At 35.9% G+C, this 58,788-nt stretch overlaps 5 protein-coding genes, 1 long non-coding RNA gene and 1 pseudogene across 7 annotated transcripts; all 7 read right to left on the bottom strand.

The window, feature by feature from the left end:
- Positions 1 to 12,566: 12,566 nt before the first annotated feature.
- LOC148589837 (trans-resveratrol di-O-methyltransferase-like) lies at positions 12,567 to 14,626 on the bottom strand. The gene is made up of 2 exons (XM_088517692.1): positions 13,583 to 14,626; positions 12,567 to 12,869 (listed from the first exon to the last, which is right to left on the bottom strand). The coding sequence occupies exons 1-2, from the start codon at positions 14,453 to 14,455 to the stop codon at positions 12,567 to 12,569; spliced, it is 1,176 nt and encodes a 391-aa protein (XP_088373818.1). The 5' UTR covers positions 14,456 to 14,626.
- A 3,075-nt stretch (positions 14,627 to 17,701) lies between these two features.
- Positions 17,702 to 21,312, bottom strand: LOC132168695 (uncharacterized). 2 transcript variants are annotated; one of them, XR_009438914.2, is made up of 3 exons: positions 20,346 to 21,312; positions 19,964 to 20,012; positions 17,702 to 18,255 (listed from the first exon to the last, which is right to left on the bottom strand). It is a non-coding gene; the product is annotated as an uncharacterized LOC132168695 (long non-coding RNA). The 2 variants fall into 2 exon arrangements; XR_015912696.1 differs by lacking the exon at positions 17,702 to 18,255 and adding an exon at positions 18,887 to 18,972.
- Positions 21,313 to 22,766: 1,454 nt separating this feature from the next.
- LOC132171857 (trans-resveratrol di-O-methyltransferase-like) lies at positions 22,767 to 24,968 on the bottom strand. Its single transcript, XM_088511144.1, has 2 exons — positions 24,111 to 24,968; positions 22,767 to 23,364 (listed from the first exon to the last, which is right to left on the bottom strand). The coding sequence occupies exons 1-2, from the start codon at positions 24,945 to 24,947 to the stop codon at positions 23,062 to 23,064; spliced, it is 1,140 nt and encodes a 379-aa protein (XP_088367270.1). The 5' UTR covers positions 24,948 to 24,968; the 3' UTR covers positions 22,767 to 23,061.
- Positions 24,969 to 31,293: 6,325 nt separating this feature from the next.
- Positions 31,294 to 31,908, bottom strand: LOC132168694 (histone H3.2). The gene has a single exon (XM_059579712.2). It carries the CDS (start codon positions 31,848 to 31,850, stop codon positions 31,440 to 31,442), a length of 411 nt encoding a protein of 136 aa, XP_059435695.1. The 5' UTR covers positions 31,851 to 31,908; the 3' UTR covers positions 31,294 to 31,439.
- A 5,416-nt stretch (positions 31,909 to 37,324) lies between these two features.
- On the bottom strand, positions 37,325 to 37,981 carry LOC132169796 (histone H3.2). The gene has a single exon (XM_088516610.1). It carries the CDS (start codon positions 37,893 to 37,895, stop codon positions 37,485 to 37,487), a length of 411 nt encoding a protein of 136 aa, XP_088372736.1. The 5' UTR covers positions 37,896 to 37,981; the 3' UTR covers positions 37,325 to 37,484.
- A 1,538-nt stretch (positions 37,982 to 39,519) lies between these two features.
- Positions 39,520 to 40,219, bottom strand: LOC132169795 (histone H3.2). The gene has a single exon (XM_088516604.1). The coding sequence runs from the start codon at positions 40,155 to 40,157 to the stop codon at positions 39,747 to 39,749; it is 411 nt and encodes a 136-aa protein (XP_088372730.1). The 5' UTR covers positions 40,158 to 40,219; the 3' UTR covers positions 39,520 to 39,746.
- An 11,877-nt stretch (positions 40,220 to 52,096) lies between these two features.
- Positions 52,097 to 55,111, bottom strand: LOC132169797 (dolichyl pyrophosphate Glc1Man9GlcNAc2 alpha-1,3-glucosyltransferase-like; annotated as a pseudogene).
- Positions 55,112 to 58,788: the final 3,677 nt, after the last annotated feature.

The following is a 58,788-nucleotide window of genomic DNA, read 5'->3' as shown; positions in this document are numbered from 1 at the left end:
GATAAATAGGGGGCTTTCCGTTCCCCTGAGCCATAGACTACCGGAAGAAGTCTGGAGTGAAAAAGAGGTAAATTTTTCACATTTGAAAGTTTTTTGTTATACTTCGTATGTCCATGATGAGTCTCATACTCAGAGTAAACTAGACGGTAAGTCTAGCAAGTGTTTCTTCATTGGATATAAAGATGAGGCCTTCGATTATCGAATTTGACATTTTGCTTGTCTTTTTTACATTGTCGATTACCCATGCATGCTTGTCTATCCCCATCTCCATGCATTTCTCGTTCCTAATTGGAGTAAGTCACACATGCTTGGTCCTATCAAAAATGTCCTCTTTAATGCACTGAAATGAAAGACAAACGGTAATCTCACTTTCATACTTTCAGTGGTGCATAATATAATATGCAAGGTGAGGGAGAATATACTATTATTATTATTAAAATTGTAAATCAGTCAAATTGTATATCACCAAATTTATTTTTTTCTTTATCAATAATTTTTTTATGATTCTTAAAAGTGCACACTCATAAGGTGTTGATATACCTCATAGTATCAAAGAAGAAGAGGAGGATGAAAACAAATCAAATTTCTCAATCAAATTCATATAGGGGCGAATCGAATTTTGGATATATTTTTTTTTATATATTTTTATTAATGTTAGCCGCCCCAAAAAAAAACCATGAGGATAAGCATGAAGCTTGAGTGTTAAATCACTAATTATCTTAAAATTTTAAACTGATAAAAATTATGAATTTTATTATTTGATTAATGCTTTAATATTCTTTTTTTAGCAATGCTACAAGTCCCTCTTGTATTCCTCCAAGAATGATGTGTTTCTTAAAATCATAATTGGGCTTATGATCGATCACTCTTGGATTTTGATCAAATTGTGACTTTAAAAGTCACTTCATTTTTTGAGAGACACAAGAGTAACATGAGAGGGCCAGGATTTTTAGAATTATTCATCTTTTTGTAGGCTTAAAACTCTATTCCAATAAGTGAGGCATTTTAATATCTGGTTAAATCACTAATTACTCCAAAAAAAAATAGAAAATTTAATAGAAATTCCAAAATGTTATCTTTCTTTAATTTATAATATTATCTTGTATTAAGGTTAGGTAAGGGGTATTTTTTACCATGGGGTTGCCCCATTTCCCACGTTGAATCATAGGTTTGGATACCACTTTTGAGAAATTTAACATTGAAAATTTTATATATCATATCTTATAATAATATATTGAGACATCACCATAAATTTATGGTGATGGAGCCATTCCCCATTTCTCTCTTTTTTGAGCAAGATTTTCCTCAATAAATTTTCATATTACCCCCAAAACTTCTTGTTTACTTTGTAATAACCACAATTCTATATATATAGCCCTCCTCCTATATATATATATATATATATGAATAGTGATTTTTAGCACACCAGCGTGCTTGAACAGTAAGCACGTCGGTGTTAATTTTTTTTTTTTTTTACTGTTCAAATATTATTTTAATAATATTTTATAATATTTTATAATATTTTAACACCGGTGTGTTTACTGTTCAAATACGCCGGTGTGCTAAAAATCACTACTATATATATATATATATTCTCGATTTTAATCAATTTTAAAAATACATTCTGATGAGTCATGAAATCAATTATGATTATTATTGTTATTTAAAAAATTAAAAAAAAAATGTAATGAATGAGTAAGACATATCTCAACAAGATTTTTCACTGAGTAATGTTAGAAATTACATTTTTATCATACAACTATCTCACAATGTTAAGTAAGGCGGACAAAATAGCCCTTTGGCCCCGACACATAATTTTATGATTAGGGTTTAGGTTAAACAGGTTCAGGTCATAAATGTTTATGACCCGTTTAATAAACGTGTTGGGTTCGAGTTGACATAAACATGTTGACAGGTTAACCACGTTGATACAAACCCGATAGCCCTAAATTGTAGTCACTGTTAAAAAAAAAATTATCCAAGTGTACGTTTGTTAGAACCACATTTTTATCTTACAACTATCTCACAATATTGATGTGTTCGTCCCAACTAACTCTTTGATCAGTTATTTTTATATGAAAAAAAAATCAAAATGTTGTTTGAAACTGACATATTAATATTGTGGGATAAAATATAATTTATAATATTATTATTTTTAATTATTAATGCTTTCACAAACATTGTTTATGCGAAGACAAAGACTTGCAATAACATGAGGTAAATGAGACTTAAAACATAAGGTAGTAGCACCTTGAGTCATTAAATAATCGCAATCAAATCCAAAAAGTAGCGTTAAAAAACAATAGTGGAAGGAACAACCCAACCCCCCCCCCCCCCCCCCCCCCCCCCAAAAAGGAAAAAAAAAAAGTAAAAAAAAAATCCCAAGTAGGTGAATAATCTTCCAAAAAAACCAAGTGGTTTTAGCCTGGGGTGGTTTCGGTGGCCAAGCCACCCCAACAGCCTTGGGGTGGTTTCGACCAAAAGAGGTAGTTTCGACCACCCCCATTTTGTAAGTTGAGAGTGGCCGAACCACCCCCAAAACCAGCCAGAGGTGGCTGGAGCCACCCCTTTTCTTTTCTTTTTTTTTTAATTTAATTCTCAAGAAAGATAATAGTTTGTGGGTAGGATCAAATCTCAAATGGATAACCAACTTAATGGGTTAAGGCAAAAAATAAGGTTACAATAGTTTTTAATAGGTAAGGACAAAAAGATTTGAGAATGAGTAACCAATTTTTAGGTTTTAATGGGTATAGCTCAAAAGATTTTTTTGGGTAATAGGGCCAAAAAAATTAGTGGGTGGAGCCAAAATTTTTATTAGGTAAGGCCAAAAACATTTATAGGTAGGGCCAAAAAAATTATTGGTAGGGGCCAATTTTTATTTTTTTCTAGCTTGAATAAGGGCCAAAGACTTAAAAACTAAAATTTGACCTAAACCTTTTTTTTTCCTCAAGAATTGAGGGGGGCCATTACATTTTAGGATTAACATTGTAGGATAAAAACAAACCAGATTTCTCAATCAAATGCATCTAGGGGCGAATCTTGGGACATAGGGGGACCAAAATTTTGGAAAAAACAAAAAGAATTAGAGTTTTTTATTTTTTTTATTTTTATTAATGTTAGCCGGCCCCAAAAAAATCCTTCTAGGTTACATAAGTTGTAACCCATGAGAATAGGCAAGAAACATCACCTTAAGCTCAAAAGTTTGGATCCATCAATATTATATTAATAAATAAATAATATAAAAATATGTTACAAGATTGGAGTTTTATGTGTAATAATTATTAATAGTCTGATATATTAAAATATATGATACCGTAGAATATTTTATTGTATTTATTTTTATTTGATATTGTCTTTATTTATTTCTATGTAAGAGTTTTGATGACTCAGCTTTAGTTTATATTCTAATAAGAGCTGATGACTCAGCCCTAGAAAATATTGTAATAATTTACCTATTTAAAGGTCATTATATTATGAATAAAGGTAACTAAAAAATTAATCTAAACTTTATGTTTGAAAATGTTTTAGGTTCCCTTCAACGAATCTAAAGGGTCTAAGTTCTGTCAAAACCTAACAATCTATCATATTACGTATATATAAAAGCATTCACGTAAAAAAACAACATTTTGATTTTGCTATCATTATCTGAATTAGGATGTGTGAGTACTTAAGACTTCATCTTTGAGTCCCCAACATGTTTTAAGGATGGACCGGATAATAGCGGCGGAAAAAAGTATGAAAAGGGCATCCCATGCGTTCCTCATCACAATTTCTTCTTTCGTAGGACCATACACTCGAAATGCATTATTGAATTTAATAATGCAATTAAAAGGTCCAAAAATACAATAATGCATTTTGAGTCTCTTGTTGTCCTCTCTCTTTTTTTCTTTTTTTTTTTCTTGGGCAAAAATTTGTTACAAACTGGTTTGTCACAAATTCATATAAACTCATTTAATAAAGTGACATTCATTTTATTAGATGAGTTTGTGGCAAATTTTTATCCCTTTTCGATTACAAAAAAAAAAAAAAAAAAAAAAAGGGAGCCCAATTAGTATTTTTTGAAATATGTCACTACAATGCGACGTTTATGAAAGGCGATGTTGGAATAGTGTTACTATTCACGCATCAGTATTCACGCTTTGAAATGTGATGTTTCAAAAGTGTTACTAATTCACGCGCAAAATGCGACGTTTGAATAGTTTACTATTCACTCGTGAAATGCGGCGTTTGAATAGTATTACTATTCACACGTCACTACTTACGTTTGAAAGGTGCCATTTGAACAGTGTGTTATTGTTTAAATGACACTAATTAGTAACTTTTGAAAATTTTGGCACTCAAAATTTGTGTTTATAACAACCACAAACCCAAGAATTTCAAAATTTCTCCCTAAGGTGGAGGTGGCCTTTCGAGCCACCCTAGGTAGGGCTAGGCACGGGTCGGTTCGGGACGGGTTTGGCTTTTTTTGCCACCCGACCCGTGCCCATCGGGTTTGGTAAATCCCTACCCGTTACCCGGATTGAAGCACTAAAACCGCCGGGTTTCGGGTAGGACGGGGCGGGTTGCGCGGTACGGGTTGGTCGTGCGGGTCGGGTATTTTTAATGGGCATGAATTTCAAATTTAAATCCTAGTTTTTGGTAATTTTTTAAAAAAAACTGGTTTTTTGTAATTTTTTAAAAAAACTGGATTTGGACTAAAACCCATCAAGAATTCATTGTTTTGTATTGTTTACAATTTTCATAAAATATATGGTTGGATTTTTTTGTGTGAATCAAATTTGTGAGAGCCGAGAGGGATAGAGAGAGAGCACGTTAATTCACTTCCTAGAGAGAGAGAAAAAGAGAGAGAGAGATGAGAGAGAAACCTTGAGATCGGCACGACAGTGAGAGAGAGAGAGAGAGAGAGGAGCGGTATGGTTCAACCGTTCAAGAGATCCTCTGCCAGCGAGAGTGAGAGAGGAGCAACGCCGGGAGAGGAAACTGAGAGACAGTGAGGGTGAGAGAGGCGCTGGCCGCTTGGTCTGGAGAGTGGAAAGTCACGGTTGTGGCTGTGTGAAAAAATGAGAGGAAAGGTGAGGAAGAACATTAGGAAATCTAGGGTTTTAACTTTTAAGTATATGGGCGGGGCGGGGTGGGTACCCACTTCTTCTAAAAATTTGTACCCGTTGACCGACCCAACCCGTACGGGATGGACATTTTCCAACCCATATTCAATAAAAATTCACTAAAAACTGGCGGGTTTGGGCAGATAGGGGCGGGGCGAGCGGGTTTTTGCCCAGCCCTAACCCTAGGGCAGATCTGGGGTGGCCCGATAGGCCACCCTCCACCTCATGAGGGCTGGCCACCCCTAAGGTGGGGGTGGCCTTTCAAGTAGCCACCCCTCTAATTTATTATTATTATTTAAAAAATAAAATTTTTTTAAAATTAATTTGATTTTTTTAAAAATAAAATTTTAGTATTATAAATTGTTTTTGATATATACATATTTTTTTAATAAAAGAATAGTGACGCTTGAATAGTGCAAGTGTCAGTGTCACATTCCAAAAAAGGTGATGCTCGCTTGAACAAATGTCACATTGTAATGAATTTTTCACTGTACAAACGTTACTACTATTGTATCAAGTTACTATGTTTAAAATCTTTTGCCAAATGTTACTATGCAAACGTCACTACATCAATAATAACATTTTTTGGACTTAAAATGTCATCTTCCAAAGTCACTATTTGATAGGTTTTTTTTTTTTTTGTGGTGTATATATATATATATATATATATATATATATATATATATATATATATATATATATCACCGTTTTAGAAAGATCTCATGAGAAGAAAAAACATTAGTTTTTTTTTTTTTTCCTCTGAAATTAAGACTATAAATTACCTGCCATGTTTGCAATTACATACATTTAGTCCTCGAATAATTCATTAAATAAAAGAGGAAAAATTGGAATTGTATAAAACCATAGCACTTGATTTCAATGGGCCAAACATACCAAGTCCTGAGGGGTGGATTAAATGCATCAGTTTAATTAATTCCGATCAATATTGCTAGAAAATCTTTTTGTATCAACCAAGCAATGAAAAACATTTTCACTACAATTTCAAAGGTCCCAAACAAACGATAGAAAATTAGTGATTTTCCCCTTTTTCCTCTGGAACCATTTTACATCAAAAGAAATGCATTTTAAGTGCTTTTGATATGTCCGCACAAGGAGGGGAGGAGGATTCGAACTAATGACCTTCGCTTCATTAGGCGTGGTCTCAGCCGATTGATCTACCTCTTGGGGACCTAGCTAGTGATACCTTCTTAGATAACCCTAACCCATCCCCACCCCAAAATAAACTGGTACACTCAAATGATATATATGCCTACAATAACAATCTAGCAATGCCTCCTTAGTTGATTGATTGATTAATGAAGAAGTGAATTTTTTTTTTTTCTCAAAAAAAAAAAAAAAACACAATGCCTCCTTAGTTATATACATGAATTTGAGTTGATTATAATACAATAGAATACTGATACACTTACTCCTACTTGCTTACACCAATTTTTTCACACCCATATGTGGCTTTTAAACTACTATTGAATATAAGATGAATTTTTATTAGATTTTAGGATTAAATACCTTATTCACCCATGGGGTTTCACAACTTTATTTTTTGACCCTTAGTTTACTTTTGATAACAGGAGGTCCCTGTGGCTTGCCTAAAGACCGAGATGGTTCTTCTATCCATTTGCCATTAGTAGACTTAACGAAAATCCACGTCATTGACTTGGAAACCAATTACATTTCAATACGTGTCCTAATTGCTAAATCATCAAATATGACTAGATTCACACCCTTACCACGTAATAAATTTTCTTTTTTACAAGTAATAAATTAAAAGTAAATCTTAAGAATCAAAAAATAAAGTTGTAAAACCTCATAGAATGAATAAGTATTTAACTCTAGATTTTATTTCAGTGGTGGTTTTAAAAACCATCTATAGGTGTGAGGAAATAGGTGCAACGAAGTGAGTAAGTGTATATCAACCACTCCTCTCGAAACAATAATTGGATGACTAAAATTGACATGCATATCAACCACATCCACACACAAACCAAAAGATTGATACCAACATATATAAGGAACTCGAGTCTCGAAATACTAAGACTTGGAAGGTGTTTCGAAAAATAAGTGGTAAGGGTCAGTTTTGGGTGCTTTGCTAAGGGTAAGTGATAAAGGGGCTTCAAAAGATGAGTAGTAAAGGTCATTCTTACTAGCTTTTGTTTGTCCCGCGCCTGTAAGCGGTGAGCAAAGGACACAAGAAGCCTGAGTGGGGATGAAAGCGTTGTTATGAACTTATAACGGCACTCCATAATGTCTAGGGATGAATCGAGTCGACCCGGGCCAAATTGAACTTTAAGGTTTTAAGATTAACTTGTCTATGAGGATACATGTTTGAGTTGAGCTATGAGATGTGTATTCAAATTTAGCTTACTAGAAGATTTGCCAAGTTCAAGCCGAGCACTTGACAAGCTCAATTCAACTCAAACTCAGACAAAACTATTAAATTTTTGAATGTGTAATTTCAGCCGAGTTTATTAACTATTACTTTAACAATCTCAATTAACTATTGGATGAGTCATTGTTAAAATATTAATATCCAAGGGTTGGAACTACATTTTTATCTTACAACTATCTCACAATATTGATGTGTTGGTCCCAACTCCCAACCAATTCTTGGATCATCATTTAAAAAAAAAAAAAATTATAAAAGTTAATTGGAACTGACACATTAGCGTTATAGGATTAAAAATATAATTTCTAACACTATTCATTTTCAATTATTAATACTTTCACAAACGTTATTTATGCAAAGACAAAGACTTGCGATAACATGAGGTAAATGAGACTTAAAACATAAGGTAGCAGCACCTTGCATCATCAAATAATCGCAATCAAATCCAAAAAGTAGCATTAAAAAAATATTAGTGAAAAAAAAAAGTAGGTAAATAATATTCTTAAAAAACATATTGGTAAAGGAGTAATTAAAGTAGGAACACATGTAAAATTATGTGTTTTCCTATTGTCTCCACTAACTTTTTCTTCCTTTTTCCCATCAATAGTCCCAACCAGCTCTCTAGCTAGTTGCTATGCAATAAGGTTTTCTTTCTTTCTACATATTAAAATAATTTTTTCCACCACGTTCATTGATTTCCAAATTTAATATTTGTATACAATCAAATGTTTGCACTATTATTACCTAAACTTTCTTTGCAACTCTTTCAACATTTTATAAACATGCAAGGTGAGGGTGAATATAACAGAATTTTTTATTTTTTATTTTTATGTTTTTTTATTAATGTTAGCCGGCCCCAAAAAAATCCTTCTATGTTACTAAACCCATGAGGATAGGCATGAAGCTTAGAGTGTTAAATCACTAATTATCTTCAAAATTTAAACTGATAAAAATTATAAATTTTATTATTTAACTAATGCTTTAACAATTTTTTTGGAGTAATGCTACAAGTTCCTCTTGTGTGTCCCTTCAATATGGTTTTTAAAATCATCATTAGACTTATGATCGATCACTATTGAATTTTGATCAAATCGTGATTTTAAAAGCCACCTTATTTTTTGAGTGACATAAGAGGGACTTTTAGAATTACTTCTCTTTTTGTAAGTTTAAAACTCTATTCCAATTAGTGAGACATTTTAATATCAAGTTAAATCACTAATTACCCCAAAACTTTAAGCTGATAAAAAATAAAAAATTTAATTAATATTTAACAAAGAAATTCCAAAAGGTTATCTTTCTTTAATTTATAATATTATCTTGTATTAAGGTTAGGTAATTAAGGGATATTTTTTACCATGGGGTTGCCCCATTTCCCACGTTGAATCATAGGTTTGGATACAACTTTCGAGAAATTTAACATTGAAAATTTAATATATCATATCTTATCATAATATATTGAGACATCACCATAAATTCAAAAGTTTGGATCCATCAATATTATATAAATAAAAAAATAAAAAAATCATTTGATTTTGCAATTTATATATTGAGACATCACCAACGTGTTTCTTGATTAGATCTAGAAAAGTATGAAAAAGGCATCGATCCCATGTGTTCCTCATCGCAATTTTTTCTTTTGTAGGACCAAACAATACACCCGAAATGCATTCTTCCAAATTACTTGCCTTGTTTGCAATTACATACATTTACTCTTCGAATAATTCATTAAATAAAAGAGGACAAATAGGAATGGGTAAAGATCAACAGCACGGGCGTGCAATGCACGCCCGTGCTGTTGATCTTAAAAAAAAAAAAAAAAAAAAAAATTTTTTGCACTGGGCGTGCCACGCCCGCGCGTGCTGCCAATCAGTGCTCAATAGGAATTGATAGAACTTGATTTCAATGGGCCAACCAGCCCAATTCCTAATTAAGGGGTGGAATACGAGGCATCGGTACGTTTCCAATCATTGAGAATGAAAAACAGTTTCAACAAAATTTCAAAGGTCTCAAACAAACAATAGAAAATTTAGCGATTTTCCTCAAAAATATTTTTGACCGCAAACATATTTCCTCGGAAACCATTTTTACATCGAAAGAAATGCATTTTAACAGATGCCTAGTGATACCTTATTAGAAAACAATAACAATCTGCCTCTTTATTTATATACATGAAATTTGAGTGGATTATAATACAATAGAATAATGCTACATTTACTTCTAGTTCTTTAGACCTATTTTTTTTACACCTATATAAAATAACCATTAAATATGAGATGAATATTTATTAAATTTTATTCTAATATTGGTTTTAAAAGCCACCTATAAGTAAAGAAATTGGTTTATGTAATGAAGTGAGAGTAAGTGTATATCAACCCATCCTCTCGAAATAATAATTGGATGACAAAAATTGACGTGCATATATATCAACCACATCCACACACAACCCAAAGGATTGATAGAATCAGAAGGAACTCGAGTCTCGAGGCCTAATCCAAAATACCAAGATTTAGAAGGTATTTCGAAAGATGAGTGATAAGGGTCCAAATACCAACAGGCCTACAAGACAAAGTCTCATGAATAAATCAGCCAAAGTCATTCAAAGGAATTGAGGAAAGCCTAATTACAAGCAGGCTCCTAGAAAGTCGCCCAATTATTTGGACGAGTTGAAAGCAGTATCTTTAAGGTGAATTAAGGATCAAATGATCCTCCTATAAATAAGTGAGTTAGAGCTACGGGAAAGTCATTGAAGAATTTGATCCAACATTTTGTATGCTTTGACTCCTACCCTAAGAGAAGTTTTATTCAATTCAATCCATCCCCTTTTACAATCAATCACAAACACAACAATTTTTATAAAAAATAAAAAATCAATCAATCTGTTCTATGCTGCAGAAGTGAACAGGGATGAATTTGTTCTTCCAAAGCCAGAAGAGTTTGACAAAGCTGCTAGCTCTTACTTTAAAGAAGTGAATGCTGCAACTCCTTCCTGGCAATGGAATGCACCCATCTAATTGTTACGATTGCAGAGAGTAAAGCTGATTGCGAAGAGTAAAATATAGTCTTTGAAGTTGCAGGTATTTGAGGAAATGTCCACAAGTCTTTTCCTTTTCAAGTAATATATACCCATGAATGATTGATTCATCTATCCATGTATAATCAAGTAAGAAAAAGATTTGGGAAAAAAAAATGTCTTCGATCAGCTGATTTGATGTTTAAGCAAGCACAATTAATTGTGCCATTGTCATCATTAGTTTTCCAGGCAGCTCTATACTGTTAATCAGGAAAGCACACGATAAATTATACAGGGAGAAAGCTAACCGCAATTATCTAGCCCCTGGCCCTCAGGTTCGTCCCCTAGCCTGTAGCCTTCGGGGCATATAAAATGCTCTCTATATTGGACAAACATCCAACCTTTGGCTTGGCTGAGACCTCACTTCACAAAACAAGCTCATCTTGTTCAAATCCAAGACAGGCAACCTCTAGCACAATAATAGAAACTCAACTAATAATCTCAAAAAAAAAAGACCTCACCCTCGACTCCTTGTTTTATGGTGGAAGGAGATGTCACTTCAAAAGACCAATAATGCTTTAAATATCCTAAAACAACTCAAACGTGTCTCTTATTTAAAGAAAACAGTTAAATTTACTTTACCTCTGAAATTTCATGTGTTTTTTAATTTGAATTTCAATGTTTAAAAATTTGCAATGTACTCTCTAATGTTTCAAAAATTTGCAATTGAGACCCACCATTACTAAGTATCGTCTAAGTGGACGGAAATCATCCCACGTACGTCTCACATGAAACTTTTATGCCTTCTCTTCTTTTACTCTCAACACCAGTGCTTATGATCGCATTCCCATCGGTCAAAAGTCTCAATTTTCGAAGTGGAGGGGAAGAAATTTTGAGTTCGCTATTCATCAAAAAAAAAAAAAAATTTGAGTTCGCAGTTTGATCGGAGGAAATTGTGAACTTATATTGCTCAAATGTACTCTACTGAAATATGGATACCGTGAGGCTCTGTTCCGTTGGAGAGAAAATTGAGGGATAATTTTTGAACTTTTGTGCTTTCAGTAGAAAATATTAATACAGGAAAATTTTTGCTAGAGAAATTCTTTTTTTTTTTCTTTTTTTTTTTTTTTGTATGGAGAAAGAGAGTCTCAGAGATTTATTTGTTTGTTTTATTTACGAGAAAATTTTAGTAGGAGATATATTCCGTCGAAACAAACAGAGCTGAGGAAGAAAAAATCTTAGCTTTCTTTTTTTTTTTTTTTTTGATGAATAGCGAACTCAAAATTTTCCCATCTGAATCACATATTGGGGAGGAATAGCATCTTCCCATAGACGTGCCTCCCGGATAGGCAAAGACGGAGGTCATGGCCTGGCACTCCAGTGCCTCCACGAGGATGTCAGATCCCTTTCGCGGCTGGTCGGCAACAAATCAGGAAATGAAATCAAAACAACATCATTTTATATACATATAGGCGGTTAGTGATTTTTTCTAACCGCCTCCAAAAACGGTTAAGTGGTTAGGCGGTTAGTAACCGTCCGCTATATTCAGCCCTAATCTGAGCCAAGTTCGTGAAAAATTTTCAGCTTGGGCTGACAAGAACAACACGTCAAATTTGTGATAATAATTTCACTCAATTTTCTTTTTAGCTAAAGCCACCAATATTAAATAGCATTTCTGAACATGAAAATTTTAAAACCATAGAATTTGGGCCATGTCTTTATCAGGGGCACCACCAATCGTGTCTCATTATTTGGGGGTTACAACTTACACAGCTACACAGCACACTCAAGACAAGGTACGAAGAAAACAATTCAAAAGACAACCCCACCCAACTTTCAGCCACCTGTGCATATAAATACACTGAAACAACCTTAAGAAAACAACTTTAATTAAGAAGCATGATCCATTAAGTTTCCTATGCTCGCACGGAAGCATTATTCTATAAGGCATCAGGCTTGACACACATTAATCTTAAAATTCACACACACACACACACACACACACACATATATATATATATATATATGGTAGTTAATTAATTTAATCTTAAGGATAAAGCTCAATAACGGATTTCATCCCATAGGAAGCAACTATATTGTAGCGGGTGAAGCCAGCACTGACGAAAAGCTTCTCCCATTCTTTCTTGCCCCTCTCTTTTCCAGGGAGCAGAACCATCATGAGTGTGTCAAAGAAGAGCTTTGTTTTAGTAATATCATCTTCATCCTTCTCCTCATTTATCACCACGTCTATGATTATTACCTTTCCCTCCTTACCTTTGCTTGTAATCGCCTCTTTGCATCTCTTCAGAATTTTCACACATTCCTCATCGCTCCAATCATGCAAAATCCACTGCCAAATATTACATATATATCACAATGTATCAGACAGGTGTGTACGTATATATATATATATATTATGTTACTATGGAAGTTTGCAAAATTCTTACGATAGATAGACACATAACTGTGGTTAAAGACATAAATACCAAAATCCAGCGGACAAGGTAGAAAAATTCATGTTTTGACCAGTATTCGTGGACATGAACAGTAGTACTCTTTCCAAATAAAATTAGGAGGAAATTTGGCTTATCCCATGATGTTTTAATTTGGTACTTTTGTAATCTTATAAAGTTTAAAAAATAGCAATGTCAGGTTAACACATTTTAAAACTTTCCAATGTCACATCTATTATTAGAGTTTAGGTTTAAATCTTAACAGAAGACGCCAAAATACTCAAAATAAATATCGGCCGACTCACAGCTAGTCATTGGTTGATCACGCTGTTCTATTTTTTTATATATATAAAAAAATTTAAAATTAAAATTAATTATTTAATTAGAACAACTTTATATATATTTTTCTAAGTTTTACAAAGGTATAAAAGACATTTTGCCTATTAACAGTTTGATTTAACTATAAATCTTAATGACAAGAGTGACATATATTGCAAACTAATAAAACATCGATATCCTTAAAAATACAATTGCAAAAGTCCCGAAACAAACATGAAGAGTAGGGTAAACGAAACGAAGCTTTTCGAGAGGCAGAAATATATTTGCAAACCTTAAAGAGAAGGGCATCTGCAGAAGGAATAGACTGAAACATATCACCACCAACGTATTTCAAGTTTGTAGTCTCCGGCAGGTTGGCAACGACGTGTGGAAGGTCAAACACCGTGCATTTCACGTGAGGGAATGCCTGAGAAATGATCCTCGCCGCCGTCCCGGTACCCCCTCCAACATCAACCAACGAACCCAAGCCCTCAAAGATGGGCTTGTAGTCGTCAACGACGAAGCTCATGAGCTGGGAATCACTGGCCATGGCTTCATTGAAAACGCCACCGTACTCTGTGTTTTGGTTGCAGTAGTTCCATAAGCTCATCCCATGCCTTTTCTCAAAGGGCGTCAGCTCCTGAGTACTCCCCCCCTGAAGCCAATCTCCCAAGACGTGCCAGGGGCTCACCAGGACCGGATCCAGCATTGCTTTAACAAATGGTGACAGGCTGGTGACATTATCTTTGACGACGAGCCTAGAGGAAGGTGTGAGAGCATAGCCTTCTTCTTCTTCTTCTTCTTCTTCATCATCTTCTGGTTGATTTTGATGATGATGATGATGAAGTTTTGTTTTAGTGAAGAAGCCGGAGTGCACCAACAAACGCATGAGCCGGTGAAGGCAGCTGGTTTTCTTGGGGTGAATGTGAAGCTTGGAGGCCAACTGTGGAAGAGTGATGGGTCGGGCATGGGAGTGGATTATGTCGGGTATGGCTAGCTGAATGGCGCAGTTGACTGACATGGAATCTATGTAGCTGAATATGTGTTTGTACAAATGAGACTGAGCTTCAAATAGCTCAGTTGCTCCCTTGCTATGAACGATATCCATTGATGATGATATATATCTTTGTTGCAGAGCTTGTTGCACATCTCGCTCCTGAACCATCTTCTTATATAGACGGGTTTGTAGCGGAGACGTGGTCTATTACTACTGAGTCTGCTGCATTTTCATTTCCGGAAATGCTACACTATACCGTAATTTAATTTTTGGGTAACTTTACTTTAGACATTTGAAGTACCATGCAATTTGACATACTTTTTTTCGAACTTTAAAATTTCTCAATTTAATTAGACCGCTCAACTTTCAATAATATTAACCGTGTTGATTCAAACCTGACACGTGAACCCGTCAGTCCTAAATTGCTAAGTGTCAATCCCAACCAACTATTAAATTAGTCAAAAAAATAAATAAATTATCTAAGTTTACGTTGGTTAGAATCACATTTTTATCTTACAACTATCTCATAATATTGATGTGTTAGTCACAACTAACTCTTTGATAAGTTATTTTTATAAAATAAAATTTAAAAAAAAAAAATCAAAATGTTGTTTGAAACTGACATAATAATATTGTGGGATGAAAAATAATTTCTAATATTATTATTTTTAATTATTAATGCATTCACAAACATTGTTTATGGGAAGACAAGGACTTGCAATAACACGAGGTAAATGAGAGACTTAAAACATGAGGTAATCAAATTCAAAAAGTAGCATTAAAAAACAATAGTGGAAGGAACAACCCGAAAAAAAGCAAAAGTCCAAAATACCCAAAAAAAAAAAAAAATCCCAAGTAAGTAAATAATCTTCCGAAAAAACCCAAATGGTTTTGACCTTGGGGTGGTTTCGGCCAAATGGGGTAGGTTCGACCACCCCCATTTTGCAAGTTGGAAGTGATCGAACCACCCTAAGGATCCTTAGGAGTGGTTCGGCCACCCCTCAAAACCAGCCAGTGGCTGGAACCACCCCTTTTTTTAGTTTTTTTTTCTTTCTTTTTTTAATTTAATTCTCAAGAAAGATAAAATTTTGTGGGTAGGATCAAATCTCAAATGGATAACCAACTTAATGGGTTAAGGAAAAAAAAAATAAGGTTACTATAGTTTTTATGGGTAAGGACAAAAAGATTTGAGAATGAGTAATCAATTTTTGGGTTTTAATGGGTATGGCTCAAAAGATTTTTTGGGTAGAAGCAATAGGGCGAAAAAATTTAGTGGGTGGAGCCAAAAATTTTATTGGGTTGAGCATTCCCAATGGAGAAGCCAAATGGTACTTTTATCTAAAATGGCTAATCAGATTTGTAAAAACCTTCACATTGGATTAGCAAAAAAAAAGCTACATGTAGTAGCAGCACTTTTCAAGATAGCCATTTTCTTTTTTATTGTTTCTCTCACTTGTTTTTTCTTTTTCCCAAAACTTTTCACAATTTTTAATAAAAAGATATAGATAAAAATATAGCTAATCGAATGTAAGAGACCTTTAAAAATTCATTAGCTAAACTACATAAAGTGAGTTTTGATGAGTTATTTTGCATAAAAAATTGGCTCTTCCATTGAGAATGCTCTAAGGCCAAAAACATTTATAGATAGGGCCAAAAAAATTGTAGGTAAGGGCCAATTTTTTATTTTTTCTAGCTTGAGTAATGGCCAAAGACTTAAAAACTAAAATTTGACATAAACTTTTTTTTCTCAATAATTGAAGGGGCCATGACCTATAAGAGCCGCCCCTTCATTCATCCCTGCTCACAATAGTGATGTTTTAATTCCAAACTTTTGAATCGTCATTTTAAAAAAATATATGTAAAGGTTGATTGAAACTTAACACATTAACATCGTACGATAGAAACAAACTAGATTTCCCAATCAAATGCATCTAGGGGCGAATCTAATTTTGAATTTTTTGTAAATTTTTTTATTAATGTTAGCTGCCCCCCCCCCCCCCCTCTCAATAGGCATGGTCCACAGCCAATTAAGCTACCTTGGAGACTTAACACTCTTTTTTTGAGTAATGGTACAAATCTCTCTTATGTTCCTCCAAGAATGATGTAACTCTTAAAATCATCATTAGATTTATGATCAATCACTATTAAATTTTGATCAAATTGTAATTTTAAAAAAAACCACCTCATTTTTTGAAAAACACAAAATTAATATAAGAGTGACTTTTAGAATTATTCATCTTTTTGTAAGCTTAAAACTCTATTCCAATAAGTATGGCATTTTAATATCATATTAAATAATTAATTACCCTAAAAAGTTAAGCCGGTAAAAAGTAAAAAATAAAAATTAATTAATATTTAGCGTAAAAATTTCAAAAGGTTATCTTTCTTTAATTTATAATATTATCTTGTATTAAGGTTAGGTAAGGGGTACTTTTTACCATGGGGTTGCCCCATTTCCCACATTGAATCATATTGGATACCACTTTTGAAAAATTTAACATTGAAAATTTTATATATCATATCTTATAATAATATATTGAGATACCCATCAATATTATATTAATAAAAAAAAATCATTAGATTTTGCTATAGTAACCAACGTGTTTCTTGATTAGATAGAGAAAAGTATGAAAAAGGCATCCCATGTGTTCCTCATCGCAATTTTTTCTTTTGTAGGACCAAACAATACACTATACTTGCCCTGTTTTTAATTACATACATTTACTCTTCGAATAATTCATTAAATAAAAGAGGACAAATAGGAATTGATAGAACTAGATTTCAATGAGCCAACCAGCCCAAGTCCTAAGGGGTGGAATACGAGGCATCGGTTTCAAATCATTGTGAGTGAAAAACATTTTCAATACAATTTCAAAGGTCTCAAACAAACAATGGAAAATTAGTGATTTTCCCCAAAAATATTTTTGACCGAAAACATTTTCCCCTATAAATCATTTTACATCGAAGGAAATGCATTTTTAAGTGCTACCTAGTGATACCATCCCCACCCCAAAACAAACTGGTACACTCAAATGATATGCCTACAAGAACAATCTAGCAATGCCTACATGAAACTTGAGTTGATTATAATAATACAATAGAATAATGCAGCTTTTGAAACAACCATTAAATATGAGATGAATCTTTATTAGATTTTATTTTAATGGTAGGTTTAAAGTCACCTATGAGTGTGAGAAAATAGGTGCATTGAAGTGAAAGTAAGTGTATATCAACCACTCATCTCAAAACAATAATTGGATGACAAAAGTTGACGTGCATATCAACCACATCCACACACAAACCAAAAGATTGATAAGACCATAAGGAGCTCGAGTCTTAAGGCCTAATCCAAAACACCAAGATTTGGAAGGTGTTTCGAAAGACGAGTGATAAGGGGTCAGTTTTGGGTGCTTTGCTAAGGGTAAGTGATAAACTGCTTTCTATTTTGCCTTGGTTTTAATAAATTTGTTTTTATAATTGTTGATTAGTGAAGAGCCCACATACCGACGGGCTTACAAGGCAAATTCTCATGAATAACTATTTGCCCAAGTCATTCAAAGGAATTGAGGACTACTAGAAAGCCTAATTACGAGCAAGCTCCTAGAAGGGAGTTAGAGCTACGGGAAATTCATTGAAGAATTTGATCCAAAATTTTGTATTTTGTATGCTTTGACTCCTACCCTAAGTAGAGAAGTTTTATTCAATTCAATCCATCTCCTTTTACAATCAATCGCAAACACAACAATTACAACAAAAAAAAAATCACAAACACAACCTATCAAAGATATAAGCCTTTGGCCATCAAGGAAAATAAAGAGGACAACAAACAAGAGATATGTTTGTATGAAGAAAGTCTTTTGCTTTAGGAATTCAGACAAACAAGACTTATGACTGAAACACCAGGAGAGACAAAAGTAAGTCCTTTGCTTTAGGAATTCAACTCCGCAAATATCATTTCAACGAAAAACCTAATCATACCAAAAAAAAAAAAGTATACGTGACCATGAATTTGAAGAGATTTTCTATTTCAACATCTACAATGAATAGTAGGGAACACTAATTGGTTTATTTCATTGAGAAGAATAATAGAGCATAAGCCAATGCCAATTAATCATGTTACAATTTCAAACCTGAAGGAACAAGAATTAGACACACGTACCACATCAAACAGTTGAAACCCAGTTTAAATTAGGGTACCTTAAAATGCTGGAAATAAATGAGCAAACAACAATTCTTATTTATTTGTAAAACTCACCATTATGGCACTTTTCCCAGCAAACCTATTTGGTCCATACTAACAACAAAAACTAATTGATATTTCAAGATTCCCAAAAACATGACCCCGTCTAAAACAAAATAAAAGAATACTCCAACAATATCAGACACAAGACAAGGGAGAACAAATATACATATATATCAAAATCTACCATAAAGACCCTAGGGTCATTTCTATTAGTTGTGGCTTTGAAAGTGGTGGATGCACTCAGTATTTGGAGAAAGACACTAATGGCTCAAATTTTCAAAAGTCCAAAGCAATAAAATGTAATCAATCTGTTCTATGCTGCAGAAGTGAACAACAGGGATGAATTTGTTCTTCCAAAGCCATAAGAGTTTGACAAAGCTGCTAGCTCTTACTTTGAAGAAGTGAATGGTGCAACTCCTTCCTGGCAATGGAATGCACCCATCTAGTTACGATTGCAGAGAGTAAAAGCTGATTACGAAGAGCAAAATAGTCTTTGAAGTTGCAGGTATTTGAGGAAATGTCCACAAGTCTTTCCCTTTTCAAGTAATATATAGCCATGAATGATTGATTCATCTATCCATGTAAAATCAAGTAAGAAAAAGATTTGGGAAAAAAATGTATTGGATCAGCTAATTTGATGTTTAAGCAAGCACAATTAATTGTGCCCTTGTCATCATTTGTTTTCCGGACAGCTCTATACTGTTAATCAGGAAAGCACACGATAAATTATACAAGGAGCAAGCTAACCGCAATTAGCTAGCCCCTTAGGTTCGTCCCCTGTAGCCTTCAGGGCATATAAAATGCTCTCTATATTGGACAAACATCCAACCTCTGGCTGAGACCTCACTTCACAAAACAAGCTCATCTTGTTCAAATCCAAGACCAGCAACCTCTAGCACAATAATAGAAACTCAACTAATAATCTCAAAAAAAAAGACCTCACCCTCAACCCCTTGTTTATGGTGGAAGGAGATGTCACTTCAAAAGACCAATAATGCTTTAAACATCATAAAACAGCTCAGATGTCTCTTATTTAAAGAAAATAAACATTATAAATTATCACAATTTCCATGAAAACCTTCTAATATTGTTGTTCCAAAAAGAATTGGATTCAACTTTATATCAATATTTTCATTATTTTTATAAGTAACTGAAGTTTATTAAACATGCAAAGGCACAACCCAAGTACGCAAAAAGTATGCAAAAGAAACACCTAACAAAAAATGAGAAAAGATCAAGAAAATCATAAAAGCTAGAAATATTAAAGTAGTCGAAGATAGATGTCCAGTGGTATAGTGACTTTAACCAAAAAGCCTTCAACTCCAAACATTTTCCCTCATACAGGACAATTAATCTAATGCCAGAAACTACAAATTCCACAAGTATAGCTTTTTAAAAAATGAACAAGATATAGATTGAAATTTTTGATTCACCTGATATGGACTCCAATGCCAATAAGTAATAATCTGAAACAGGACCAACCTGCATTTTAAGGAAACCCTCAAAAATCAATCCCGGTATATATTACACCGACCTCTAAGCCAGATCATTCATCCAACACCCATTCCACAAGAAAGCAAAGAGAAGTCAAGAAACTGAAATGAATAATGCAGATAGATTGTGAAATTATGCTGAACTAACTGAAGAAAAATTCATCATCTCAGTGAAGGAAGCATAAGCTACAAATTTCGGGACTTCAATAAAAGTGGGACCTATTGGGAACAATGTGAGTACATTTTCTACTACTTAACCAACAATATCCTCCATAGTAAGCATTCACAAAGTCTGATTAAACAAGGAGTAAGCAAATCTTACCAATTTCCATTCATTGTCATAGACGGGAAAACCAGTGATTCTGTTTTCCGTAAGAATTTCCAACGCTGTAGGCATAGAAGGCTGTTGCATTAAGAATTTGGAAAAATATATGAGCTATTGCCCGAGACGTAATCTGCATTTAACAAATACCTTCATCAACCGTTGTTGTGGGCGATTTAATCTGTTTTATATATATAAATAGAATTCACAAAACGATTAAACACAATAACTAAATCAAAAGTTGATGAACTAAATTACGCAAGGGATTTGAAAGCGAGAAACGCATAATTTCCATTAACGTAATCAGGATACAGCAAAAGCTTTAACTACAATCTAACCTACGATCCAATCCGACAAAAAGCACAATCTAACCTACGATCCAATGCGAAATTGCGAATTTATATTGCTCAACTGTACTCTACTGAAATATGGATACCGTGAGGCTCTGTTCGGTTGGAGAGAAAATTGAGGGATAATTTTTGAACTTTTGTGCTTTTAGTAGAAAATATTAATCCAGGAAAATTTTTGCTCGAGAAACTCTTCTTTTTTTTTTTTGTATGGAGAAAGAGAGTCTCAGAGATGTATTTGTTTGTTTTAGTTACGAGAAAATTTTAGTAGGAGATATATTCCGTCGAACAAACAGAGCTAAGGAAGCGAAAATCTTAGCTTCTTTCTTTTCGTTTTTTTTATGAATACCGAACTCAAAATTTTCCCGTCTGAATCACATATTGGGGAGGAATAGCATCTTCCCATAGACGCGCCTCCAGGATAGGCGAAGACGGAGGTCATGGCCTAGCGCTCCAGTGCCTCCACGAGGACGTCAGATCCCTTTCGCGGTTGGTCAACAGCAAATCGGGAAATGAAAGCTTTCAGAGCAGCGGGTGTTTTCTAAATTTCGGTAGTGATTGCTTTGGTGGAGTTGGTGGAATTTGAGATGCGGAGGGCAGAGGAGCGGCGGAGAGAGGGGTGGCTTTGGGGAATGCAGTAGAAGGGAACGGTAAACCAGGAAATGAGGGCAAAATTGGAAGAGAATGCATAAAAATTCAAACGGAGACGCACGTGAGATGATTTTCATCCACTTAGACGAAAATTAGTAACGAATAGTCTCAATTAAAAACTTTTGAAACATTAGAGGGTACATTACAAATTTTTAAATATTGAAATTCAAATTAAAAAACACCTTAAACTTCAAGGAGGATAAAGTGAATTTTCTCTAAAAGAAAATAAACATTAAAAATTATCACAATTTCCATGAAAACCTTCTAATATTGTTGTTCCAAAAAGAATTGGATATGACTTTATAAAATTTTCATTTTTTTGTTCCAAAAAGAATTATCACTGCCAGTAGGAGTGTCAACAAAAACTGAGTACCAACCAGGAAACCGGGAAACCGAGTACCAGCCGGTAACCAAAGATCTCTCCCTAATCATTTCATTGATGATGTTTTGGTCTAGCAACTGGAAGGGTCATAGAAAAGTTGGAACATTTGAAGCTCTCAGAATCCAAATTAACCGAAGAGAGTTCTGGGGGTGAAAAGATTTCGTTCTTTAACACCGAAACAACACTCTGGGTTTGTTTGATCAATCTTATCTTGAAGGAAGTTGGTTACGCATAATATTAAGCATATTATGCATAATATGCTTGTCCTGGTCTTTGCGATAAGCAAGGATGAAAACATTGATATGGCACACCATACATAGGGAATCAAGTCGAATCAAACCAAACCGAGCTTTAAGATTTTAGAACTAGCTTGTTTATGAGCATGTCTATTTGAGTGGAGTTATGAAATATGTGCAGTCCAAACTCAACTTGCTAGAGTCTTAGCTAAAGCTCAAACTCGTTGAAATTGATTTCATTCAAGCTGAGCCGAGCACTCGACAAACTCAACTCAACTCAAGCTCAAGTTAGACAATTAAATTTTTGAATGTGTGATCCGAGCAAGGGGTGAAAAAGTGGTAAAATCAACTAACTGCTAACCGTTTTTTTTTTAAACTAAACTAAAAAAAAAAAAAAAAAAAAAAAAAAAAAAAAAAAAGAGAAAAACAAATTAAAAATATCAAAACGATGTCGTTTGTACAGTAATATTGTAATACCTTATTACATATGACATCGTTTCTAGAGTTTTATACATTTTTTATATATTTAAACATCAAAACATCATTTTATATATATATATATATAGGCGGTTAGTGATTTTTTCTAACCGCCTCAAAAAATGGTTAACTGGTTAGACGGTTAGTAAACGTCCGCTATATTCAGCCCTAATCTGAGCCAAGTTCGTGAAAAAATTTCAGCTTGGGCTGACAAGGGCAACACGTCAAATTTGTGATAATAATTTCACTCAATTTTCTTTTTAGCTAAAGCCACCAATATTAAATAGCATTTCTGAACATGAAAATTTTAAAACCATAGAATTTGGGCCATGTCTTTATCAGGGGCACCACCAATCGTGTCTCATTATTTGGGTTACAACTTACACAGCTACACAGCACACTCAAGACAAGGTACGAAGAAAACAATTCAAAAGACAACCCCACCCAACTTTCAGCCACCTGTGCATATAAATACACTGAAACAACCTTAAGAAAACAACTTTAATTAAGAAGCATGATCCATTAAGTTTCCTATGCTCGCACGGAAGCATTATTCTATAAGGCATCAGGCTTGACACACATTAATCTTAAAATTCACACACACATAGTTAATTAATTTAATCTTAAGGATAAAGCTCAATAACGGATTTCATCCCATAGGAAGCAACTATATTGTAGCGGGTGAAGCCAGCATTGACGAAAAGCCTCTCCCATTCTTTCTTGCCCCTCTCTTTTCCAGGGAGCAGAACCATCATGAGTGTGTCAAAGAAGAGCTTTGTTTTAGTAATATCATCTTCATCCTTCTCCTCATTTATCACCACGTCTATGATTATTACCTTTCCCTCCTTACCTTTGCTTGTAATCGCCTCTTTGCATCTCTTCAGAATTTTCACACATTCCTCATCGCTCCAATCATGCAAAATCCACTGCCAAATATTACATATATATCACAATGTATCAGACAGGTGTATATATATATATATATATATATATATATATATATATATAGATATTATGTTACTATGGAAGTTTGCAAAATTCTTACGATAGATAGACACATAACTGTGGTTAAAGACATAAATACCAAAATCCAGCAGACAAGGTAGAAAAATTCATGTTTTGACCAGTATTAATGGACATGAACAGTAGTACTCTTTCCAAATAAAATTAGGAGGAAATTTGGCTTATCCCATGATGTTTTAATTTGGTACTTTTATAATCTTATAAAGTTTAAAAAATAGCAATGACAGGTTAACACACTTTAAAACTTTGCAATGTCACATCTATTATTAGAGTTTAAGTTTAAATCTTAACGGAAGACGCCCAAATACTCAAAATAAATATCGGCCGACTCACAGCTAGTCATTGGTTGATCAAGCTGTTCTATTTATATATATATATAAAATAATAATTAATTATTTAATTAGAACAACTTTATATATATTTTTATAAGTTTTACAAAGGTATAAAAAACATTTTGCCTATTAACGGTTTGATTTAACTATAAATCTTAATGACAAGAGTGACATATATTGCAAACTAATAAAACATCGATATCCTATATTGAAACCTTTCAAACCTTAAAAATACAATTGCAAAAGTCCCGAAACAAACATGAAGAGTAGGGTAAACGAAACGAAGCTTTTCGAGAGGCGGAAATATATTTGCAAACCTTAAAGAGAAGGGCATCTGCAGAAGGAATAGACTGAAACATATCACCACCAACGTATTTCAAGTTGGTAGTCTCCGGCAGGTTGGCAACGACGTGTGGAAGGTCAAACACCGTGCATTTCACGTGAGGGAATGCCTGAGAAATGATCCTCGCCACCGTCCCGGTACCCCCTCCAACATCAACCAACGAACCCAAGCCCTCAAAGATGGGCTTGTAGTCGTCAACGACGAAGCTCATGAACTGGGAATCACTGGCCATGGCTTCATTGAAAACGCCACCGTACTCTGTGTTTTGGTTGCAGTAGTTCCATAAGCTCATCCCATGCCTTTTCTCAAAGGGCGTCAGCTCCTGAGTACTCCCCCCCTGAAGCCAATCTCCCAAGACGTGCCAGGGGCTCACCAGGACAGGATCCAGCATTGCTTTCACAAATGGTGACAGGCTGGTGACATTATCTTTGACGACTAGCCTAGAGGAAGGTGTGAGAGCATAGCCTTCTTCTTCTTCTTCTTCTTCTTCTTCTTCTTTTTCTTCATCATCTTCTGGTTGATTTTGATGATGATGATGATGATGATGAAGTTTTGTTTTAGTGAAGAAGCCGGAGTGCACCAACAAACGCATGAGCCGGTGAAGGCAGCTGGTTTTTTTGGGGTGAATGTGAAGCTTGGAGGCCAACTGTGGAAGAGTGATGGGTCGGGCATGGGAATGGATTATGTCGGGTATGGCTAGCTGAATGGCGCAGTTGACTGACATGGAATCTATGTAGCTGAATATGTGTTTGTACAAATGAGACTGAGCTTCAAATAGCTCAGTTGCTCCCTTGCTATGAACGATATCCATTGATGATGATATATATCTTTGTTGCAGAGCTTGTTGCACATCTCGTTCCTGAACCATCTTCTTATATAGACGGGTTTGTAGCGGAGACGTGGTCTATTACTGCTGAGTCTGCTGCATTTTCATTTCCGGAAATGCTACACTATACCATAATTTAATTTTTGGGTAACTTCACTTTAGACATTTGAAGTACCATGCAATTTGACATACTATTTTTTCGAATTTTAAAATTTCTCAATTTAGACAGCTCAACTTTCAATAATATTAATCGTGTTGATTCAAACCTGACACGTGAACTCGTCAGTCCTAAATTGCTAAGTGTCAATCCCAACCAACTATTAAATTAGTCAAAAAAATAAAAAAAAATAAATAAATTATCGAAGTTTACGTTGGTTGGAACCACATTTTTATCTTATAACTATCTTACAATATTGATGTGTTAGTCTTAACTAACTCTTTGATCAGTTATTTTTATAAGAAGAAAAAAAAAATCAAAATGTTGTTTGAAACTGACATAATAATATTTTGGGATAAAATATAATTTCTAATATTATTATTTTTAATTATTAATTAATCCATTCACAAACATTGTTTATGGGAAGACAAAGACTTGCAATAACATGAGGTAAATGAGACTTAAAACATGAGGTAGCAGCACCTTGCATCATCAAATAATCGCAATCAAATCTAAAAAGTAGCATTAAAAAACAATAGTGGAAGGAACAACCCAAAAAAAAAAACAAAAATCCAAAATACCAAAAAAAAAAAAAAAAAAAATCCTAAGTAGGTAAATAATCTTCCAAAAAAACCCAAGTGGTTTTGGCCTTGGGGTGGTTTCCGCCAAATGTGATAGTTTCGACTACCCCCATTTTGCAAGTTGGAAGTGGCCGAACCACCCTAAGGATCCTTAGGGGCGGTTTGGTCGCCCCTCAAAACCAGCCAGTGGTTGGAACCACCCCTTTTCTAATTTTTTTTTCTTTTATTTTTAATTTAATTCTCAAGAAAGATAAAATTTTGTGGGTAGGATCAAATCTAAAATGAATAACCAACTTAATGGGTTAAGTAAAAAAAACAAGTTTACTACAGTTTTTAATGGGTAAGGGCAAAAAGATATGAGAATAAGTAACCAATTTTTAGGTTTTAATGGGTATGACTCAAAAGATTTTTTAGGTAGAAGCAGTAGGGCGAAAAAATTTAGTGGGTGGAGCCAAAAATTTTATTGGGTTGAGCATTCCCAATGGAGGAACCAAATGGTACTTTTATATAAAATGGCTAATCAGATTTGTAAAAACCCTTACATTGGATTAGCAAAAAAAAAAAAAGCTATATGCCGTAGCAGCACTTTTCAAGGAAACCATTTTATCTTTTATTGTTTCTCTCACCTGTTTTCTCTTTTTCCCAAAACTTTTCTCACTTTTTACAATTTTTAATAAAAAGATATTAAAAGGCTATAGACAAAAATATAGCTAATCAAATATAAGAAGCTTTTAAAAATTCATTAGCTAAACTAAGTAAAGTGAGTTTTGAGGAGTTATTTTGCATAAAAATTTGGCTCTTCTATTAGGAATGCTTTAATGCCAAAAATATTTATAGATAGGGCCAAAAAAATTGTAGGTAGGGGCCAATTTTTATTTTTTCTAGCTTGATTAATGGGCAAAGACTTAAAAACTAAAATTTGACATAAACATTTTTTTTTCCTCAATAATTGAAGGGGCCATGACCTATACCACCCTCCTCTTCATTCCATCCCTGCTCACAATAGTGATGTTTTAATTCCAAACATTTGGATCGTCATTTAAAAATATATATATAAAGGTCGATTGAAACTTAACACATTAACATTGTACGATAAAAACAAACTAGATTTCTCAATCAAATGCATCTAGGGGCGAATCTAATTTGGATTTTTTATATTTTTTTTATTAATGTTAGCCGCCCCCCCCCCCCCCCCCCCTCCTATTTTTTTATTAATGTTACCCCCCCCCCCCCCCCCTCCCCCCCCCGCCCTAAACACTCTTTTTTTGAATAATGGTACAAGTCCCTCTTATATTCCTCTAAGAATAATGTAACTCTTAAAATTACCATTAAACTTATGATCAATTACTATTAAATTTTGATCAAATTGTAATTGTAAAAACCACCTTATTTTTTTATAGACACAAAATTAATATAAGAAAAACTTTTAGAATTATTCATCTTTTTGTAGGCTTAAAACTCAATTCCTATAAGTGAGGCATTTTAATATCATGTTAAATAATTAATTACCCTAAAAAGTTAAGCCAGTAAAAATAATAATTAATTAATTAATTAATATTTAGCGTAGAAATTTCAAAAGGTTATCTTTCTTTAATTTATAATATTATCTTGTATTAAGGTTAGGTAAGGGGTACTTTTTACCATGCCCCATTTCCCACGTTGAATCATATTGGATACCACTTTTGAAAAATTTAACATTGAAAATTTTATATATCATATCTTATAATAATATATTGAGATACCCATCAATATTATATTAATAAAAAAAAAATCATTTGATTTTGCTATAGCAACCGTGTTTTTTGATTAGATAGAGAAAAGTATGAAAAAGGCATCCCATGTGTTCCTCATCGCAATTTTTTCTTTTGTAGGACCAAACAATACACTATACTTGCCTTGTTTGCAATTACATACATTTACTCTTCGAATAATTCATTAAATAAAAGAGGACAAATAGAAATTGATAGAACTTGATTTCAATGAGCCAACCAGCCCAAGTCCTAAGGGGTGGAATACGAAGCATCGGTTTCAAGTCATTGTGAATGAAAAACATTTTCAATACAATTTCAAAGGTCTCAAACAAACAATGGAAAATTAGTGATTTTCCCCAAAAATATTTTTGACCCAAAACATTTTCCCTTATAAATCATTTTACATAGAAGGAAATGCATTTTTAAGTGCTACCTAGTGATACTTTCTTAGATAACCCTAACCCATCCCCACCCCAAAACAAACTGGTACACTCAAATGATATGCCTACAAGAACAATCTAGCAATGCCTACATGAAATTTGAGTGATTATAATAATACAATAGAACAATGCAGCTTTTGAAACAACCATTAAATATGAGATGAATCTTTATTAGATTTTATTTTAATGGTAGGTTTAAAGTCACCTATGAGTGTGAGAAAATAGGTGCAATGAAGTGAAAGTAAGTGTATATCAACCACTCATCTCTCAAAACAATAATTGGATGACAAAAGTTGACGTGCATATCAACCACATCCACACATAAACCAAAAGATTGAAAAGACCAGAAGGAGCTCGAGTCTTAAGGCCTAATCCAAAATACCAAGATTTGGAAGGTGTTTCCCAAGACGAGTGATAAGGGGTCAGTTTTGGGTGCTTTGCTAAGGGTAAGTGATAAACTGTTTTCTATTTTGCCTTAGTTTTAATAAATTTGTTTTTATAATTGTTGATTAGTGAAGAGCCCAAATACCAACGGGCTTACAAGACAAATTCTCATGAATAACTATTTGCCCAAGTCATTCAAAGGAATTGAGGACTACTAGAAAGCCTAATTACGAGCAAGCTCCTAGAAGGGAGTTAGAGCTACGGGAAATTCATTGAAGAATTTGATCCAAAATTTTGTATTTTGTATGCTTTGACTCCTACCCTAATTAGAGAAGTTTTATTCAATTCAATCCATCTCCTTTTACAATCAATCGCAAACACAACAATTACAACAACAAAAAATCACAAACACAACCTATCAAAGATATAAGCCTTTGGCCATCAAGGAAAATAAAGAGGACAACAAACAAGAGATATGTTTGTATGAAGAAAGTCTTTTGCTTTAGGAATTCAGACAAACAAGACTTATGACTGAAACACCAGGAGAGACAAAAGTAAGTCCTTTGCTTTAGGAATTCAACTCCACAAATATCATTTCAACGAAAAACCTAATCATACCAAAAATTACATAAAAATTATACGTGACCATGAATTTTGAAGAGATTTTCCATTTCAACATCTTCAATGAATATTAGAGAACACTAATTGGTTTATTTCATTGAGAAGAATAATAGAGCATAAGCCAATGCCAATTAATCATGTTACAATTTCAAACCTGAAGGAACAAGAATTAGACACACGTACCACATCAAACAGTTGAAACCCAGTTTAAATTAGGGTACCCTAAAATGCTGGAAATAAATGAGCAAACAGCAATTCTTATTTATTTGTAAAACTCACCATTATGGCACTTTTCCCAGCAAACCTATTTGGTCCATACTAACAACAAAAACTAATTGATATTTCAAGATTCCCAAAAACATGACCCCGTCTAAAACAAAATAAAAGAATACTCCAACAATATCAGACACAAGACAAGGGAGAAAAAACATATATATATATATATATATATATATATATATATATATATCAAAATCTACCATAAAGTCCCTAGGGTCATTTCTATTAGTTGTGGCTTTGAAAGTGGTGGATGCACTCAGTATTTGGAGAAAGACACTAATGGTTCAATTTTTCAAAAGTCCAAAGCAATAAAATGTAATCAATCGATCTGTTCTATGCTGCAGAAGTGAACAACAGGGATGAATTTGTTCTTCTAAAGCCAGAAGAGTTTGACAAAGCTGCTCTTACTTTGAAGAAGTGAATGGTGCAACTCCTTCCTGGCAACGGAATGCACCCATCTAGTTACGATTGCAGAGAGTAAAAGCTGAATGTGAAGAGTAAAATATAGTCTTTGAAGTTGCAAGTATTTGAGGAAATGTCCACAAGTCTTTCCTTTTCAAGTAATATATACCCATGAACGATTGATTCATCTATCCATGTAAAATCAAGTAAGAAAAAGATTTGGGAAAAAAATGTATTCGATCAGCTAATTTGATGTTTAAGCAAGCACAATTAATTGTGCCCTTGTCATCATTTGTTTTCCAGGCAGCTCTATAATGTTAATCAGGAAAGCACACGATAAATTATACAGGGAGCAAGCTAACCGCAATTATCTAGCCCCTCAGGTTTGTCCCCTGAAGACTTAAGGGATATAAAATGCTCTCTATATTGGACAAACATCCAACCTCTGGCTGAGACCTCACTTCACAAAACAAGCTCATCTTGTTCAAATCCCAGACAGGCAACCTCAACCACAATAATAGAAACTCAACTAATAATCTCAAATAAAAAGACCTCACCCTCGACCCCTTATGGTGGAAGGAGATGTCACTTCAAAAGACCAATGATGCTTGAAACATCATAAAACAGCTCAAATGTCTCTTATTTAAAGAAAATAAACATTATAAATTATCACAATTTCCATGAAAACCTTCTAATATTGTTGTTCCAAAAAGAATTGGATATGACTTTATATCAATATTTGCATTTTTTTTGAGTAATCAAAGTTTATTAAACATGCAAAGGCACAACCCAAGTACGCAAAAAGTATACAAAAGAAACACCTAACAAAAAATGAGAAAAGATCAAGAAAATCATAAAAGCTAGAAATATTAAAGTAGTCGAAGAGAGATGTCCAGTGGTATAGTGTATTTAACCAAAAAGCCTTCAACTCCAAACATTTTCCCTCATACAGGACAATTAATCTAATGCCAGAAACTACAAATTTCACAAGTATAGCTTTTTAAAAAAAGAAAAACATATAGATTGAAATTTTTGATTCACCTGATATGGACTCCAATGCCAATAAGTAATAATCTGAAACAGGAACAACCTGCATTTTAAGAGAACCCTCAAAAATCAATCCCGGTATATGTTACACAGACCTCTAAGCCAGATCATTCATCCAACACCCATTCCACAAAGAAAGCAAAGAGAAGTCAAGAAACTGAAATGAATAATGCAGATAGATTGTGAAATTATGCTGAACTAATTGAAGAAAAATTCCTAATCTCAGTGAAGCAAGTATAAGCTACAAATTTCGGGACTTCAATAAAAGTGGGACCTATTGGGAACAATGTGAGTACATTTTCTAGTACTTAACCAACAATATCCTCCATAGTAAGCATTCACAAAGTCTGATTAAACAAGGAATAAGCAAATCTTACCAATTTCCATTCATCGTCATAGACGTGAAAACCAGTGATTCTGTTTTCCGTAAGAATTTCCAGCGCTGTAGGCATAAAAGGCTGTTGCATTAAGAATTTGGAAAAATATATGAGCTATTGCCCGAGACGTAATCTGCATTTAACAAATACCTTCATCAACCGTTGTTGTAGGCGATTTAATCTGTTTTCTATATATAAATAGAATTCACAAAACGATTAATATTCCATAATCAAACACAATAACAAAATTAAAAGGCGATGAACTAAAATACGCAAGGGATTTGAAAGCGAGAAACGCATAATTTCCATTAACGTAATCAGGATACAGCAAAATCTTTAACTACAATCTAACCTACGATCCAATCCGACAAAAAGCACAAAAGCACTAAACATAAATCCAGAATAAGCCAACTTCTTCCTATACAAATCGCTTCCAATCTATGCCCTCTCGCCCCTAATGCGCCTGGCAAGTTGGATATCCTTGGGCATGATTGTCACACGCTTGGCGTGGATTGCGCACAGGTTGGTGTCCTCAAAAAGACCAACTAGGTACGCCTCCGCAGCTTCTTGAAGCGCCGCCACGGCCGAGCTTTGGAACCTCAGATCAGTCTTAAAGTCCTGGGCAATCTCACGGACCAGGCGCTGGAAAGGGAGCTTTCTGATCAGGAGCTCCGTGCTTTTTTGGTACTTTCGGATCTCTCTAAGGGCAACCGTCCCTGGCCTGAACCTGTGGGGCTTCTTCACTCCGCCGGTGGCAGGAGCGGACTTCCTGGCAGCCTTTGTGGCCAATTGCTTCCTCGGAGCCTTGCCTCCAGTGGATTTGCGAGCTGTTTGCTTGGTGCGAGCCATTGTAAAGCTAGGGTTCAGAAATCGATGCAATTGTATCAGAGACCGGAGTGCGTGACTGAGTGTGAGAGAATAGCGATGTAGGGACGGAATTTATGCAAAATTGGGGAGGGGAGGAGGGTGATCTTCACCGTTGATTTGCTTGGAGTTATCGACGGCTGGAGTTGAATGTTGAATGCGGATCGATGACGTGGTAGTGTTTTGAAATTTCAAATTTAAGGCGGGTATATTGCATTACTCTTTGGGAAGTGTGGAGAGGAAGAGAACGAGCGTGACCGTTGATGTTAAGTGTCATCGACGGTTGTGGCCTATTTAGATGGCATAACGCGGATCGATGACGTGGCTGGAGCGCTTTCTTTTGGTGGGGGTGGGAAAGTTTCAGGCGGGGTTTTAAAACGTAGGCGGGTACTTATAAAAAATAAATAAATAAGGGGAAAGTCCAGCATATGAAAATTTTTAAATTCCATATCCTGGTATTTTATTTTTATTTCTATTTTTAAAAAAAAAATTATTTTTAGTTTTTTTTTTAATTTTTAATTGTTATTTTAAGAGTATTTTCCTCATTAGGAGACATTAACAAAATTTTGGTAATTTTGAAAAGACATTGTCAATTAGATAATACTTTAAGGATAGAAATTTCCTCCAAATCGGTATGGAGAAAATATTTTCCAACTTATGTAAAATAGTACCAAGTATTTATAAACATTTAAAAGACACACTAAATTTACACTAAATTACTAAACTGCTATTAATAAGGTTAAGAATTTAATGTGACTTTTAAATATTTACAAACACTTTGCACCATTTTACATAAGTTAGAGAATATTTCCTACATATCAGTTTGGAGTAAATTTCTGTCCATACTTTAAAGAGGATATGTGGACTTTACCTAAATAAATAAATAAAGCATAGGCAAGCATAAGGGATGATCTTAGGCATCGAATGGCTTGGTTCAATCAACGGTTGTGGGTGTTTTGGTGAGACACACACGGATCGCCCGAATCGAAGGCCTTGCAATTAGAATGTATTAATTTTTTTTTTAAGGTTTTGTTTATTCTGGAATTATTATTATTATTATTATTATTATTATTATTTTATTTTATTTGTGCTTGGTGGTTAAAGTTGTATTTGTTTAGGTGTAAAATTTTTTTTTTACAGAATATTTTTTTGAGTGCTTAGCTTAATATAAAATGGTGGTCAATCCAAAAACAATGTTATTAACACACCATACCCATCTACATGCGAGAAGAAATCAAGGCTCAATCACATTCACAACATTTCAAGCTGGATGATAAGCAACACCATATCTAACCTAAGGAAAAAGCAAGTAGCAATTATGAAAGAGCTTGATCAAAGATTTAGACGGCTAAATTCCATCAAATTGGATGAAAAAGGCATCCCATGTGTTCCTCATCGCAAAATTTTCTTTTGTAGGACCATTTGCTCAAAATGCATTATTGTGTTTATGGACTGTTTAATTGCATTATCATTAGTGTGGATGACTTTCTCTTTTTTATTTTTTCTAAGTCAACAAGAAAAATGTTACAAGAGAAAGGTCTTTTTCATTCTTGATTTGAATGAAAAACCAGTTGAAAATGCTTTCGAACACGACGTTAAAAGCGGCCTATCAAACTACACAATGTGCTCAATAAAATACACTACAAATATAGAAACTAGCAAAGGAAATCTAAAAAACAAAAGTCCGATCTTGATATGCAAGCAACATAGCATGGGGCGGCTTCACCAAAGGCCGCAAAAGACAAAAGACCCGTGTGTGAATGACTTATCGTGTGGAGAAAGTGGTGCCTTACACTCTTCTAAGGGTTGACAGTTTTATATAACGTGTGGATCCAACGTAAGAAAGTTCAAGCATTGGTGATAGTTGATAAGATCTAGATGGAATTCCAATGACCAAATGCAACAAACATACATGCCCGATGCCTCACTACAACATATTATTATATTAATATATTATCACATACAAACAATGCATACCATATAAAAATTTAGTTGTAATTTCTGATTATCTAGTTGAGATAAGGACCAAATTCCCACAATGGAATCTCACAAAAAAGTGATTCATTACTCAGTTCCTTTTTGTCAATTTACTTGCTCTGTTTTTAAGCATACCAATCAAATGCAGCATTCTTTTCAGCAGCATTCATTTGGCCACTCCACATCCACACAAACCAAAAAGATAGATGGGAATCGAAGGAACTGGGGCCTAATCCAAAATACCAAGATTATGGTGTTTCAAAAGATAAGTAATAAGGGTCAATTTTGGGTGCTTTGTTAAGGGTAAGTGATTAGGGGGTTCTGTTTTCTGTTTTGTTTTAATATGTTGGTTTTGATAATTGTTGATTAGTGGAAGGCCTGACGAGCTTACAAAAAAAAAAATTTTGAATAACTATCAGCCCAAGTCCTATGTTGCCCAATCATTTAGATGAGTTGTTAGCATAATCTTTAAGATGAATTAAGGATTACATGATTTTCCTATAAATACGTGAGTTAGAGCTACGGGAAATTCATTGAAGAATTTGATCTAAAATTTTGTATGCTTTGACTCCTACCCTAAGTAGAGAAGTTTTATTCAATCCATCTTCCTTTTACAATCAACCACAACCAATCAATCACAAACACAAGAACTTATCAAAGATATAATCCTTTGGCCAAAACATTTTCATGCTAAGAATTCTAGCATTCGTATAATCAGACACAACAAAACCAAAACTGACTCCCCAAACTATATGCATTAACCTGGCTTTGTTAACTACTTGCTTAATCCAAAAACTTAAGTTGACAAAGAAATGTTTATCTCTGTTTTCTGCAAAAATAAATGGAGATCAAAGACTTATGACTGAAACTAAAACACCAAGTGAGACAAAAGCAAGTCATTTGCTTTAGGAATTCAACTCTGCAAATATCATCTCAGGGAAAAACCTAATCAAACAACAACAAAAAATGTGACCATGAATTAGAAGAGATTTCCATTTCAACATCTATAATGAATATTAGAGAGCACTAATTGGTTTATTTCTTTGACAAGAATTATAGAGCACAAGCCAATACCTATTAATCATGTTACAATGTCAAACATGAAGGAACAACAATTAGACACACATCAAACAGTTGAAACCCAATTTAAATTAGGCTTGAACTATTGACGTTTTGGACAAATAGCAACAAAATGTGTGCTCACATCTTATTTGGCAGAAAATTTAGACCAACCACTAAGAGCATTCCTAGTGAACTAGAATTTGGCTAAAAAATCACTTTTTTCTATTTTAACTAACCACTTTTCAAAAGCACCAAACATCCAACTCTCTAAATCTTTCTCTACTCCATTTAAATATTGTTCTTTATCTCACCTTTATTCTTTTGGTAGTTGGAAGAGGGTTTTATTCTTCTGATAATCCATTCTTCTCCCTCCTATTATTTATTTTTCCTATTAGTTGGAGTGAATATTAAATTAGAAATTGTGATTCATTAGTCATAGATAGGAAAATATTACTCAGGAAACACATAAATTACATAATTCTATAAGCAATGATGTTGCATTATCTACACAAACAACACCCTCCAAAAATGGGCATTTGGACAAGCAGCATCACCTGATAATGGTCAAGAGTCGACTACCTTTCTCAACAAGACCCTCATTCCTCTTAATAGGCTACCCTAAAATGCTGGAAATAAATGAGCAAACAACAATACTTATCTATTTGTAAAACTCGCCATTATGGTATTTTCCCCAGCAAACATATTTGGTCCATACTAACAACAGAAAGTAATTGATATCTCAAGATTCCTAAAAACATGATCGAAGTCTAAAACAAAATAAAAGACTACTGCAACAATATCAGACACGAGACAAGGGAGAAAAAGAAACTCTACCATCAAGACTCTATGGTCATTTCTATTAGTTGTGGCTTCAAAAGTGATGCACTCGATATTTGGAGAAAGATATCCATGGTTCAAATTTTCAAAAGTCGAAAAATCAATCGATCTGTTCTATGCTACAGAAGTGAACAACAAGGATGCATTTGTCCTACCAAAGCCAGAAGTGTTTGACAAAGCTGCTCTTTCTTTGAAGAAGTCAATGGTGCAACTCCTGGCAATGGAATGCAGCCATATAGTTAGGATTGCAGAGAGTAAAAGCTGATTGCAAATAGTAAAATCTAGTCTTTGAAGTTGGAGGTATTTGAGGAAATCTCCACAAATCTTTTCCTTTTCAAGTAATATAAACCCATGAATGATTGATTCATTTATCCATGTAAAATCCAGTCAGAAAAATATTTGGGAAAAAAATGTCTTGGATCAGCCCATTTGATGTTTAAGCAAGCAACCTTAATGTGCCCGTGTCATCATTAGTTTTCCAGGCAGCTCTATACTATTAATCAGCAAAGCACACAATAAATTATGCAGGGAGCAAGCTCACCTATCCCCTCAAGTTCGTCCCCTGTAGCCTTCAGGGCATATAAAATGCTCTCTATATTTGACAAGCATCCAACCTTTGGCCGAGACCTCACATCACCAAACAAGCTCTTGTTCAAACCCAGGACAGGGAACCTCTAGCACAGCAATAGAAACTCCACTAATAATCTCAAAAAAAAAAAAAGGGAAATGACAGGCAACCTCTAGCACACTCCATTTTCTACTGACACAAAACGAACCAGCATCTATCAGTTCGAAGTACAAATTATTCTTGTCTAAAAAAGTTTCAGTCACCAAAATTATAATATCAAGATTCTTTGAGAATCCATTTGTTGTTTTCAAAGCAATAATGAAAAGGTAAGAAATCGATTGAAAATTTTGATTTACCTGATATGGCGTCCAATGCCAATAAGTCATAATCTGAAACAAGATCAACCTGCATTTTAAGAGAACTTCAAAAATCATCCCCAGGATATATTACACTGACCCCTAAACCAGATCATTCATCCAAAACCCATTCCGAAAGCAAAGAGAAGTCAAAAAAACAGAAATTAACAATGCAAATACATGGTAACATTATGACTAACTGAAGAAAAAATCTCAAAGTATCCTCCATAGTAAGCATTTATAAAGTCTAGTAGAAGTCCTTTAAACACATACGCGTTGATTAAACAAAATAAAATTTGTTAAAAAAAAAAAAACAAAGGTGATTAAACAAGGGGCAAGCAAATCTTACCAATTTTTATTCATCAACATGAACGGGAATACCAGTGAATCTTTTTTCCACAAAAATTTCCGGCGCTGTTGGTATAAAAGGCTGATGCATTAAGAAACTGGAAAAATATGTGCATCGCGCCCGGGACGTAATATGAGTTTAACAACTACCTTCATCCACGATTTTCATAAACGATTAATTTATATATATATATATATATATATATATATATATATATATATATATATATATATATAGAATTCACAAAACGATTAATACTCTATAATCAAATACAACAACAAAATTAAAAGGAGATGAACAAAATTACGCAAGGGAATTGAAAGCGAGAAACGCATAATTTCCATCAACGTAAACAGGATACAGCAAAAGCTTTAGCTAAAATCTAACCTACAATCCAATCCAACAAAAAGCACAACACTAAACATAAATCTAGAATAAGCCAACTTCTTCCTATACAAATCGCTTCCAACCTAAGCCCTCTCGCCCCTAATGCGCCTGGCGAGCTGGATATCCTTGGGCATGATTGTCACACGCTTGGCGTGGATTGCGCACAGGTTGGTGTCCTCAAAAAGCCCCACAAGGTACGCCTCTGCTGCCTCTTGAAGCGCCGCTACGGCCGAGCTCTGGAACCGAAGGTCGGTCTTAAAGTCCTGGGCGATCTCACGGACCAGGCGCTGGAAAGGGAGCTTTCGGATCAGGAGCTCCGTGCTTTTCTGGTACTTTCGGATCTCTCTGAGGGCCACCGTCCCTGGCCTGAACCTGTGGGGCTTCTTCACTCCACCGGTGGCCGGAGCCGACTTCCTGGCAGCCTTTGTGGCTAATTGCTTCCTCGGGGCCTTGCCTCCGGTGGACTTGCGAGCGGTTTGCTTGGTGCGAGCCATTTGAAAACTACAGTTTCAGAAACGGAGACTGGCAAGTGTATCAGAGATCAGTGAGAACTGTGAGAGTGTGAGATGGAAGGGCTTGGAGGGACGGAATTTATGCAAAATTGGGGAGGGCAGGAGGGTGATCTTCGCCGTTGATTTTCTTGGAGTTATCGACGGCTGTAGTTGAATGTTGAATGCGGATCGATGACGTGGTAGTGTTTTGAAATTTCAAATCTAAGGCGGGTCTATTGCATTAGTCTTTGGGAAGTGTGAAGAGGAAGAGAAGGAGCGTGACCGTTGATGTGAAGTGTCATCGACGGTTGGGACTTATTTAGAGGGCTTAACGCGGATCGATGACGTGGCTGGAGCGCTTTCTTTTGGTTGGGGTGGGAAAGTTTCAGGCGGGGTTTTAAAAGATAGGCGGGTACTTACAAAAAAAAAATAAATGAATAAATAAAACATAGGCGGACAGAAGGGATGATCTTGGCCATTCAGTGGCTTGGTTCAATCGACGGTTGTGGGTGTTTTGGTGAGACGCACACGGGTCGCCCGGATTAATGACCTCGCATTTATTTGGAAAAGGAAATAGTTGATTTCACTATTGAAGCAGTTATGGCAGAGCTTGATCAAAGATTTAGACGGATGATAAATAGCATTTGCAGTTGATCAAAGTGTAATATGTCAGTCATTGCAGTAAGGTTTTTTTTTTTTTTTTTTTTGACATGTCATACGCAAGAGGAAGAGAGATTCGAATTAGCGACATTCACTTCAATAAGCATAGTCTCAACTGATTGAATTACCTCATGGAGAAGGCCTTGTTGCCCCCAAGAAGAACATTGAATTATGCCTTTTCTTTTTTTTTCTCCTACTATTCTTAAAGTGAAGGACCCTAGTGAAGAGAGCACCTGTTAACTTATGGGTGTTGTAGGTGAAATATGCAAATTTGAAACTGTTATATTATATACAGTTAAATACATCATCACAATTCAGGGCGTTGTCTAATTTTTCGTGCCCTGTAAGTTTCGCTTTGATGTTTGGTTGTAATATCAATGGTTTATTTGCAATATGCCAAAATTTTGCTTCCAATTCTCAATTCTCCATTGAAAACACCTCCACTTTTTCATACTGATTCCACGTACTGTCAACACAACAGTCTTCTTCACTTAGCAATTTCCATTTGCATAGATGCTGTGACTTCATTACAGGACGAACACAGAAAACAGAAGACACTGATGCTAGAGATGGATCATTGACCAACCTAAAGATAAAAATTATTTAGCTCGTCATCAAATAAGAAACATCAACGCTTCAACAAGATATAAATAATACAAATAAAGAGCTACTAAGATGACTATGAACTACCTGCCGGCATCACAATTGTACATTTTATGCAATTGCGGTGATTCAAGCAGATAAAAGAAGGCATATTAGAACTGCCCAAAACCCAAATCTAACGAATTGCCCATCCAATCTAAGAACATCAAAAAGCACAGAGCAAGGAGATTAATCACAAGTCTGAAACGCACAAATAAGAATGTGCTCCAACCCAGTTGCTACTTGGGATTCTAAAAAAGCTTCCACGCCTATTAAAAGATTCTTCAACAGGAACGACAAAAGTAAAATTCAAAACAATTAAAACGAAAGGAAGCAACCCTTAAATTTCCATTGGGCAAGTCAATACAATACATCCAAGCTTGAACTACAATCTTGGCAGTGAGCAACGAAAGCAACATAATCTAACATAGGCCCTAAAATCAAGCACATGCGGAGCTGGATATCCTTTCCCAAAGGCTGGATTTTCATTGTGTGCCCTTCCCAAACACTTGAACATCCCTCTGTTCGTATCTATACAAAATTCCTTTCAATTTAAGCACGCTCACCCCTGATCCTCCTAGCTAGCTGGATATCCTTTGGCATTATGGTGACCCGCTTGGCGTGGATGGCGCAAAGGTTGGTGTCCTCGAAGAGTCCAACCAGGTACGCCTCCGCCGCCTCTTGGAGCGCTGCCACGGCCGAGCTCTGGAACCGAAGGTCTGTCTTAAAGTCTTGAGCGATCTCACGGACCAGGCGCTGGAAAGGGAGTTTTCGGATCAGGAGCTCCGTACTCTTCTGGTACTTTCGGATCTCACGGAGAGCCACGGTCCCGGGGCGGAACCTGTGGGGCTTCTTCACTCCGCCGGTGGCCGGGGCGGACTTCCTAGCAGCCTTTGTGGCCAGTTGCTTCCTCGGAGCCTTGCCTCCGGTGGACTTGCGAGCAGTCTGCTTGGTACGAGCCATTCGAGAGCTAGGGTTTCAGAAACGGCAAACGAAGGTTTTCAGAGATTGGTTTGCGTGATAGAAAGGAGCTTTGGAGGGAGGGAATTTATGGACTAGAAGTTTCAAAATGAGGAGAGGGAAGAGGGAGATCTTGGCCGTTGATTCATTTTGGTGTTATGGACGGTCGTGGTAGATTGTGGATGCGGATCGATGACGTGGCTGGTTTGTTCTTTGTGACTGGCTGTTCTATCGAGCTTAACCGTCGATTCAGAATGTTATCGACGGTTGTAGTTTGATTGGGTGGGCTGAACGAGAAATTGCGGATCGATGACCTGGCAGTTTGCCTTTGTTAGATGTGTAGAGGATTTTACTTGGCGGGGTTTTGAAACATGTTGAGTGATCGTGGCCATTGAATTTTGTGCTATCGACGGCTTCAGTTGATTTGGAGAAAGGCACACGGATCCGTGACCTGGCGCCTTCATGCTGCTACAGTTGTTTTCGTTCAATTTCCTGTGTTAAACATTATCTTTCTCAAATTCTATATTAATCCTATAATAAAAGCCTCTTCCTCTCCATCTTCAACTCAATATTCTGGTGGGCTTGAACCTGAGATCTCACTACAAAAAAATAATAAATTAGTTACATGTATATTGTTCATCATTTTTTGCCATGTTATTATTTGTGGTGTCCCAGTAGTAGACACGTTACCTAAGAAAAAGGTAATGTGTCAGTTTTGACAGATCACCTTGTAGTAACGTGTCAAATTTTGACACATTATTAATTCAAAAATAAAAAATAAAATGATAAAGAAATAAAAAATCGAATATGGTGTTATTTTTTTTGATGTGTAAAATTGACACCACTACAAGAATTTAGGTCCTTAGGGGCGACTTCGAGTCGACCATAAAAAGTCCTAAAGTAGACGCTGTTGACAACAGCGTCAACTTTTAGATCCTAAAGGTGTCAACGCTAATCGTCCGACCCTAATGATCAAATGTGTGATTATCAGCGTCCACTTAAAGTCGACCTTAATGATCACTTTTAGCGTCCACTTTATCGACCCTAAAAGTCGCAATGTTTTGACCCTAAAGGTGATGTAAATGGAAGTCATAGTCGACGCTAATAGTCAACCATTAACGTCCACTCAAAGTGGACGCTGATAATTAACCATTAGCGTCCACAAAGTGGACCCTAATGGTCCTAAAAAAAATTAACTATCAGCGTCCAAACCAAAGTGGACGCTGATAGTTAACCATTAGGGTCCACAGACCCTAATGGTCCTAAAAAATTAAAATAAAAATTAACTATCAGCATCCAAGCCAAAGTGGACGCTGATAGTTAACCATTAGCGTCCACTCTATGGACCCTAATGGTCCTAAAAAAATTTTAAAAAAAATTAACTATCAACATCCAAACCAAAGTGGATGTTGATAGTTAACCATTAGTGTCCACTTTGCGAACCCTAATACTCCTAAAAAATAAAAAATAAAATAATAATAATCTGTGCTCAATCGCACACGATTGTGCAATTGATCGCAGTACCAGTAGGTTTTCGACATTTTGCGCTCGAACGCACATTGGGCATGCGTTCGATCGTGGAACCAGTAGGTTTTTGACCTTTTGCGATCGATCGCACTCCACGTGCGATCGATCGCAGTACCAGTGGGTTTTCAACATTTTGCGCTCGAACGCACATTGGGCATGCGCTCGATCGCAGAACCAGTAGGTTTTTGATATTTTGCGATCATTGGGCATGCGCTCGATCGCAGAACCAGTAGGTTTTTGATATTTTGCGATCGATCGCACTCCACTTGCGCTCGATCGTAGAACCAGGTAACACTGGTATTAATAACATATATTGGCTAACTCCTAACCACAATATTTCTAACATATATCAATAACAGTCCCACCAATACATGTTTGAAAATTCTAAAACGACTCCAATTAACACCTACTCACACGTCTAGGAGTTTTACAGAAAATATCCAGAAAAAGATCTAACTTAGCAGTTAAAAGATCAACCAAATACTGATATGAAATATGCAATCAAGAACACAGAAATTTGGTTACGAAGAGGAAACCATTTAGAGAACTCTCTAAATGTAAAACCTTTCCGGAGCAGCCAAACCCAGGAAATCAATTCACTATATAGAAGAATAAGGAATACAAGAAGAATAACAAAACCTTTGACTCTTCCTTGCACACGACAAGTGACCCACTTGACTTCTACCGCAGTAGCCCTTTCCAGAACATCTGGCACGATTTTTTCTAAAAGATTTCCTTTCACCGGAACTCCGATTGGCTTCACGTATTTTCTCTTCAACAATAATCTTGAACAAATTCTCTCTATCAAAGCACCCTAATTTTGCTAAATAAAATACGTACTCTAAAATAGCAAAATTCGTTTTCTTAAATAGAAAAATAAACCTAATAAATCAGCCATGTCCGGACAGGGCAAATCTGGGGTCCGAACAGGCCTTATAAAATGAGGTTTCTGGAAATGGGGTCCGAACCCTGTTTCTGGCGGTCCGGACCCCTCCTTCACATGATTGTTTCTGGAAATGGGGTCCGGACCCTACTTCTGGCGGTCCGGACCCCTCCTTCAAAACATTGTTCTGGTTTTTTTGAAACTGCTTCCTAAACTCCATACATGTAAACCGAATGAGCCAAACAATCTAAACTAATAAACTTCCCCTTTGGCCATTCGGGAACAAAAATAAAAATAATTGTAGTGCATGAAAATCAAAATAACTCCCCCTTTTTGTCTCAGAAGGACGAAGGAAGCAAAAAAAACTAGAGTTTTAAATAAGAAAACCAACAACCAAGTTTTAACCAGACAACAAAAAATTATTCTTGCCAGAAACAAACACAAACAGGAAGGACAAATTATTCTTGCCAAAAGCTTTCCTTCATGGACTTCACATCTTTCTCCAAATTCGTGACACGAGTGTTGATAGCTTCAATGCTTCGGCCTTGAGTTTGAAGTAAGTCAATTATTTTAGTTAATTGACTTGACATGTCTGAGGATCCCGAGGAGGACGCAGCTGGAGAATCTTGAGCAAGTGGAGGCGCCTGCACATCTGGAGCGTGAAGCCGAAGTTGGGCATTTGACTTCATCACAGTTGTTTTTCCAAAGTAACCTTCAGGGGCTTCCATATATTCATTTGCAGCAATTTCTGGCAAAATCTTCGTAATGAGACCGCCATAAGGTAATGCAATCGAGTGATTTTCATGAAGCTCGATCATAGTCAATACTAGATGAGTGCATAAACAAAACTTAGAACGAGTAATGATGCCATAAATCATCATTGCTCGTTCGATGGTCACATGACTATGTCGAGAGATTGGCCAAATATTCTGCAGTACAATCCGAGTTAAGAGTCTCTCTAGAGCCCGTACATGGCCAATCGAAATTTTGTTCAGGTCTTCATCCCATACAAGCTGCCGACTTGGATTAAGAACGGCCATGATTTCAGCTTTTGTTGGTTGTGGATCATCTTTCAGAAATGGAAGCGGCTTCTCATTCGTCAATGGAATCCCAGTAACTTCACTGATCAGCTCAGTAGTGATATTGAGAGTTTTCCCAGAGACCTTGGTCTTGAATGACGGGGGACCAACTAAGTCAATGTCGTCGATGTTGTAGTAGAATTCCAGAACTAACCGAGTGTAGGCATTAACAGGAATGAACAAGGAGGTCCATTTATTTTCCTGGAAGATGTCATGAATGAATCGAAACGGTTCCACTCGAAGATCATTTTGTTCTACTCCACGCTCGATCACAATTTTGCGAGTCAAAATCTTATCTTGTAGGACTGATTTTTCTTCACGAGTGCGCTTTCTCCTTGGTGTTGATTCTGAAATTGGATACACCATTTTCTGCAGTCATATCACAGAAAAAACGAATATCTCAAATCATGGAAGAAAGTATCTTGGAAAATAATTTTTGAGATGAAACAAGTGATCCAATGTGATCCCACAATCGAAAAAGATGCAACCTAAACAGATTTCAAATGTTGATTACATCAACCATGTAATAGGCATTGAGCTATTGATTATCACATTTGAAAAAATTTCATGTATATTGATCATACCTTTCCTAGAAACTTTGCAACCAACATCTAAAAACTAAATACCTTGAAATAAAGCACGGTAATGAAAAAAATGGAACACAATTTCAAAACTAAGTCTTTGAGACATTTTATCAAACACGTTATGGGCAAGAAAAATCATCTGTGAACAATCCATGGCAAATTGAGGAACCCATCCTTAAATACATGATAGATGATGTATTGTGCAACAACCATATGAGATAGAACGATTGAACAATAGGAATCAAATAGACAAGTATTTCGGAATTGCACACTTGAACACAACCAGTCACATATTGCGATTTGAAACCAAATAGAAAAAGAAAAATGTGATTTGAACAAAGGAAATTGAAAAGGAGAAGAAAAGAAAGCATACCTGTGATGATGGAAGTGTAGACAGGAAAGTGAAGCAAAACAAAGAAAACGAAAAAAAATAATCTGAGGAAGAAGAGGTGCGGCCGAGAGAGTGAGGAGATGAAATGAGATGCAGAGATTTTAAGCAAAAATGTCGATATACCCAAGGCAGAGTGTGTGTCCGAACACTGGACTGCAACAATTAAATAATTTTTTTTTTTAATTTTAAAAAAATATAAAAACAAAAAAAACTTTGTTTAGATATCCAATAACTCATGTGTGTTCTTATGAAATCTTAACACTTTTGGAGTGGTCAAAAACAATTGCACTTACACCATAAATGTACCAAATGCACGATACAACCTTATTCTGTGAATTCGGTCAAGTAAGCAATTATCAGAAATTTCATGTGATGGTGTAGTGTGTGAAAACTCCCATTAAATCAGATTTCATCAATTAAGGTAAATCTAGGCAGACATTTTGTAAAGGAAGACAAACAGTCTGATTCAAGCCACAGTAAAACCTTATAATGTTAGGACCTAGATTCCCTCATCCGATACACTCCCCCTGAGACTAATCATTCACTTTTACCATGTCCTTTAGTAATCATCTATTTCCGCAATGAATTTGATCACTGATTCTTTCTTTAGGGACAGACAGAAGCAAAACGAAGTCATTTGAGCTTATTTTATGCCTTTTTCTTTTTTTTTTTTTTGAAAAATGTTGGAATTTTTAGGAGCTAGGTTCAACTAACGAGTTGGTCAAGTGGATAGAACTGACACTACCTATCTTCCAAGCAAAATGTTTGCTCCAAATTCCCAAACACATAACAAAAATCTAAACCTAATGGGGGCAAAAAGTGCACAATTTTGAACATGAGAATAACTGACTCTTACTCCTTTAACAGTCCTCAGAAAAACAAAGGTATATCATAAACATATGGAGCAATAGATGTAAATTGCAGAAATAATGACCCCACTCATATGTAAAATATTCTTTTGAGCACAAGACATGAGAAACTGAGTATCCAACAATTAAAACAGGCTAAAAATAAACGAAGTAAAGACAATAAAAACAAAGCAACAAAAACAATAATAAAAAAAAACAAAAATGCTCTAGAACAGCTATAGACAAATATCAATACGTGCAATTTCTAGGCATGTTCTCTGTATACAATCATGAGAGATCGCATACACCAATAGCATTCCTGAGATACTCAAACCTAGATCCATCTAGGGGTTTTGTAAACAGGTAAGCTAATTGGTGTTCAGTAAGCATAAATTTAAGAGATACCACATGGGTCTCGACCAAGTCACAGATGAAATGATGACGAATGTCAATGTGTTTCGTGCGTGAATGTTGAACCGGATTCTTCGAGATGTTGATGGCACTCGTATTGTCATAGTAGACAATCATTTTTCCTTGATCAAATCCATAGTCTGCAAGAAGTTGCTTCATCCAGATGAGCTGTGTACAGCAGCTCCCAGCAGCTATATATTCGGCCTCAGCAGTAGAAAGAGAGATGGAGTTTTGTTTCTTACTCATCCAAGTGACCAAATTCGTTCCCACATAAAAACATCCGCCTGATGTACTCTTTCGATCATCAGCATTTCCAGCCCAGTCAGCATCAGAATATCCTGCAAGTTCAAGGTTTGTATTAGTAGAGAAATAAATTCCAAAATTGATTGTGCCACTTACATACCTGAGGATCCGTTTAACAGCTGTCAGATGGGATTCCTTTGGATTAGCTTGGAATCGAGCACATACACCCACACTGAAAGATATGTCTGGTCGACTAACTGTAAGATAAAGGAGACAGCCTATCATGCTTCTATATAAAGTTTGGTCAACGGATTTCCCAGCTACATCTGCACTCAGCTTAATACTCGTACTCATGGGTGTGCGAGCAGAGACGGAGGGAGGGGGGGACCGGGGTGGGCCATGGTCCCCCCCCCAAAATAAGGAAAAAAAATATTATAAGCAAAAAAAAAAAAAAAGAGTAAAGTTGAAGTTTTAATTTTAGTCATTTGGCCAAATTAGCCCCCTAAAAAAAAAAAAAAAAAAAAAAAATTGGCCCTATTTTTAATTTTGTTGGCCCATACCCACTAAGTTTTTTAATTTTTGGCCCTTACTTTCAAATGTCCACTTTTTTTGGCCCTTACGGTAGTCTTTAGTTCATAAAAACAACTAAAATAATTTTTTTTAATAAAAAAATTCTAAAGAACCGAAAAAAAAATTTGGCTGGCCCCCTCCCATAAAATTTCCTGGCTCCGTCCCTGTGTGCGAGCATGACTTTTTCCATCCAACCCAAATCTCTTCACAAGATCTTTGGCATACTTTGGTTGAGACACAAAGATACCTTTGTTGGATTGTTGAACTTGAAAACCTAGAAAATAGGTCAATTCACCAATCATACTCATTTTAAACTCTTGCTTCATTTCTGTAGAAAATTGATGAGCCTGTGAGTCAACCGTAGAGCCAAAGATAATGTCATCTACATAAATTTGGACAATGAGAAGTTGACTGCCTTTCCTACGAATGAACAATGTACGGTCAGCCTGTCCTCGGATGAACCCATGTGCAAGAAGGTATGTTGTCAGACGTTCATACCAAGCTCTCGGAGCTTGTTTCAATCCATAAAGCGCCTTTTTCAGCTTGTAAACATGATCCGGATAAGTTGGATCCTGAAACCCTTTTAGCTGAGCTACATATACTTCTTCTTGAAGAATGCCATTAAGAAAAGCACTCTTGACGTCCATTTGATACAATTTGATCTGGAGATGACATGAGATGCTCAACAAAATTCTGATAGATTCCAATCTGGCTACTGGTGCAAATGTCTCATCAAAATCCGCTCCTTCAACTTGAGTGTATCCTTGAGCAACCAATCGAGCTTTGTTTCTTACCACTGTACCATGCTCGTCAGATTTATTCTTAAAGATCCATTTAGTGCCAATGATATTCTGATCTTTTGGTTTTGGAACCAATTTCCAGACATCATTCCTAACAAACTGATTGAGTTCATCATGCATAGCTGCCACCCAACTCTCATCTTCTAATGCCTCATTAACCTTCTTTGGTTCAAACTGAGAGAGATAACAAGAATAAGTGACTTGATTGACCACCCTGTTTCGTAGACGTAACCCTTCATTAACATTTCCCAGCAAATTTTCTCTAGGATGATTAAGTTTGACTCTGGAGAATGGTGCATGAGAGTTCAAGTGTGGAGTTGGTGAATGAGTCATGTCTTCAGTATCTGAAGGTATTGAAGTACGGACTGCTGAGCTGTTCGGACTAAGAAGTTCATGAGTTTTATCAGACATATCAACTTGCTCCCCCTCAACCTGAGGCTCTTCTTCTGCAAAATGCTCATTGGTAGTTTCATCATCGATGACAACATTTACTGATTCCATTACTGTCTTGGTTCTTTTGTTATACACACGACTGGCTCGACTTGTATTAGAGTATCCAAGAAAAATTCCTTCGTCACTCTTTGCATCAAACTTCCCCAAGTTTTCTCTATCACGAAGAATGTAACAGGTACTTCCAAACACCCTAAAATATTTTGCAGTGGGTTTCTTTCCTCGCCATAGCTCATATGGTGTCTTGGTAGTTGTGGGTCTGAGAAAAACTCGATTAATAATATGACATGCTATATGGATTGCTTCTCCCCAAAAATGTTGTGCCAAATCCTTAGCATGTATCATAACTCTAGCCATTTCTTGTATGACTCGATTTTTCCGTTCAACTACTCCATTTTGTTGAGGAGTTATGGGGGATGAGAATTCTTGTTTGATACCTTGCTGAGCACAATAATCTTCAAAACTTGAATTCTCGAATTCTCTGCCATGATCGCTTCGGATCCGCTTGATGAGACAGTCTTGTTCATTTTGGATTTTCTGAAACAAGATCTGAGCTTGTGCAAAGGCTTCAGATTTTTCTCTTAACAGAATTACTCATGTGTATCGAGAGAAGTCATCTACGATCACCATAATATATTTCTTGCCTCCCAAACTAGCTGTCCGTGTAGGGCCCATGAGATCCATGTGAAGAAGTTCTAAGTTTTGAGAGGTAACAATACCTGAGATCTTTTTGTGAGGAGTTCTAGTTTGTTTCCCCAATTGACATGGGCCACACTTTCCTTTATCAGCCTAATGAATCTTTGGTAGATCAGCTATGGCTTCTGTCTTATAAATTCTGACCAGATCATGAAAATTTAGATGCCCCAACCGTTGATGCCACAATTCTCCAGTGTCCAGAGTTGCCTTATTGCATTTTATTTGGGAATTTGAGGAGAGACAATAGCAATTGTCAGCAGTGCGCTTTCCTCCCATCAGCCATTTTCCTTGAGAATCAAATATGCTGCATTTTTTCTTGGAAAACTGGACCACTAAATCATAATCACAAAATTGACTGATGCTCAATAAATTTGCCCGGAGACCTTCAACATACAGTACTTCTTGTGGAATAGGGGCACCGGAAATTTCCACAATTTCTTGACCAATCACCTTTGATTTGCTGCCATCTCCATAAGTGATGCTTCCACTTCCTTTGCCTTCTTTAAGCTCTTTGAATAGAGATTTATCACCTGTCATATGTTTTGAACAACCATTATCCAGAAACCACAAACACAAGTTAAGCACACTTAAGGCAGTATGAGCAACAAGACATAGATGATCTTTCTTTTTAACCCAGACCTGTTCCTTTTGAGGAGGAACTTGCACATTTTTGTCAGTTAAATTAGACATATCTTTTATATCAACCGAATTTGACAAAACAGCTAACTTTTCACTAATAAGTTTCACTTGAGCAGTTAAAACTTTTAGTTGATTTCCAATTCCAGGTTCATCTATTTTAGGGATATTCTTCTGAGACCATGGTTGTTTAGCCCTAATTTGAAAACAGTTTGGTCAAGTATGACCTTTGACACCACAGTGAAAACAAGTAGGGATGAAGTTAGTCCTTACCGGAACTTTGAATTTCAACTTATTTTTCTTGGTCACATCTTCTGAATTTTCTTGAGGTAAACAAGAATTCTCAATTTCCACATCTTTCATTTTAGGTTTCACAAACATGATTTTTGAAGTGGTTGCAACATTTGAAGAAGATGAATTAACATGTTTATTAAAACCCAATCCAGTCCTATCATGTGAATGTTTCTGATTTCCTAACATTTGATTCAATTTATCACTAGAAAACTTCTTTAAATGATCGTTCGAATCATTCAAGTTCTTTTCCAGAGATTTCACTTTAGCAATCGGCATGAGATTTTCAGAAGTCAAAGTGTTTCGAATAGCTAAACATTCATCCATAGATTTCATTAATCTTTCTTTCTCAAGTTCAGCTTCTTTCAGATTTTTCAAATTTTTCCTATTCAGCTTGTTCAATTTATCACATTCCACAAACAAGTTATTATAAGCAGTTTGTAAATCCACCTCATCATCAGATTCAATTTCAGATTCATTTATCATGTGAGGTGAGTTAACAGTCTTATAATAATTATCATAAGAAGCAGTAAAAGCTAAATAATTCACTCCTCCTTCTACTTCTTCTTCGGATTTTTCATCATCCGATTCATCACTCTGAGTGACATTGAAAGCTTTACCTTTGGATTTTTTCAGATTAGCACATTCAATTCGAATATGACCCCTACCCCCACATTCATGACATTTTCGTCCACTTGTGAACTTATCTTTCTGATCAGTCTCTAAGTTCTCACGTGGATTATTTCTAAATTCACCTTTAGGTTTCACAGGAATTTTTGAGTCACGATTTTTAAACCTTCCATTCACGGGTCTAAAAAATTTTCTAAATTTTTTAGCAAACAGGGCAAATTCTTCATCATCCCCAGAATCCTCATCAGACGACTCACAAGAATTGACTTTAACATTTTTTGCTTTAAGAGCAATGTTTTTAGTTTTCTTGAGTTTGGGTAGAATTAGTTCAAAAGTCTGAAGGGAACCTACAAGTTCTTCTACTCTCATAGTATCTAAGTCTTTGCTCTGTTGTATAGCAGCAATTTGAGGAATAAACCTCTCAGGCAAAGATCTTAAGATTTTTTTCACCACTTTAGCATCATCCATTTTCTTTCCCAAATTAATGGTAGAGTTTCTAATGGCACTAAGCTTTGAATAGAATTCATCAAAAGTTTCATCTTCCTGCATTCTAATCTCCTCAAACTGAGAAACCAACATTTGAATTTTTGAAGTTCTAACAACCTTAGTTCCTTCATGTGTGATTTTTAAAGTTTCCCAAGCTTCCTTAGCTATTTCACATCTAGAAATTCTAGAAAATTCCTCATTTGAAACAGAGATGTAAATAGCATTTATAGCTTTGTCATTCGCAGTAGCATTATTCTTTTCCTCCGTTGTCCATTCAGCTATTGCTTTGTCTGGACGTGTCCATCCAGATTCAACAATATGCCAAACATTAATGGATTTAAAATAAGCTCTCATACGAATTTTCCAAAGCGTATAATTTGTTCTGTCAAAGACGGGAAGAGAATTAGGAGCAACCGTAAGAGACATTTGATATGGAGTCTTGGATCACACTCAGGAAAAAAATTTCTTCACAGAGTGAACCCGCTCTCATACCAATTGAAAATTCTAAAACGACTCCAATTAACACCTACTCACACGTCTAGGAGTTTTACAGAAAATATCCAGAAAAAGATCTAACTTAGCAGTTAAAAGATCAACCAAATACTGATATGAAATATGCAATCAAGAACACAGAAATTTGGTTACGGAAAAGGAAACCATTTAGAGAACTCTCTAAATGTAAAACCTCTCCGGGGCAGCCAAACCCAGGAAATCAATTCACTATATAGAAGAATAAGGAATACAAGAAGAATAACAAAACCTTTGACTCTTCCTTGCACACGACAAGTGACCCACTTGACTTCTACCGCAGTAGCCCTTTCTAGAACATCTGGCACGATTCTTCTAAAAGATTTCCTTTCACCGGAACTCCGATTGGCTTCACGCATTTTCTCTTCAACAATAATCTTGAACAAATTCTCTCTATCAAAGCACCCTAACTTTGCTAAATAAAATACGTACTCTAAAATAGCAAAATTCGTTTTCTTAAATAGAAAAATAAACCTAATAAATCAGCCATGTCCGGACAGGGCAAATCTGGAGTCCGGACAGGCCTTATAAAATGAGGTTTCTGGAAATGAGGTTTCTGGAAATGGGGTCTGGACCCTGCTTCTGGCGGTCCGGACCCCTCCTTCAAAACATTGTTCTGGTTTTTTTGAAACTGCTTCCTAAACTCCATACATGTAAACCGAATGAGCCAAACAATCTAAACTAACAATGTTAATTATGAGCAAAAGGAGAGGAGCAACATAGCCAGTTGTGTATGTCAAATTAATTTGGATAAAAAGCAAAACCAAATTTCATCAACTGACCTCCATGCTGAAAGAACAAAAGGTCAAATACTCAATCAATAATCTCTTACAAAGTAACCAGCTCACTAAATGGAGACGGTTAATAATTAATTAATGAACTTCCCTCCTATGGCTAGCTTATATTGTCAAAAAGCTATAACAAGTAACACCTGGCAGTAGAGCCAAGGAAATTTTTTTCTAAACACCAAATAACCAATGCCAATGCATTTAACCATCTTTGATCAGTTTGGTAGATTTACAGCATCAGGTTCAGTCTGATTACTGCCCAATTATGTGCATCTTAGTCAAGCTTGCCTTATAGAATTACCTGAGGTAGTATAGCGAAAGGTGAGGAATCCCCAACTAGCCCACCAGTGAATGAAGCTGCTGGTATCTGAATGGTAAACCCAAGCTTTTTAAGGAAAAAGGCAAGTCCTTTATCTAAAATAATATAAATTTGAAGCCCAATATGCATGGCAAAGTCCTCTGCTGAAAGGAAACATACGGCGAAGGACTTGTTGCATCTAAAAGGAAAGGGTTAAATTATCAACACATATTTAAGAATAATACAAAGTAAGGAGTGATGGCTTTCAGCCGTTAGTTGTTAGGCTAATCTGCAAAAACATAAGCTTTAGGCAACTTGTTCTAAATGCCATTATCATTAATTGTCCAAAGGGCAGCATACTTGCGTTACATAGATCCCATAGTAACTCTTTCAACAAACTTCATTTGTTTCTCATAACTTGACTAGAGATGTCATAGGCTTGATGAGTTCCACATTATACAATTAAGATGTGGGTAAACGTGAGAAACTGATGCAATGTTCAACAGGAACTTAGAAGTGCATCAAGCTATCCTTTAGTGAAGACTGCCCTAAATTATGTGAGCTCGTGCATTTCCTTTCATACTCCACCTTTATTTATTCTTTAACCATCTAAACTAATGATTGTTCAAATCCAATTCATATTCGCATAAATCAAGGGTAATTCAAGAAAAATATTGAAGAAAAGATGCATTCAATCCTATTGAAAACCATTTCATGTGATAAGTACATAATGTGTCAAAAATACGATGTGCAAAGTTAAAAATAAGATTGGCTCATAAAATATATATATATGATGTGGCAAGTACCCAATACTACTTTGAACTAGATGAGATTAATACGCATTAAGATCCTTGCAAGTGAAAAAAAAGAAACCCACTAAAACAGAGATATTTATTCTGAACAGTGTTCCAACTGCATCAGTTAGGTTTCTTATGTTGTGGAATAAGCCTTCCCAAACCCAATCAAACATGTTAGAATTGTATAAAACATATATCCATGTGTAATTATTATCACAAACAATGATTGGTTATAAACTCAAAACTTCATACGAAAATTTGTTATTTGTACACTTTAACACTATAAACAAATGTGTTTTCTTTTGCTTGCCTACAAAAAATAACTTTACTTGAACAATAACAAAGAGAAGCTTTAGTTAGTTTCAATCTAAAATTCAAAACACAATTAATAAATAAACAAATATAAGACAAAGAAACCTGTATTTCTGTCATAGAGGTTCAAGATCAATGTTGACTATTTGGAACAGAATACTCTAAAATATTAAAAAACCATGAAAGAGATGGAATATTTTGTTCCTCAAATTCTTCATAAACGCATTCATTACTGAATCTTGAACTTGTTCTAGTTGCACCTTCAGGTTCTTAAAGCATTTTATGTGCAATGAAGATTCCTTTACATGATTTCCGTAGTTTATTTCTCTGAACTAGAACACAGTAGAATAGGAATTCAAAATGTAGTTAAGAGATAGACTATTACTTAAACTTACTTAACCACGCTGCATTTAGACCTACGTACAGTCACCTTATGGGAAATGTTTTTGTTCAAAAATCATGACTTCAGCTCTTTCTTCAAGGTAATTTCTTAACTGAGAACTTCCAAGCCAACTCCTTGGATTCACATTAACAAAAGGAAAAAATTATCAGAATAACACAGTACATTAAACAAAATTACACACCTATACATCATTTTGCAAGGTTTCACAAATATAAACTCAAGTTCATGGATTGAATAACTAGCCACAAGCAAGGGTTGCTATGATACAAGTTTTTCCCACAATGGCAAAGATAAGAGAATGGCACATAAGAGCAACATTACCACCAAAAACAAAAGAAGCATAAAAAAAAATAGGAGTTCATTCACCTGCCCATGATAGACAAACGGTGCATACGCCGCTGCAAAAACCGCTACAACCACCGCCCCCAAAATCGAAAGCCGCCTGAAGCCCCTCACAATTCCGCCCCAACAGTAATGCCGCAACAAGTACACAAAATAAACGGGCGCCGCCACCGCAAACAAGTGCTTGAAGCACAACAGAACCGCAAAAACAAATCCGCCCATCAAGTCTCTACCTTCCTCCAAATACGAAAGCGACATCAGCAAGAGCCCCAACAGAAACCCATTGTACTGGAAATGCATATGGTCCACAATCACAAGCATCAGGGACCAAATAATCAATACCCAAATCGAAATTCGCCTCCTTGAATCCAAATCCTTGGTCAATCTATAAACCCCATATAACAAGCACAAATCAGACAAGATCACAGTGATTCTTTGGAACAAAACCACAGTCTCGGAGCTATAGTTGAGGCCCTCTTGGAGATGAAAGATTTGGGTGTCGATGAGGTTGGCGAAAATGGAGAGAACACGCTCAAAGTAGGCGAAGAAGGGAGGGTAGTCAAGGTCCAAGGGCTGGTCTCGTAGGAGTACCATTTGGAGAGAGGGAGGGAGTGAGTGAGAGCGAGCCAGTGGCGGTGGACCTCGAAATCTGTGCTATGGTAGGATGGGATGAGGAGGAGCTTTACGCAGGTTGCTACCCCGAAGAACCATAAAAGCTCTGACATAGATGCAGGTTTGTGAAAACCCCAGGAACTCTGCGTTTAACGAAGCCAAGTAGCCAAGTTTCATTCAAGCATCCCATCCATCAAACACCTTGAGAGCGTGCGAAAAGTTGCAGCTCCATGTCTCTTAACCGTGCGGGTCACTGGGCGCCGGAGTGAGAGAGAGGTGAGCAACAGGAGAGAGATCGAGTGAGAGGGGGTGTTTTTGAGGGAGAGAGATCGAGAGTGAGAGTGATGAGGGCGGTTAGCGAGGGAAACACAAGTTTCGTGGGAAATATCTATTGCGAAATAATCCCGGCAAAAATTTTCCCTAAAACGGGGTCGTTCTACCACTTTCCTCAATTAATTCCTTTTATATATATATATCTTGATGATTTAGCAACAGGTGATGAAATGACCAAAAAAGAGAAAAGTAAAAATAATATCCAAGATCTCACAATCTGACCAATAAAGTATATATATATTGATGATTAAGAGAAAATTTATAATTTTATAAAAGTTTTGAGGGTATAAAGGACATTTTATCATTTTTAGATGTTCAATTGAACCTAGGGGTGTAAGCGAACTAATACAATTTGACAGCTCGCTTGATACCCGCTCGATTAAGTTCGATCTGAATTCAAGCTCAACACTGTACAAGCCCGCTCGTTACTGTTGAAACCCGCGCGATAAATTAGTGATACATACCCGGCTCGCTCGACTCGTTTAAGACTTAAACCGGCTCGTTAGCTCGTTCATATATATATATATATATATATATATATATATTAGTAATTAAATAGTATATGTTATATGAATAATTTAATATTTATGTGTATGTATTAGTTGACATAATAACTAGTTAGTTCATAAATTAACATATTATTTAGTTAATTAATATATATTAAGTAAATATAATTAAGTAAATGTTATTCAATACTTCTATGTATATTACTTATTTTATTATACATGTGTGTGTTATATATTAGTATTGACATACTAACTAGTAACTAGTTAGTTTTTTTTTTTTGAAATAGATCTCATCTTATTGTTTAAGCAGAAGCTTGCTCCGCAATTACAACTTCATGAATACACTGGGGATACCCCCTGATCCATAAACGGTCTTCACTGGTGTCTAGAGCATATTTAGCTAGGAGGTGGGCTGAGACATTAGCCTGTCTATGAACATGATTAACACTCCATTCCAGCAGATGTTGACAGTTTTCTCGGGCTTCTTCAATCACCATCCCATATCGTCCTCTCCAGTTGCCATCTCGTCGTAGTGCCTGGACCACTTCTAATGCATCGCCTTCAAAAATTAATCTCCTCATACCCAGCGAACGACTAACTTCTGTTGCATGCCACGCAGCTATAGCTTCCGCGGAGGCCGGATCTGTGGTAGCTGGTTTGGACATACAGAAGGCTGCTAGCACCGTTCCAGCATGATCCCGTAGAATGACTCCCACCCCCATACGATTTGTTGCTTTTGAAATAGAAGCATCCCAATTGATTTTAAAAAAATCAGGGGGTGGCTTCTCCCATTGCTTGGTGTTCGACGTGGTAGCTGCACAGCCATTGTTCCTTCTGGTCATCTGCTCCACCAATTCATAGTTTGCCATTTGTTCTCTTGCTTGTCTTAGAATCGCTGCTGGTGGATGAAATTCACCCCCATGGATAAATTTATTCCTTCTGAACCAGAGTTGACGGGCAACTGTAACAAAAAGTTGAAAATTTGCTTCATCTAGTCGTTCCATCATCTTTAGGACCACGTCCGTAAAGGGAGCATCATCACTGGTGGATTTCTGGAGAACAACGGGACAGTCCAGCCAAACGTCCCTTGCGGATTGGCAGCTCCACAGAATATGACTCACCGATTCCACATATAAACCACAAATAGGGCATAGTGGATCAGAAATAATGTTTCGCCGCTGGAGATTCTCTCGTGTAGGGAGTATGTCTTGGCAGGCTCGCCAAAAGAACATCTGCAATGCCTTTGATCCCCTGAATTTCCATATTGATCTCCATAACTCTTTCTTGGATTGCATCGTTGATGAGGAACCCTGCGCTCTGACCAGTCCAATCTTCGCCAAATGATAGCCGCTGCGGACAGAGTAGTCGCCATTTTTAGTAGCTCCCCACACCAGCTGGTCTGGCCGATTACCAGGACAAATGGCCAAGCTACAAATTCTGTCCACTTCTAGGGGAGAGAAGTTTTCTTTGAGGACCTGTACATTCCACCACCGCTTCTCTGGATCAATGAGCTCACAAACTCGTGCATTTCTAGGGAAGGAAAGATTGGGTGATTGAATTTTATTTGTAGAAGTCGAGGGGATCCATTTGTCCTCCCATATTCTTATAGACTTGCCGTCTCCAACCCTCCACAGCGCACCTTCCTTAAGAATATCTCTAGCTTTCCAAATGCTTCGCCAGGCGTATGATGGATTTCTCCCTAGAGTTGATTCCAAAAAAGAACAATCCGGGAAATATTTCGCCTTGAGTATTTTTCCAGCTAGTGACTCCGAATTTTGCATAAGGCGCCACCCTTGTTTGGCTAAGAGAGCTTGATTAAAAACTTCAATATCGCGAAAACCCAAACCTCCTTCGTCTTTGGATAAGCTCATTTTTCCCCAACTCATCCAAGCAACCCGTGATAAGTTCTCTTTAAAGCCCCACCAAAACTTTCCCATCATCGAATTGATCCTACGGCACAAAGTCTTGGGAATTTGGAAAAGGCTCATGGTGTAGGTCGGTATAGCTTGGATAACTGCTTTTAGCATTACTTCCCTTCCGGCTTGGGAAAGAAAATTCTCCTTCCATCCTTGGAGTCGGTCCCAAATCCGCCCTTGAATACTTTGGAAAGCCCGGGTTCTAGATCTGCCAATAAGAGCCGGTAGCCCCAAATACTTTTCGAAACATTGGGTTGAGCTAAGTCCGGTAACCTCCAACAGATGCTCACGAACCTCCATATTGGTATTCTTGCTAAAGAAAATTGAGGTTTTTTCCATATTGATCTTTTGCCCCGAAGCTCGCTCATAAATTCCAAGGATCTCCTGAATTTTAAGCCATTCCAAAACATTAGCCCTGCTGAAAAGCAAGCTATCATCTGCAAAGAAAAGATGATTAATGCGATCCCCTCCTCTAGAAATGGCTAGACCCGTCAATTCATTGTTCATTTCAGCCCTCCTCAAAAGTGTGCTAAGTCCCTCCGCACACAGGATAAAAAGATAAGGTGATAAAGGATCACCTTGTCTAATTCCTCTAGTGGGTTTTATGCAACCATGGGGCTGCCCATTAACCAACACCGAGTAAGACACTGTTTTAACACAAGTCATAATCAATTGGACCCATCTTTGTGAGAACCCCATCTTCACCATAACAGACTCCAAAAAATTCCATTCCACCCTATCATAAGCCTTACTCATATCCAATTTTAACGCCATGAAACCTTTTTTACCTTTGATCCTCCCATTCATAGTATGGAGAGCCTCAAATGCAATAAGGACATTATCAGTAATGAGACGGCCAGGGATGAATGCACTTTGATTTTGAGAGATAATACTATTAAGCACCGTTTTTAGCCTATTAGCCAAAGTCTTAGCAATTATCTTATAAAAAACATTGCATAGGCTAATAGGTCTAAATTCCGTGACACATGAGGGTTTATTCTTTTTTGGTATAAGGGCTATATAGGTCTCATTTATAGCAGGATCAAAAGTATTATTATTTAAAAAGCCGAGAACTGCATCAGTTACCTCTTTACCCACAGTGGTCCAAGAATTTTTAAAAAATTCTGCTGAATATCCATCCGGGCCAGGAGACTTTAAAAGAGCCATTTGGTCAAGTGCCTCTTTGACCTCAAGAGCCGTGAACTCCCTGGTAAGGGAATTATTCATATCCTCCGTTACACAAGAGTGCATCCCTGCCAAACAGCCCTCCACAT

Source organism: Corylus avellana, chromosome 1, assembly GCF_965113065.1.
Source record: "Corylus avellana chromosome 1, dhCorAvel1.hap1.2, whole genome shotgun sequence".
NCBI lineage: Eukaryota > Viridiplantae > Streptophyta > Magnoliopsida > Fagales > Betulaceae > Corylus > Corylus avellana.
This window is presented reverse-complemented; position numbering and strand designations above follow the sequence as displayed.

Coding starts and splice junctions, on each gene's coding strand:
- LOC132169796 (XM_088516610.1), bottom strand. CDS start 37,895: ATGGCTCGCACCAAGCAAACCGCTCGCAAGTCCACCGGAGGCAAGGCC.
- LOC132169795 (XM_088516604.1), bottom strand. CDS start 40,157: ATGGCTCGTACCAAGCAGACTGCTCGCAAGTCCACCGGAGGCAAGGCT.
- LOC132168694 (XM_059579712.2), bottom strand. CDS start 31,850: ATGGCTCGCACCAAGCAAACAGCTCGCAAATCCACTGGAGGCAAGGCT.
- LOC132171857 (XM_088511144.1), bottom strand. CDS start 24,947: ATGGATATCGTTCATAGCAAGGGAGCAACTGAGCTATTTGAAGCTCAG. Junction 23,365..24,110: donor CAGATGCCCTTCTCTTTAAG/GTTTGCAAATAT, acceptor AATATTTGGCAG/TGGATTTTGCATGATTGGAG.
- LOC148589837 (XM_088517692.1), bottom strand. CDS start 14,455: ATGGTTCAGGAGCGAGATGTGCAACAAGCTCTGCAACAAAGATATATA. Junction 12,870..13,582: donor CAGATGCCCTTCTCTTTAAG/GTTTGCAAATAT, acceptor AATATTTGGCAG/TGGATTTTGCATGATTGGAG.